This window comes from Cynocephalus volans, chromosome 2 (genome assembly GCF_027409185.1).
Source record: "Cynocephalus volans isolate mCynVol1 chromosome 2, mCynVol1.pri, whole genome shotgun sequence".
NCBI lineage: Eukaryota > Metazoa > Chordata > Mammalia > Dermoptera > Cynocephalidae > Cynocephalus > Cynocephalus volans.
In genome coordinates this window covers 90848956-90921044 of record NC_084461.1, presented here as the reverse complement: position 1 = coordinate 90921044, position 72089 = coordinate 90848956, and positions in this window count along the sequence as shown.

Genomic DNA, 72089 nt, shown 5'->3' with positions numbered 1-72089 from the left:
TAAACTTAGTAATAGAGCTACAAAATATAAGGAAAAATTGAGAGAACTGAAAGGAGACATTTAAAAATCCACAATTGTCGTTGAACAATTCAAATCTCCTAATCAGCAGAGCAAGTAGACCAATAATCAGTATGTATATTGATCTAAACAACACGATCAACAGTTTGACCTACTTGACATTTGTAGAACCTCACAGCCAACAGCCGAATCCATATTTTATTCAAGTGCACATGAAACACTTATCAAGGTATACTACATTCTGTGTCAGGGAACTATGCATTTTAAAAATTTGAAAAGATATAGAGCATGTTCTCTGATAAAAATAAATACAAATTAAAAACCAGAAACAAAAACATATCTGGATCATTCACAAATATTTGGAAAATAACCAACATCTTCAAAATAAAAAATAATTTTCATTGAGGAAATTTATAAGATATTAGAAAACATTTTGCATTAAATTAAAACAAAGACACAAGATAATCATATTAATGTGACACAGTTAAAATAGCGCTTAAAGGAAAATTTACAGGTTTAAATGTTTTTGTTTGAAAAGAAGAAAGGTCTAAAATCAATGTACTAAACTTTCACCATGGTATCTAGAATCAGATGATCAAACTAAAGCCAAAGCAAGTAAAAGAAGAAAATAAAACTGAGAGCATAAATCAACAAAATGCAAAATAAAAAAGCAATAGAAATAAAAAAAGAAATCAAAAGCTGGTTCATAGTTAAAAAGTAACAAAATTTATAACATTCTAGCTAGACTGATAAAAACAAAATAAAAAAGACATGAGCAGAAATTTAAGAGAAGCCATCATTGTAGATCTTTCAGACATTGCAGTGTAAAAAGTTTATATTGTGATTTTTGATAATAAATTCAACTACTTAGACGAAAGGTGCAAATTTCTTGGAAAACACAAGTTGTGAACATTGTCACAGAATAAATAGAGCTGAATTGCACTATATATTTTATAAAGCTTGAGTCTGCAATTTAGAATATTCTCACAGAGAACACTTTGAGTAGAGATGACTTTTCTATTGTACATCAGCATGCAAGAGGAAATAATGCCAAACCTACACAAAATCTTCTATATAATAAAGAAATTAGTTTCTAGCTCATTTTATGAAGCCAGAATTAACCCAAACAAGATATAGCCATTACAAATATATATATATATTTATGTATATATATATGTATTATTATATATGTCAAAATCTCTCATGAACACAGATACAAATATTTTAAATAAATTATTGGCAAATCTATTCCAACAATATATAAAAAGATTACCCACCCTAACTAAGCTACATGTTTATTTCAGGAAATGCAGAAAAAGCATTTAGCCAAATTGAACAAAATATCTAGAAAAAAATATGCAATTTCCTTGGCCTAGCTGCAAATAAGCAGGTGTGATGTAAATCAATTTATTAAGATTTATTTATTATAGCTGAAATTTATTCATTATTTTTATACTTAATTTTATCTTTTAGTCAATTTCAAATCAAGTTTCTTTTGGGCCTGCACTATATTATTTATTTATTAATGATAAAATATTAATAATTTATAATTATGCTATAAACTATACTAAAACTATGAATTATTCATGATTGCTTTACAGCTATTTATTAAAAACAACAGTAAATATTTCAATCAAAAAAATTATGAACAGAACTGAGGTTACCAGAGAGAGGAAAGGGGAGGGGGAGGGCCATGAGAAACAATTACATTGTATAATGTTGAATAGGCTAATTATCCTAATTTGAGCATCACTATTGATAAAGGTAGTGATATTCAACCTGTTCCCACAGATATGTACAATCAACTATGTTTCAATAAGAAGAAAACATTTATTTTTTAAAACAAAAAGAGAAAATTAAGCATTCTATGATATAGAACCAAATATCACAGATAAAGACAAAAATTTAATGTATCAGATTTAAAATAATTTTCAGAAATATCAATAAGGTACTCGGCATGTCCCTGTAGTAGGAGCTCAAATATTTGTTAAATGAATACTTCCACTGGAATGTAAACTCCTTGAAGACAAGGATCATGTCTTTTATATCCTCTTATCTTTAGCAAATAGAACATCATACTGTACTATTTCACAGATACATCTACTCTAAAAGTACACAGCACCATTGCATTTGTTTGTTTTGTTTGTTTTTGTTTTTTTCTCTTAGTTAATTATATATATTTATATATATATAAATTATATAAATAATAAATAATTATATATATATCAATTATATAAATTTTTATATATATATATCCCAAATAGAAAAGCCATTTCATTCAGCTTCCATCTTCTATTGTTTAACAGACTGTGACTTGTGACTAGCTTATATTTTATTCCTTGGATTTACTTCTATTCAATAGGAACAGGAGCACGCAGTATATATTGAATGAAATGTTACCTTTCATTCCAATGGACCCCTAAGTTCTTATTTTTAAGTTTTAGTAAGGGCTTGAGGAAAAGTCACTTTGACACTATCATTATTTCTAAACCATAGAGCAACAATCTAAATGTTCATGAAGTTGTACAGCAGATGAAATATGACAAAACAAAGGGACCCCAGGGAATTTGTAGTCAAGTAGCTCTGACATTTCCAGTATTAAACAAAACAAAAGCATGACTTGTCTAGTCTGTTTGATGTTTACCTATGAGATGAAATTAATGTTTTCATTCAAATACTTTTCACATGATTTAGCACAGCCTGATGCAGTTTTAAATCCATCTGTACATGACACAATTATTGTAACGAAATTTACCCTATCCAAGTCAAAATATTACTGTGGCGTTGCTTACAGAGTATGCTGCCTTGTTTGTGAGACATTAGTTTCTTCATTTTCCCCATTAATGAATTGATTTCAAACACAGAGGAAATTTTATATTCTGTAGATAATTGAAATTTAGAAACTGACAGGTGAGTAAGTTTACAATATAAAAGGCAAGGCAGGAAGTCTGAGAGAAATGGAAGATCATGGATAGTTTTTGAAAAATAAACTTCTACTTTCATGTCCACCTTATTTTTATTTTTTCTTACTCAGAAAGCAAAGTCCTCCTTGGGAGTTGCCTGTTAAATTGAGCCATGCATCATGACGTACTGTTCCAGCCAGGCCAGTCACTGCCAAGGCACCAAAGAGAAGATTCCCCACTACACCTTCAAACTGCATGACAAGTAAAGAATCATACTGTCAGGATTCCATCCTAGCTCACCTAAATTGACAAAAATCTTCTGAATTACACTGTTCCGGGACTCCTGCATTGACAGGAGGCAGTCAAGCCTGACAACCCTTTTCCTCTTGTCTGTTATCTTGAAATCAATTGCACAGCCTGATGCACAGAATAATGGTTGAGGACTCTTCTGCAGGACTTGGCCCATCTGGTCACTAAGGACGACTGCATTGGCGGCTTTCTATCGATCTGGGAGGAGCATGCTGCTACACAGAGGTGACCTCCATCTCTCCTCCCGGCTCTGCTATTGAGGAAATCCGTTTCACAAGCGTGCTCTTTCAGAAATAAAAACAACTTTTGCACCAAGGCAGATTCATTTTTGTTTTTAATTAAGAGCTCATGCCTCTTTGGGATTAAACAGTGAGGTATAAGCAAAAGAAAGGGTATAAATTCTGTATATCACAAACCATGTGTTTTGAAAGCCCCTTAGTTAAAGTCTTGAAAAGATGAGACATTTCAGTAGAAGGAAAAATGAAGTTGGCTATTTTATGAAATCCTATATATGCCAACTTTGAAGAAAATTTTTGGACTAGTAACATTACTTTTATTAGCAAAACTGACTATTGTTACTGCAAAGATTAGTATTTTCCAAGTTGTTTCTCCCAGGTGAATGATCAATTTATATTTAATTGTTTGAAGTTGATTACACAGCCTATCTGTTTTACATTTTAAAAGAATTGCATTGCTGATGATTATAATAAATGGACACTGAATTTATGAAAACTGCAAAGTGCTGATTTCTTTATTAGAAAGAAAGATGAAAGCAAGTAAGCAAGAAGAAAGAAAGAAAATGAAAAAATAAGAAAGTGAGAAAACAAGAAAACAAGAAAGCAAGCAAGAAAGGAAGAAGACTGATCCACACACATGCAAATATTTATTATATTTCCACAGGTTTATTTATTTATTTATTGTTTAAGACTATTTTTTATAGCAGTTTTAAGTTCATAGCAAATTGAAGGGAACTTACACAAATTTCCTATAACCCCTGCCCCTATACATGCACAGTGTCCACCATTATCAACATCCCCCACCAGAGTAGTACAGTTGTTACAACTGATGACACTACACTGACAAATTGTAATCACTCAAACATCATAGTTTACATTAGGGATCACTCTTGGTGTTGAACATGCTATGGGTTTTGACAAACGTACGGTGACACGTATCCACCATTATAGTATCACACAGTATTTTCACTGCCCTAAAAATCCTTTGTGCTCTGCCTTTTCAATCCCAGCCTCTGGCTACCACTGATCTTTTTACTGTCTCCTAGTCTTGCCTTTTATAGAATGTCATATAGTTGAAATCATATAGTATATATATAGCCTTTCAGGTTGGCTTCTTTCACTGATGACGTGCATTTAAGGTTCCTCCATTTCTTCTCATGATTTGATAGCTCATTTCTTTTTAGTGCTAGATCATATCTTATTGTCTGGATGTACCACAGTTTGTTTTGTTTTGTTTTGTTTTTTAAACTATATATCTACAGAAGTACATTTTGGTTGCTTTCAAGATTTGCAACCATAAATACAGCTATAAACATCCATGTGCAGGTGATTTTGTGGACATAACGTGCCAACTCTTTGGGTAAATATCAAGAACCACTATTGCTGAACCTCATCGTAAAAGTATGTTTAGTTTTATAAGAAACTGCCAAATGGGCTTCCCAAGTGTTAGGACCATCTTTCATTCCCACCAGTAATAAATGATAGTTCTTCTTGCTACATACCCTTGCCATGATTTGGTGTAATTATATGAAAAGATGTTCTATATAAGTTACCAGGGAAATAAAAATTAAAATAACAATGAGATATCACTACACACTTATTAGAATGGCTAAAATGTGAACACTAACAATGTAGTTTTATTTTTTATACTGTGGGCTTTAAAAAAATTGGTATTTAAAAAAATAAAAACATTAGCTGGCTTTTATGAAATTTCCTGTTATTCCCATTTGGTAAGTTGTCATGTAGCACTAAACATACACCATTACAAAAGTCTGCTCATTGGATCTTCTGCCTCATTCTTTGCTCCTACAGCACATTTTGCTCAGCTGCCCAAAGTGATCTTTAAAAACATAGATAAGATCGTGCCTCCTTCTTGCTCAAAATCTGCCAGGGCTTCCCATGTCACTCAGATAATAACCAAATTCTCTCTCTTTCCATGTCCTGTACAATCTGTGCTTGCCTCTGATGTTCTTATCCAACAGTCTCCACCCCAGCTCACCCCACTCGAAATGTAGCACTGTTCTTGCCTCAGGCCTGCACTTTTCATTTAACTGTGAAGTCATGTGTTAAACTTCATTTGGTCACAGGATGCCTATTAAAGTATTCAGTGTAATCTCATAGATTACAAACTCTACGAATTGAAGAATTTTTTTTCTATCATGTTTACCACTGTATTTATAGTGTCTACTAAAATGTATGTTTAATTGATGTTACATTAATTATTTTTTTATATAACATAAGCTCTATGAGAACACATCTAAAAGTGACTAAAAGTGTTTTGTTTCTTACTAAGCTCACACTATCTTGTGTACTTCTTGAATATAGAAATCACTTAAACATTCATTGAATGAACTTACATAAGAAAATAAATCTATTGGTATAAAAACAATGGGAAACTGTGGCAGAATTTGGGATTGCCACAAAAGTTCCAATAAGTATGGTCACTTTATCTTAGAGAAATTAAGATAATATTATTAATAAATGTACATAGCTTGGAGGCATTGTTAGCTGATAAAACAATGTGATTAGAGCACAAGGTTTTAAACTTCTTATATCATGATTCAAAGTGTGGCTCTGCCACTTATTATCTATGTGAACTTGGGCACATTAATTAATTCCTTTTTTTCCTCTTCCTCAAATGACAGTAAGTACTATCTCCTAATAGGTTAATGTGACATTTGTAAAGCACTTGTTGGAATGCTAGTACATAGTAAGGAGTAAAAACATCATCTATATATCATCAACCTAACTGTTATACAGTATACTTTTATGTCTGAATGATTGCAGTTGTACGCTTCAATGATTTAGAAGTGCTTTTGAAGCCCTACTTGCCCCTATATTTACAGCTACAGAACATAATATCTTCTTTTAAGTAGGGTGAAATACTGAAAGGTGGATCACAGTGAAAAATAGAAATAAATTCCTGGTAGTCAAACTGCTTACTGGGATTCTTATGAACTAGACAGTACATCAAAATAAGAATAAGGGCCTGCCCTGCGGCTCACTCGGGAGAGTGCAGTGCTGGTAGTGCTGAGGCCATGGGTTCGGATCCTATATAGGGATGGCTGGTGTGCTCGCTGGCCGAGTGTGGTGCAGACAACACCGTGCCGAGGGTTGCGATCCCCTTACCGGTCAAAAAAAAAAAAAAAGAATAAAATTCTTGTTTCATACAGAAAAAACAAAAAGGCATTCTGTTTTTTTCTACCTTGCATGATTTTAAGAATGAAGCCCAAAACTAGTACTTCTAATTCACTTAAATCAAATTGGACGTTAATAAAGTCTGAAGAAAATGACCTACTGTGTGAGCCTAATTCACTTTTGATCAAGAAATTTAACGAGCAGACCTCTTGGCTATAAGGTGAACAGAACACAGAAACACAGGTTCCAGAAGACCTGTGGGTAGGTTTTGATATTATAAAACACACTTGTGCTTTTTGTAGCAGTAATCTTTACCTGCTGATTCATAAATCATGTAAAAAAAAGTCTATGTTGATAAAATAAGCTATTTAGTTAATCAGGAATAATTTATAAATGATCAAATTAGTTTACATTCCATAGAATCTAATGATTTTTATTTTTACATCATAGTGAAGATCAGATGTTTCATGTTCAAATCGCCTAGTGCAAAAAACTTCAAAATATTGCATTAATTAAAAGTCATAAATGACTAGGACTGAAATTGGAAAGTCAACTACAATTGTGACTTAAATAGAAAAGAAACAGCAAAGGACTTTTGCTATTGGAGATCATAACTCTGGGAGCCTACCAAGAACATTTTATTTAAAATAATTATCATTTTTATTACTTATATGAGTAAATTGCATGCATCCAGAATTTATTGTCTGTTTGTGTGTGTGTTTAATTCAATCTTCCCTTTATTCTGGGAACTGTCCTCTCCTCACCAATGGTTAACATGTAAATGGCTATTTAATATATTGAAACTGCTCCGCGGGTCACAGTTGGCTGATCCAAGAATTGGTGGATGACCCAAGCTGAACTAAGAAAAGCACCTTCAGGGATTGAAACCAAAAGCGAGAGAAAGAATGTACTGGAAAGTCATAAAACCTCACCCTTGTCAGTATAATAGTATAATGCGAACTAGAAAGCCTCAGAAAAAATATGATATATATATGAACATGGACGGACAGAGTCAGGAGACGGAGAGTGGATGGGTTTGGAGTGCCTTTGTCCACTCAGTTGGACATAGTCTAGTTCCCTTTTTGTTCGTAGGTCTTGCAAATTATCCTTTCTCGGTAACATTCCTGTTACTACTTAAACTAGTTTACGACAGGTGTGTCAGTGACTGCTACTTAACCCTCGATGGCTATTCTCTCCCTCCTCCTTAGTAATAGAACAGGTCTATTGAACTCTTCCTAGACAAAAGAATAAATTTTCCAGCTTTCCTTGAAGTTGGTTGTGACCATGTGATCAAATTCTAATCAATAGACAGTAAGCCTATATAAGATATGCAGCTTCAGAAACTGTACTTTAAAAGGGGGGGGGTCTCATTACTCCTTCTTCCTCCATTTTGCTGGATATAATGTGGACATAATGAGTGGGGTTTCAAGCAGTCCTCTGGACACAGAAGGTTGAAGTCAGGCGTTGATCTTAATGGTGCAAAGTGTTAGAAGGATGCTGGTTGTCTGACAACTTTGGAGCCACTATACCAACTCTGGACTGCCTGTGTTTCTTTCTTTTTTAAAAATTGTTTTCATTGAAACATTGTACATATTTATAGAATATAGAGTTGTATTTCAATACATGTATACAATGTGTGCTGATCTATTCAGGATAATTAGCCTATAAATAATTGCAAAACTTAGTCATTTCTTTGTGCCATGCACATCTCCTCTCTTTTAGTTGTTTGGTTATATGCAGTAAAACATTATTGATTATAGATTTCTGGGCTGACTATACATCAATAAGGCTTATTTTCCCTATTTCTATATAGTTTGGTGTCCAATAACCAGCCTTTCACTCTCTCTCCTCCCCTTTCCCATCTTTAGTAATTGTAGTTCTTCTCTCTCAACAGTTCAACTTATTATTATAATTTATTTGTTTTTGTTCGTTTGTTTCTTTTCTTTTGTTCTCTTTTTTTTAGCTTCCACATATGAGTGAGAACATATAGTATTTCTCTTTCTGTGCCTGCTTATTTCACTTAATGTTATTTTGTCCAAGTTTACCTATGTTGCTGGCAATGGCAGAATTTCATTCTTTTTTATGGCTACTATTCCGTTTTGTACATGTGCCACATTTTCTTTATACAATCATTTCCCAATAAACATTTAGGTTGGTTCCATATCTTGTCTATGTGAACTGAGCTGCACTAAGCACAGAGTGCAGGTGTCCCATCAACATGATGCTTTCTATTCCTTTTGGTATATACCCAGTAGTGGGATTGCTGGGTCATAAGGTAGTTGTATGTGTAGTTGTTTGAGAATCCTCTACACTGTTTTCCATAATGGCTGCACTAATTTACAATCCTACCAACAATGTATAAGGGTTCTCCTTTCTTCTTATTCTTGCCAGCATTTTTTTCTGTCTTTTTGATAGTAGCCAGTCTAATTAGGGGGAGATGATATCTTAAGGTGGTTTTGATTTGTGTTGCCCTAATGATTAGTGATGTTGAACATTTTTTCATGTACCCATTGGCTATTTGTATGTTTTCTTTTCAGAAATGTCTATTGAGCTCCGTTTCCCATTTTTTAAATTGGGTTATTTCATTTTTTACTATTCAGTTGTTGAAATTAACCCTTTGTCAGAATCATAGTTTGTAAATATTTTCTCCCATTCTATAGGTTGTCTTTTTGCTCTGTTGATTGTTTCCTTCACTGTGCGGAAGCCTTTCAGTTAGATGTAATTCCATTCACTTATTTTTACTTTTGTTGCTTGTGTTTTTGAGGTCTTATTGATAAAATCTTTGCTCAGCCTTGCATGCTGAAGTGTTTCCTTCTAGAAGTTTTGTAGTTTCAGGTCTCATGATTAAGTCTTTAATTGATTTTGAGTTGATATTTGTATATGGTGAGAGATAAGGGGACTAATTTCACTCTTCTGAACATGAATATCCAATCTCCCCGGCACCATTTATTAGAGGCTAACCTTACCCCAGTGTATGTTTTTAGAACTTTATTGAGGATTAATTTATGATTTATTGAAGATCAATAACATGACTGTTAGCATGTGAGTTTATTTCTGGGCTTTCTATTCTTTTCCATTGATTGAAGTATCATGCTGTTTTGGTTATTATCGCTTTGTAGTATAATTTGAGGTCAGATAGTGTAATGCCTCTGCTTTACTCTTTTTGCTCAGTATTACTTTGGCTATTCAAGGTCTTTTATTGTTTCATATGAATGTTAGGATGGCTTTTTTCTATTTCTGTGAAGAATGTCACTGTTAGTTTGACAGGGATTGTATTGATTTGTAAATTGCTTTGGTAGTATGGACATTTTCACCACATAAATTCTACTGATCCGTGAGCATGAATTGTCATTCCATTTTTGTGTATGTGTTCTCCTTAATTTCCTCCATCAGTGTTTTGTAGTTTTCATTGTAGAGAGCTTTCACCTCCTTGGTCAGACTTATTCCTAGGTGTTTCATTTACTTATTTATATTTGGTGGGTGGAAGCTAGTGCCAATGGAATTACTTTATGGATTTCTTTTTCCGCTAGATCATTGTTGGTGTATAGAATTGCTACTGACTTTTGTGTATTGATTTTATGTCCTGCAACTTCATTAAATTTGTTTGTCACCTCTAAGCATTTTTTGTTGTAGTCTTTAGTTTTTTTCCTATATAAGATCATGTTATTTGCAAACAGGGACAATTTGACTTTTGACTTCTTCTTTGCCAGTTTGGATGCCTTTATTCCTTTTTCTTGCCTAATTGCTGTGTCTAGAACTTTCAGCAATATGTTAAATAGGAGTGGTGAGAGTGGGCATCCTTGTCTTGTTCACATTCTTAGAAGAAAAGTTTTCAAATTTTCTCCATTTGGATGATGTTAGCTGTGGGTTTGGCATATATGGCTTTTGTTGTGTTGAGATTCATTCCTTCTATACCTAATTTGTTGAGAGTTTTCAATCATAAAGGGACATTGAATTTTATCAAATGCTTTTCTGCATCTGTTGAAATGATTATATGATTTTTTTCTTTCATTTTGTTGATGCAGTATATCACACTTGCTGTTTTGCATATGTTGAACAATGCTTGCATCCCTGTGATGATTCCCACTTGATCATTGTGTATAATATTTTTGATGCACTGTTGTATTCTATTTGCTAACACTCTGTTAAGAATATTTGCATCTAAGTTCATCAGCAAAGTTGGCCTGTAGTTTTCTTTTTGTGGGTGTCTTTGTCTGGTTTTGGTATTGAGGTGATATTGGTGTCATAGAATAAGTTTGGAAGAATACCTTCTGCTATGATTTTTTGGAATAGTTTGAGAAAAGTTGGTATTAAATATTCTTTAAAAGTTTGGTAGAATTTACTGGTGAAGTCATCTGGTCCTGGGCTTTTCTTTGTGGGGAGAATGTTGATTACTGACTCAATCTTGTTACTCATTATTGGTCTGTTCAGTTTTTTATTTTTTTTATTTATTTTTTTAATTTCTTTTGGTTTAGTCTTGAAATGGTGTTATGTGTCCAGAAATTTATTCATTTCCTCTAGATTTTCAAATTTGTTGGCATATAGTTGTTCATTATGGTCTCTAATGATTCTTTGTGTATGAAATCTGTTGTAATATCTCCTTTTAAATTTCTGATTTTGATATTTTGGACTTTTCTTGGTTAGTCTAGTAATGCTTTGTTGATTTTGTTTCTCTTCTCAAAAAAACAACTTTTTGTTTCATTGATCTTTTTTTTGTCTCTATTTCATTTAGTTCTTCTCAGAACTTCATTACTTATTTCTGTCTGCTAATTTGGGGGTTAGATTGATCTTACTTTTCTAGTTGCTTGAGGTATAACATTCAGTTGTTTATTTGGGTGCTGTCCATTTTTTTGATGTAAGCACCTGTTACAATAGTGTTCCCTCTTTGCACTGCTTTTGCAGTAGCCCACAGGTTTTGGTAAGTTGTGCTTGTATTTTCATTTGTTTCAAGGTTTTGTTTTGTTTTTCCTGATTATTTCTTCTTTGATCCATTGGCCTTCAAGAACATGTTGTTTAATTTCCACGTATATGTGTAGTTTTCCAAATTTTTGTTATCAATTTCTAATTTCTTTCCGTTGTGGTTTGAAATTATATGTGATATTGTTTCAATCTTTATAAATTAGTTGAGGCTTGGTCTGTGGCCTAACATGTAGTCTACCCTGGAGAATGATCTATGTGCTGATGAGAAGAATGTATATTCTGCAGTTGTTGGATGAAATATTCTGTAAATGTCCGAGTCCATTTGGTATTAAGTGTAGTTTCAATCCAATCTTTCTCTCCTAATATTTTGTCTATATGATCTGTCCAATGCTGAAAGAAGCATGTTAAAGTCCCTAACTGTTATTGTGTTGATGTCTACCTCTCCCTTTAGACCCAATAACAATCACTTTATATATCTGAGTGCTCTGATGTTGGGTACATATATGTTTATGACTGTTGTGTGCTCTTGCTGCATTGATCCTTTTATCATTATATAATGTCCTTCTTTGTCTCCTTTTATAGCTCTTGGTTTAAACTCTATTTTTTTCTGATATAAAAAAATATGTCTAAAAAATGGCAACTCCTGCTCATTTTTGGTTTCTACTCATGTGGAATATCTTTTTCTATCCCTTCATTAATAGTCCATGTGTCTGTATTGGTGAAGTGAGTTTCTTGCAGGCAGCGTATGGTTGGGTCTGGTTTTTATAAAAATCAATTTAGTCAGTTGATACCTTTTAACTGGAGGAATTTAACTCATTTACATTCAGGATTGTTACTTAAAGGTATTGCCTTATGCCTGCAATTTTATTAATTTTTTAAGGTCATTTTATGTTTCTTTTGTTTCTTTCTTTCTCTTTTATTGTTTGTCTTTACTGCTTTTTTTTTTCTTTGCAGTATTAGGATAGATTTTCTTTCTCTTTCTTATTTGTATATCTGTTCTATTAGTGGTTTGTATTCTTTCTCATGTATTCATGATTATAATTATTTTTGTTTTGATTCCAGATATAAGACTCCCTTGAGAATTTCTTGTAGGGCTGGTCATGTGGTGTTTTTTTGTTTGTCTGGGAAAGATACTATCTCTTCTTTGTTTCTGAAGAATAGCTTTGCTGAGTATGGTATTGGTTGGCAGTTTTTGTTTTTTGTTTTTTCTTTTGGCACTTTGGATATATCATCTCACTCTCTCCTGCCTTGTAGGGTTTCTGTTGAGAAATCTGCTGTTAGTATGATTGTGATCCCCTTATAGGTGATTTCGTACTTTTCTCTTGCAGTTTTTAGAATTCTTTCTTTTTCTTTTTCTTTTGAAAATTTGACTATAATATGTCCAGAGTGGTACTTTTGGGGTTGAATCTGTTTGAGGATCTTTGAGGTTCTTGGATCTGGGAGACTGTATCTCTCCCAATACTTGGAAAGTTTTTTGCTATTATTTCATTAAATAGGCTTTCAATGACTTTTCCTTTCTCTTCCATTCTGGTACATCCATAATATGGATGTTTGTATGCTTAAAATTGTCTGACATATCTTCATTTAAAAAAAAATACTTTTTCTTTTTTTTTTCCTTTGATTGGTCCAATTGGGTTAATTTCAAAAGCGTTCTAGTTCAGAAATTATTTCTTCCACCTGTTGTTTAAACTCTCAGCTGTTTGTTTGTTTGTTTGTTTTAATTCTGTTGAATGAATTCTTCAGTTCCAGGATTTCTGCTTGGTTCTTTCTTTTTTCTGGTTTCTATCTCTGTTGAATTTCTCATACATGTCCTAGAATTTGTTTTTTTTTTTTTACTTCATTGTGATTTTTATGTATTATTCCTTCCATCATATTGAGTCTCCTTAAGGCATTTGGGATCTAGTTATAGAGAACTACTGTCTTCTTTTGAGTGAGTCATGTTTCCCTGTTTTTTCATGCTTCTTGTATCTCTGCACTGATGTCTTGGCAACTGATGTTGTAGTTGCTTTTTTTAATTTTTGGAGTAGTTTTTGGGAGGAGACTCTTACCTGTAGATTTGTTCTATATTGACAATTGGGTTAGACATGTCTGGGTCTGGGTGAGCACAGGAGTAAGTGATGGCTCATTCCCTGCACACTCTCCATTGGTGCAGGCAAGTCCACTCTGCCAGGTGAGACTCTGACGGAAGGTGGGCATGGATCCAGGCTACTAGTGTGGGGACCAGTGCAGACCCTGCTCACTGTCCACTGGGGTGGGGGTGGGGGACATTGAGGTGGGCTCTGAGCTCCCTGAGAGAAAGAGGGCTTGGCTCCAGGTAGTGCTGGTTGGGTGGGTCTCTGAGCTTCCCTGGCTTCTATCCCCAAACTGCAACCTCTAGAAGCAGCCCAAGGGGGTGGGGGGACTTAGCATGTACTTCCCCTTTGGAAAAGTACAATTGTGTGGGCTCCTTGCTGTTCTTCATACTGGGCTCACTCTCTACAAGGGCCATGCAGTTACTTTGCAGCCTGATTTGCAGATGTCTGCAGTGGGAATGACCCCTCACAGAACTTGACCAGCAGTGCAGGATCTCTTGTCTCCAAGCAGGTCCAGGTTGGGTGCTTCCCATGTATTTCTATGTTATTGTTTCAGTTTACAGATCTTGGGGGATTTTGCTCACTGATTTACTGTATTCTGTCATTTTCTCCTAGACACTCTACTCTACAGGTGACTATTGTTGCTTTGGACCTTTTTTGCATTAGAGGTGGGAGCTGACCTCTTCCAGTCAGCCACCTTCCAAAGAAAACTGCCTATGATTTTACAAAAGATAAATAAAAAGCTTTAATCTTATTAGGCAACAGTTATTTTATGTTTTCCCTATCTCACAGCCAATCTTAATCTAACTGATAATAGATTAGTTTTCTGACACTTGCAAACAGAAGTGTTCTAACCAATATTGCATCTTATTCATTTATAATCACAACTTCTATTTCCAAATGCTGTAGAAATAGATGTGAAAGAAATGACTAATGTACTTGCCATTTGTTAGCTAATATTTGACATTTTACTTAAGCCAAAGTTTATTACTTCATTCCAAATTGACCCATCCTAAAACTGACCATTTGTGACAGTAGTGATGCATTGTGCTCTGTCAGCTATGAACTGAATTTAGATGCATTAAATGGAGCATCTTTTTTGGTTTGCACAGTGATTCCCACTACTATCAAATAAAGCTTCTCATGTTAACACTGGAAGATTTTGTTCCAAGAGAATGAAAGATAACCTTGAAAAATTCTTACACATAATACAAAATGACTCTGTTTTAAAACAAGATTTGCACATGAAATAAAATGATAAATTAAAACAAGAAGTAGAAGATACTATCTTTGCCTAGAGAAAGTAAAAGGAAAGAAATACTTTCATTTTTGTTTGTTTTGCTTTATATCATTTTCACCTTGTATGTTTAAATTACTTACCTAACTTGTTCTTTAAGAAGAAAACATTTTCTGGAGGCCTATAAACTAGGCCCCTAGCTCCTAGCAATTTGCCATCAGCATGTCATTTCATCTAATTACATGTGGTGTTGGTTGTTGTTTTTCTTTCAGAATTGATTTGTACCATCTTCTCTGTCTATGTAATCATATAGTTGGGAGAAACTCATTAAACCTATTTCCAAGAATAAAAACTCTGGTAATCAGAACAGTTTCCTAAATCAGGAACCTGTAGACAAAAGGTCATATTGTTTGTCTAAACAACATAGAGTAGAGCTTTTTGCTTCCCTGGAATTGGGATTAGCACCTTCAGGAAAAAGAAAACTAAGAACACCCCCTATCTACATTCAGAAGAAAACAGCCTATAACTGGGGCCATATATTTTCATTCAAGCCTTATCAGGATGCTGAATAATTGGCCTTATCACAATCAGAATAAATTACCAACCTCCTCCTACTTACAAGCTTTGGCCAAACTATTGGAAACAGAAGGGTGGAGTAAACAGAATAAGAAGAAAGAGGTCATCCTGCTAGTAAGCACAATATTCCTTATGAATGAAAATTCCTTTCTAAATGGGAAAAGTAGAAGGGCTACTTTAATTTTCCAGTAAAAGTTTACTTTACGGGAGGACAAATGAGGAATGCTTTATGAAAATTATCCCCAGAGATTAAATGTTGGCTTAAGTAAATTGTTTGTTCTTCCTTTGGGTCTAGTTTGTGGAGATATTTGTTGGGGAGGGGAAAAAAGCTGGACAAAACTAAAAGGAGTAGGTAGATCTGAGAGAAAGAGAGGAGAGAATGATAGAAAAGCTCTTATAGTGATGTGCCTCAAGATTTGGTATGGAAAGGATGCTTGAGTTTTCCGTTCGTTAAAAAGGCACCTCAAAAGGTAGCTATGGACCATCTCACTGGCATCCCATTCATGAGGCTGTCTTCTTGATAATGGAATCCTATAAGAAGTGAGATGCTAAGGAGCATATTTGGTGCAAGAAGATAATTAGTAGTGAAAAAATGTTCAGAAAGCCAGATCTTGCAAATCAGAGAACTGTATAGGGAGATGGCCAAACAAGGCACTCCAAAGAACTCACTAGTTCACCCGAAGGAAGCCAGAACAGAGGAGCATGAATAGTATGTAGTAATTTCAAAGATGCACCTTTCCCATTTCCCTCCAACCTCAATGAACCATTTTCCCTGTTTCTCATATAGCATGTAGTTCCTTTCCTTATTGAATCTGGGCTAGTCCTCTCTAACTGAAAGGGTATTGCAGAAATAAAACTGAATGACTTCTGATTGTAGGTCATAAGAAAACACACCACTCTGCCTTGGTCTCTTGGAATTGTTCTGTCAATGCCAGACTCCATGTGAGAAGGTTAACTATCCTAGTCAACCGTGCTGTAAGAAAAACTCAGCTAGTCACATTGGTGAGTACATATAGAAAGACATGTATTCCTTGCCAGACCACAGCCACTCATTCACCTCAGCTGAGGTTTCAGATAAGTGAATAAAGAAGTCATTGTAAATATCTCAGCCCCCATAGATGCCACATGGAGAAAACACAAGCTATCCAGCAAAGACAAGTACAAAATCCCCAGATATATGGCACTGGTCAAGTCATCACAGCAATCTGCAGTCATTTGAACCAGCCTAGGTAAGGAAGGGATAACTTGGATTAAATATAAACCACATCTGGGCATTCTGCTCAAATTCATACTCAAGAAAATTATAAGCATAAAACGTCTATTGCTTTAAGACACTAAATTTTGAGTTTTCTTGCTCGTAATTATATAATGAAAACAATGACAAGATAGTGATAGTTCATAAAAGAGAGACAATGAACAAAGAATGATTACAATAATTCCTTATTACTTTTTTCTTTTATCTTTAAATGCTCAGCACTGGAAAAAAATCATAAAAATGATACTTAATGTTTTAACTTATTATAAATATTGTATAATACTTTATTTGCTACTGTGAAGTGAAATTCTATTTCATTGCAATAGTAATAACATATTGAGAAAATTAAATATTCAAAGTGAAAAAGCTTTATTAGAATCCTGAAAATAATTAGTAAATAATGTCCATATGTTGCCAGTACAGTTACTAGATTTTCAAAACTACTTTGCAAGACATGGTGTACTTTATGAATATTATCAACAAAACTTCAAGGGACACTGTAGTATACCTACAATGTATCACCAATAATAATGGAAAAATATAAAACAAAGAAGAAATCATGGACTCAGTGCCGATATGTCACTATTGCAGTTACACATTGAGGAGGCAGAAAATAATTTTTTCAGTGATATCAAGAATAGTTTTCTAATATCCGAATTTCCCACTTCACAACAACTTTCTACCAAAGTATTAGACTTTTCATTCATCTTCTTATCAAACTTTTTAATATTATTTTTTGCTAAAGTACTACTGATATGTAGTTTAGGTGGGATTAGCCCTAGTCGATAGTCATGAAGAATATTTCTTTATTGTGAAGTAGTATTTCAGGTGCAGCAGCATGTCTGCTTTGACTTTGACTACTGCCTCTAGTGCCCTCTAGTCACTGTGATAACTGATTTAAAAAGCACTCATAAATTCCTAGAATGCTCACTTCAAGGTATCAGCTGCCACTCTGAGAAAGTTGAGCTACAGCCTACATGAAGAGGGACATATACCACGCACTCCCACACACATTTTTCCATATTAAGGTTCTGGTATGGGAAAAAGAGGGAAAGGTAGGTGATGGCACTATCCCCAGTAGAGGTACGTCGAGCCACGTTTGAAGTCTGCATGTAGGTGAGAGGAGGAGATAAGATTTAAAAAACTTTGAATAAAGCATTTAAAAACATACAGGCTATTATAACTGAATATGGAAAGGTATGAAGTCTATCAAAAATGACATTAATCAATGAAAATTGGAGATTCCCAAAAGCACAGCTAAACACAATGATTAGAGCAATTGTTTCTTCTTTACTGCTTACTATATTGAAACTGCTCAAAAATGGTTCTATTTGTATGAGCTTAGTCATTACAAAATGATTTGGTTAGAGATGAGATGGTAATAGCAGTAGATCTATTAAACTATTTTAGGTCCTTCATTTTTACTTACAAGAAGCTTATATATTTTAATCATGTGCAGAGAGGTCTACTACATTCATTGATCATTCCAGGACCTATAGGTACTTTACTTACATTATCTTCCAAGAACCTCAAAGAACTCCATCGAGAGGGCTTTACTATCCCCACACTATAGGTCAAAAAGTTGAGACCCAGAGAGAACTAGTAACATGTTCAAGGTTACATAACTAATAAATGATTGGCTAAGTTTGGCATTCAAATTATTGTCTGTTTATAAAAAATACCTGTCAAGTTGTCTCTCATGCTCAATCCAAATATTTAAAGATAGTCTCATGTACCTGAGAGAAGTTATCCACATGACTAAAAAAGACATGACAAATTATTTCTTTTCCTGGTACTTCTTCACTTTGTAATTTATAAAATATAAGAAAAAACACTTCCTGAAATTTTGGTTTGGGGGCTAAAGTTTATATTTATTTCAATAGGCAATTTTGAAATTCTATCTTAAAGCATCCTATCACAATAAAAATCTTTACATGGAAGTTGTCATTATTTAGAAAAAGTGATATTTAATCAATAGGAAAAGGTGACCATATTTCCATTAAGGTGAAGTAATAACTCAGACACAGTAATTGACTTTAACTGCTTCACTTGCTGCAAACTAAATGGGTCCTGAAAAGATCGTACTCTTACCAAAGGTAAAAGGAACAAATAGAGAAAGGCATAAGCAATCTTCTATATGCAAAAATAATCATATAGAATAAATCATTCAGTCAGTATATACATATATATATAAACATTACATATTACTGATATTATGATATATAATGAAGTATAAATTACTCTCTATGTATGTATTTCTATGTATTTAAGGAGTAAAATGAGATTTGAATTTACCACTTAAGATGGTCTCAGATGGATTTCCATTGAGATAAAAATATTTGCCTAAAAACTGGCCAATAGCTTTATGTTGGAATTTATTAAGGGACTTGTGTCTGCAGAAATAGATTACATGAAAGATATACATAACACAATGTATTTTTTTCTATTCCTAAATAATCATATTTTATCACTGATATTAGTGGAGTATTTACTTTAGGAAGAAGGAATTTCCATGACATGAATCAAATATTGTTTTAATTTCAATTACCCTGCATTAATGGTAATATTGCTCTAATTTTTTATGCTACGCTTTCTAAAAATTTACCCCCATAGGCACTGTAGAACATGCATTTCAGAATAAAGTTTCTGAAGGTTTAAAGACAAAGATGTGTTGAATAACTATAAATACTGAATATTCAAATGAGTATTTTTTCAAAGTTAAGGAATGGCATTCAGCCCAGAGCCTAATGGAGAGCAAGTGTTGCAAGAATAATTTTCCTAACTAACCATAATTCAAGTGTTTATTTGACCCATTATCTTTCCCTCCTTGTTTCTTTGTTCTTCTGCCTCACAATTCTATTCTTTCCATTCCATCCTTTATTTACTTTACTGCAACCCACAAGTCTCCTTTATTCCCACTTTAGAATTCAAGTATATTCTGAGGGTTGGAAACTTCATCGACTTAAGTTTAATCGTCACTGTTTCTTTTGAACTCTATAAGAGGAGTGCTTCACATATAAAATAGTGCTGTCCCACAAGCTCTAATAATTGTTTCTTGATGACTGTTAGGTTAGAAAACTCCTCCTTATGTTTATTTGGGTACTGCAACTATTGAAAACATGTAGGGTTGGCCAGTTACCTCAGTTGGTTGGAGTGTCATATTGATAACATCAAGGTCTACGGTTTGATCCCTGTACTGGCCAGTCACCAAGAAAATAAAGAAAATATTTAAAGAAAATAAAGAAGACTAACAAAAACAGAATAGTAACTAGAGAACATTTGGTGATAGCACTTGGAGTTGTAGAACTCACAAGAAAAGTCTTCTTTGTGGGAACAAAGATTGGATAAAACTTAAGTATGCATGCAATATCAAAATGTTCTTTGCAAAATAGCTAATTTAGATAAATTCTCCAGTAGAGGATTAGGTTATAACAATTTTACAAAGTAGCTCAGAACTCCAAAAGTGAGTGTACCAGCTGACAAGGTGGAATAGCATGGCATTTTATGAACTAGCCTCACTTTGATTTATACTTTATTGAATAGTCACCACATGTCTTTTTTGTTGTTGTTTTCTTCCAGGATCCTTTCCAGGATAACACATTACATCTACTTCTCATGTCTTCTTAGGCTCCTCTTGGCTGTAACAAACTGAAAAACTGTTTTTGATGACATTGAGAGTTTTGAGGAGTACTGATTAGGTAACTTCCTCATTTTTGATTTGGGGATGATTTTATAATTCTATTGTTGTTGTGGGATTCGGGGAGGAATGCTACAGAGGTGAAATGCCAATTTCATCACATCACATGAAAAGTACATACTATCAACATGACATCACTGGTGATGTGAAAGTTGATCACAACCCTGAGGTGGCGTTTGTCATGATTCTTAACTATAATGTTACTCTTCTCTCCTTAACCATTCTGTAGACTTAGAAAAAAAGGCATTATGTGCAGCCGGCATTTGAAGAGTGGAGAATGATGTTCTACCTCCTGAAGAGTGGATTATGTATACAACTTTTTGGAATTTTTCTACATGGGTGATTTGTCTCTTTCCACTACCTATTTTTTCACTCAATCATTTATTAAAATCAGTGTGGAATCACAGATATTTTTGCATTATGTTATTTAATTCAATACTAATTTAATTTCTTGCTCAAATTTTTCAGCTTTTGCCATTGGGAGCTCTTTCAGTCAGTGCTGTGCCAGAGAGAAATTGTGCTTTTGTATTTTCAGCAATTTACTACTTTCTGGCACCAGGAGATACTCCAGCCCCATCTCGCATACTTCCTTCCTGAATACTAGAATAAGCATGTTTCCAAGAAGTCCTGGTTCTTTTTATTGAGGAATGATATTAGAAGTCAAGATTTGTGTACTAGGAATGTTTATTGTCACTAGAGTGTCATTGCTTTTAGGCCCTTTCAGCTGACATAGCAAACAAATTTATGTATGTATACTACTGATGCATACACACATGAGCATGTATATATATGATTATGTATATCTATATTTACCTTTATCCATCAGTATCTACCTAAGCTAAACATGAATTCATACAGATGTCTCAAAGGCTACTTTATCCACACATGCATCATTCTAGGCTTCTTTGTTGGCTTGCCTGTATCCAGAGTGAAAACACTGTCTCCCACCACACGCCATCCATTCACTTAATCATTGAAATCCAATATAAACATATTGTGGCATCAAAATTGTTAACCCATACCCTTGTTGGAAACAATGTTATCAAGTAGAGTACAGTGTTACGTACAGTTATTGTAGCCTTTAGTCTTTGCTTTCTTTTAGTTCTTAGTTGTCTTCTTCATCAGAAACTGCTCAACTGTCTTCCAATGTGGCGTTCCCATGATTTTATTGTATTTTATGTTATGTGAGTAGGAGTTTCTATTCTCCAAATCCTTGGCAGTATTTGGTATTGTCAGTACTTTGGATTTTAGACATTATAATAGGTGGTCTGTATTATCTCATTGCTGTTTTAACTTGGTGAAAAATAATTTTCAGCAACTTTTCATATGCTTATACAGCATCTGTATACCTTCTTTGGTAAGATTTATGTCGAGATCATTTTACTATATATTAACTGGGATGCTTATTCTCTTATTGTAGAGTTTTAAAAGTTCTTTGCATGTTTGGATATGAGTCCTTTGTATGTTTAGATATGATTTGTGTTTTGCAAATATTTTCTCCCAGTCTGTGTCCTGTGTCTTGTTTTTTAAATTTTTTTTAACAGTGACTTTGTCAGGAGAAGATTTTAATCTTAGTAAAGTCTGATTTCTCCATTTTTCTATTCATGTATTATGCTTTTGTTAACGTATATAAAAATTCATCAGGAAACCCAAGGTAACCCAGATATTTTACTGTGTTATCTTCTAGAAATTATATTGTATTTTATTTTACACTGAGGTCTATGATCCAGTTTGGATTGATTTTGGTGAAAGCTGAACGATCTTTGTCCTATTCTTTCAGCAGTATTTGCTGAAAAGTCTATCTTTTTCCCATTGAATTTCCTTTATAAGGTGACTATATTTGTGTGGGTCTATTTTGTGGCTGTTTTGTTCTATTGATCTCTTTGTCTACTCTTTTGCCAATACCACATTGACTTGTTCACTGTAGCTTTTATAGTAAGTTTGGTTGGGTAAGTACTTAAATGTTTCTTCTATATTGCATTGGCTGTTCTGGACCTTTGACTTCTGTATTGGTTTGCTAGGGCTGCCATAAGAAAATACCACATCAGAAGTCTATATTCTCATAATTGTGGAGAGTAAAAGTTCAATATCAAGATGTCAGCAGGTGTGGTTTCTCCTGAGGCCTCTTTCCTTGGTTTGCGGATGGATGACTTTCTGCTGTGTCCTCATGTGGACTTTTTTTCTGTCCATGGGAATCAAGGTATCTTTTCTGATGAAAACACCAGTCCTATCAGATTAAGGCCCCGCCCTTATGATCTCATTTAACCTTAATCACCTCCTTAAAAGTCTTATTTCCAAAAACAGTCACTTCAAGGGCTAGGACTTCATCATATGAATTTTGGAGGAACATAATTCAGTCCCTAACAACTTTCTATATAAACTTTAGAATCCTTTTATTGATATCCACAAAGGAACTTGCTGGAATTTTGATTGGGATTGCATCAACTATATACATCATGCTGGAAAGAATTGGCCTCTTATTATTGAAACTTCCTAATGAAGAACATTGGACATCTCTTCATATTTGGATCCTTGTATTAGTTCATTTTTGTTGCTTATAACAAAATACATGGAACTGGGTGATTTATAAAGAAAAACAATATTTATTGCTTGAGGTTTCTGAGGCTGGGAAGTCCAAAGTCTGTCTGCGGGTGGCAACAGTGACCCAGGGGTCTCACATTGCAAGACGGTGGAAGCAGAGAGAGCAGAGAGAAAGAAAGACAGACTCTTCTCTTCTTTTAAAGCTCTCAGAACCACGCCCCTGACCACCAGTTTTAATCCATTCACCACTGCATGTTCCTAAAATCTAATCACTTCTTCAAGGCCCCACATTACAATTACCATAATAGGATTTCCTACCCTCTTTACAGTCACAGTGGGGGCTATGTTTCAAATACATAAAACTTAGGGGACACAATTCAAGCGTCAATGAGATTTGGGGGGACATAATTCAATCCTCTACAATCCTTTTTGATTTCTTTCATCAGAGTTTTGTAGTTTCTTTGTATAAATCCTGTACATAGTTTGTTAGGCATATGCCTAAGTTCTGCATTATTTTTTTTCAAATTTTAATTCTTTAATGCTGGAATATAGTAAAACAATTGACTGTGTATATTAAGCTTGATTGTCCTGAATAGTGGTTTATCAATTTTACTGAGCTTTTCAAAGAGCCATCTTATGATTTCATTTGTTTATTTTATTGATTTACTGTTTGCAATTTTATTGAATTTTTCCTCTAATTTTTGTTATTTCTTTTCTTCATCTTGCTTTAGGCTTACCTTGCTCTTCTGATTTTAGATTTCTAAGGCAGAAACTTAGATTATTGATTTTAGATCTTCTTTTCTAACACATGATTTCAATACTGTAAATTTTCCTTTAAGCACAGTTTATGTTGCATCCTGCAAAATTTAATAAGTGTGTTTTTGTTTTACTTTAGATAAAAATATTTTTTAAATTTCTCTTGAGACTACTTGCATGCCCTATGTGTTATATGAAATATGTTGTTCAATCTCTAAATATTTTGGAATTTCCTATCTGTCTTTCTTTTACTGATTTCTAGTTCATCATAGTCTGAACATGTACTTTGCAAGGTTTCTATTATTTTAAATTTGGTAAGGTATATCTTATAGCCCAGCATTTGGTCTATCTTGCTGAATGTTCTACATGAGCTTTAGAAGAATGCATATTCTGTTTTTGTTGGATGAAGTATTGTGTAAATGTCAATTAGATACTGACATATGGTGTTGTTCCGTTTAACCATATTCTTGATGATTTTAGACTACCTGATCTGTTGATTACTGGTAGAGGGGTGTTGAAGTCTTCAAATATGATGGTCGATTTAACTATTTCTTCTTGCTGTTCTATCACTGTATGTCTCATATGCTCTGATTCTCTATTGTTACACACATACATGCTGAAGGTTGTCATATCTTCTTGGATAATTGATCCCTATCATTATGTAATGCTCCTCTTTATCCATGATAATTTTCCTTGTTCTGAAGCCTTCACTGTCTGAAATTCTTATAAGTAATATAGCTTTCTTTGAAGGTGTATCTTTTTCCACATTTTTATATTTCATCTGTTTGAGTCCTTATATAATTTTTTAGCTGATTTTTTCTTTTTTAAGAAACCATATAGTTGGGTCTTCTGTGAGTGTCTGTGTGTGTGTGTGTGTGTGTGTGCGCGCGCGCGCGCGTGTGTGTTTTATTAGCTACAACAAGCTCTGTCTATAGACCATTCTCATTTAAAGTAATTATTGATATAATCAAATTAATATTGCTCTCCCATTGCTGTAACTGTTTTCTATTCAGTATATGTGTGTTTTTTTCTTTTTTTCTTTTTCTTAAATTCCTTTATTTTTATTTTTTGGCTTCTCTGATTTTAAATGAGGATTTTATATAATGCCTTTATCTCCTCCATTAGCATATTGACTATATTTCATTTAAAAAATCAATGGTGCCCTGGGGTTTGCAACATATATTTACAATTAATCTAAGGCAACCTTCAAATAACACTATGCAGCTTCATATACAGAGCAGTACATTGTAATAGAGTATTCTCATTTTCTCCCTCACATTTCTGCCTTTCATTTCATGGACCTAAATTTTATATCACTCAATACATTGTTCATATTATTATTTTAAGCTGTTATTTTTGATCAGTTAACGATAAGAAAAATAAAATATTTTACCTTTATTGTGTCTCTGGCATTCTTCTTTTATTATTATTATTATTATTATTATTATTATTATTATTATTATTATTATTATTATTATTATTATTATTATTATTATTATTATTGTGATCAAACACTTAATGTAAGATCTACCCTCAACAAAATTTTAAGTGTAAAATACAGTAACGTCTTTCTTCCTTTCTTGTCTTTCTATAGATCTGTTCTTCTGACCTATATCATTTTCCTTCTCCATGAAGAATTTCCTTAGCATCTCTTGTAGAATAGGTCTATTGATAATGAATTTTGTTTCTTTGTCTGAGGGTCTTTGTTTTTCTTTCAGTTTTGAGCAATAACATACCCGAATATAGAATTCAAGGTTGTTATGTCATTTTTTTGTTGTTGTTCAATGGTTTTAATTTTTCACTCTTGTCTCATCTCGTCCACATAGCTTCTGACAAAAACTTTTCTGTAATTTATATCCTTGTGACTCTGTACATAAGATATTTACCCTCCCCACCTGGCCTTTTTCAAGATCTTCATTTTGATTTTGTTTTCTGTATTTTAAATACAGTAAGTATAGGTTTAGGTTTTTTGTTGTTGTTTTTGTTTGTTTGGGTAAATACAGTGTTCAGTATTCCCCGAGTTCTGACTATTAGTTATTTAGTGTCTGTCATTAATTTTGGAAAATTCTTAGATATTATAATTTCAGATATTTATTTTGTATTATTCTTTTCTCTCTCTCATCTTCTTGTCTTACAATTACATATATGTTACCAATTTGGATATTTTTCCACAATTTTTTTGGAAGTTTTATTATACTTTATTTATTTTATTTATTTTTTATTGAAACATAGTTAACTAAATATCTATGGGGTACAGAGTTAAATATTAACACCTGTGTGCAATATGTGGTGCTCAAATCAGGATAATGTATATTCAACACTATACAATGTAATTGATTTTCATGGCCCTTTACCAATTCCTACCTTGCCCCCCATCCCTCCTCTGGTAACCTCAGTTCAGTTCTCTCCTTCTGAAAGCTCAACATATTATTGTAATTGTTGTATCTCTTTTTGAATTTATTTGTTACAATAAACATTTTTTTTTCCTGTTTGCATTTCAATTTGGGAAGTTTCTTTTGACCAGTTTTCATATCACTGATTCTTTTCTCAGCCTTGTCCAGTCTATTGATGAGCCCACAGATATAGTCCTCATTTCTATTACAATTTTTGTTGCTTTGCCTGCCACAGATTTGTCACCCCTTTCCACCTGGGTGATGGAATTGCCAAAGATTACTCAAAGCCCATCTCTTCTGAACAATGAGAAGCCTCAAAAAAGGGTTAATCTCCCCGAATCCTCAAGAGTGAGGCATTCCTTTCATTTCAGAAATTAACCACGAATTGGGGTTCTCTTCCTGCATTTATTTTCCAGCCCAGGAAGAGACATAGGTGGGGTTTTTGCTAAGTACAGTTTAACAAGTTTAACAATAGAAGCTGGTAACATGCAATTAAGTCCATCCACTAAGAAAAGCTTGACTTTAGCAAACATTCATTCTCCCTACAGAAGCTTCCCAATATCTTTACATATCAATCAGTAAATTGTCTGTCTTTGAAACAGCAGCCTTGCTGTGTTACAACTCTTTATCTTACATCAGAGACTATATAGCCTCGGGAAAATTTCCTGTTTTTTGTAAGGTCAGTATTTGAAACTGCAAGGCTTTGGAAAACCAGGCCCTGTGAAGTACATTTGCTTTATGCATACTCTACAAATTTTAATTTCTAGAATTTCCTTTTGAGTCTTTATTAAAGTTTCCATTCTTCTTCTTACACTATTCATCTGTTATTGTACGTTGTCTACTTTTTTCATTAGTACCCTTAATATATTTATCATAGTTACCTTAAATTTCCTGTCTGGTAATTCCAGCTTAAAATTAATTTATTTTATTTTTCCTTTTCCAGTTTTGAAAAAATCTTAAAGCGATTTTGACACTTAAGATGTTAAGATGTAGGTTCTCTCTCCCTCCCCACACACACACTTTTCCTACTATGGGATGTCACTTGTGGCTCAGAAAATTATTAATCATGGCTCACTAATCATTCCCTCTTTTCTTGTCCTTTGCATTTATGCATTTTTCTTCAACATGCAATTTTTCCTTTCTATTTTTTAGCCTAAAATTCTGCCAGACATCTGTGGCCATACTTTGACTCAATATTGTTATTAACAATGAAAATGTTTTCAGTTCAGAGGTATGATTTCAATTTGATAAATATTGGATGAATTACAGGAGACATGAGAGCAATAATAAAAGAAGCTAGTGTAGTAAATCCTAAAATATATGTTAGAACTGGATCAAGCCTTAGTGATATTGAAATATTCTCAGCTTAAATACAAGAAAACTGGAGCCTAGAAAGAATAAATAATTTGCTGTTCCTACCATTACATCATAAATACTTTCTTGTTTAATGCCTTAATATTGGTTCTCTTCCTGTGAATTTCCATCTATCTCCAAAATGTATAGGGCAGTTTTTCATTGCAAAACACTAGGTTTTTGGCATCCACAATAAGAAACATATTATCTAACAGCTTTAAAAATGTTCTGCTTGCAGGATAATTTGAAAGAATTTGATGAGCTTATTTATTTGCTGTTGTAGCTTGTGTTGCTAAAATTTAAAAATAAAATTCTTATCAAATAAAATAAGTTAGCTTGAAATTATGAAACACATTTGAGGAGGTATTTTGTCATTGTTTCTATTTCAATATATTTGTTTCCTTTGCTTTATTTTCCAGAAAAAAAAAAAAAGCTGTTAAAAGCATATATGTGTTCAATGTATTTTGCTAATCAAAGTGAGGAGACATGTAGCAAGCTTAATACTAAAAAGTTATTGATTTGAAAATAACATCCATTTTTATTTAAAAATTGTAAATGGATATATTATACGTAACTTGACATAAAGTTAAATTAGATTCTGATCATTCCATTGTTTGAAATAGGACAAATCATAACAATTCAGTTGTGTTTTTCTACTTACTTAGGACAAAACATTTTTTGTGTGGGTATACTTGAAGTAGTGAATATAATTTTTTATCATTTTATTTATTTTTTTCCTCTGCTCTTTGAACTAGAATAGGTGATCCACTTAAGAATTAAAAGGCACTCATGTGTGTAATTATACGTGTGTTATCCTGTCCATTAGACTGTAAGCCACAATGGCAGAACCTCCCTGTATCCTTTTCTCTTATAAATGTGTTCAGAAACTGCAAAAATAGAATAATGATAAATACATAAATTATTCAATGACTAAATTTGATGAGTGACATTTGAAAAAAAATTACCAAAGCTCCAGAAGTTTCTTTTTTAAAAGGACAGGGTTGGTGACTTGCTTATCTTAACTTCCTCTCATGGGGTTTAGCTCAGTGCCATCAAGAGCAGGTGTCAAGAAATAATTCCAGAGTACACGGACAAATAAAGAAACTATATTGTATTTCAAATTCAAATTAGATAAAAACAACTAGTCACTAGTTGTTTTTCACTACATATTTCCAACTTCTGTGTTAGCAAACATTGATAATTAGAAGCAATATGGGAAAAGTCAATTGTTTCTATTATTTGCTTTTGATTTTCTCCATGGGAAATTTTACCAATTAGCCTAACTTCCCAGTCATAAGTTTACACGTCTTAAAAAGAAGGAGTTTTGACTCCTAAATGATCTTCATGTCTCTTTTAACTTTAAAACTTTATGATTTTTTAAGTTCAGTGTTTATCCAAGCTGCATGTCCTTACTCTATTCTAATCACCTGATTAAAAAAAAAGAACAAAAACCTTTATGTAATTAAAAGTTTTACTTAAGAAAATAGGAACAGGTTAAAGAAAATACATGTATCTACCTTTTACCCTTGAGAAACAAATTGAAACACTGAGATTCATGTTTTAAGAAAAAAAAAAACAACTAATATTACATTTAAATAGCTATCACAATTTGGGACTTGGAGGTGAAAGTGCCAAATGAAGCAGAAATCTGTAAATTGTGAACATAATTGTGTGTCTTTTGTCCTAGGTTTTTTGAAAGAATTATACTGAAGATGTTTCACTGTCCTGACCTTTCATTACTAAAATCTGGGTGTATTTCCTCTTTAGTCTCAGAATAGGACATAAATCACTCTCTTTGGCATTTTGCATGGTCTGCCATGCAGGCAGCCAACTTTTACAGATGTCCTTCCTGGCTTCAGAGAGCACAAGACTGCAGGTAGCAGAAAATGCCAGGTTTCTTCTCACGCCTGAGGAGATTCTGTTTGCCGTAGAAGAAACCTGTGGGCTGTGATAAATGCCACTGTGCCTAGCCAGCATGGTGGACAGTTTAACTCCATGACCTTCTGCAGGTAGACAGCCTCCCTCGTAGATTGTCTTCGACAAAACCTATTAACATAGAATGTCAACACTAGTCAAACAACTGGGATCTGTATTCATTTTGCTGTGAAGCAACTGTTTCCCAGTGTGGAGCTCAGGTGTCTCACATATGAGATTAGTTCTTATATGTTATTCTTTTTTCATTAGTCATATATGCATGAAAACTTCATCTATGAGAGTCGTTACGGAATTACACTTATTCTGTCTCTTTACATCTCAAGTGGGTCAAAGGCCTAGGACCCAGTTTCCAGAATCAGTTTATGAAAAAAAGGAATAAGTGTTGTCATTTTACTGTCTATCTTTATAGCCAATGGAACAGGTCCTGATTCCATTACTGTGGCTTTTTGTTATTCAGTTAGAATAACTGAATCTTATTACATCCAAATATCAACAACTGACATGCAGAAATAAATAAGAGGAACCATGCTGAGAGGAAGCTGATGGGTAAAGGTAAGCTCTTTACATTAGAGTTTGTCTTAATTTTTTCCGTATGAAAGAAATCTACCTGTCTTTGAAGCACTTTCTTCCCTCATGTCTTTGACTGGCTTCTTGTTCTTTTAAATAGTTTGGGACAAAATTTCTTTTCTTTTAAAATCACAGGAGACTGTATTAATTTTTAAAAGTTTCAATACTCAAGGTATTAAATTACAAAGCCATTAGTACCTTTTAATTACTGATTTATATAATGAAGTATAAATTTAAATATAAAATTTTAGTCTGAAGATGGAAACTCTTTACTCTGGAAATTCATGTTAAAAATCCACTTAATTTGCATGTATTTTAAAATAACCACCAGGAAGCCAACACAGAACCACAAGTAATACAATTTCTCTTCTTACCTTCTCCTTTCTTGTGTTTGAGTTAGTATCAGCCCAGTCTTCTTTACTGTCATCTGCAGAACATGTTATTGTGTTTATATCATGGAGGATGCAGGTTCTATGTTTTATGCTGTAAGGCAAGGTTTGGCAAACTATGTCAGCCAATTTCAATGTGCCACTCATTTTGTAAACAAACTGCTATTGGAATACTCGTTCATTTACAGATTGTGTATGAGTACTTTCTCTTTACCACGTTCAAGTTGGGTAAATGCAACAAAAACTACATGACCTACAATGCCTAAAATATTTACTGCCTGCTCCTTCATAGAAAAAGTTTTCCAATCTCTGATCTAAGGTGCTGCTCTCTGTCACAAAGTAGCTGGGTATTTTGGTGAGTCACTTAGTCTTTCCTGCCCTTTGAAAAATGAGAAAGTTGGACTAGCCAGCTTCTTCAAAGTGATGAGACTCATCCAAGTTTGCAGAATAGGTAAGTCTTATAGTGATGGAGTTTAGATGTGCTGTCCCCTCCAAAACTCATGTGGAAATTTGATCTCCAATGTGGCGGTGTTGGAAACTGATTGAGTCATGGGGGCAGATCCCTCATGAATGGATTAATGCTCTCCCTGGGGGAGGAGGGGTAGTGAGTGAGTTCTCGTTCTATTAGTTCTTGCAAGAGGTGATTATTTAAAGAACCCTGGCACCTCCTCTCTCCCTCTCTCTTGCTTCCTCTCGCCATGTGATCTACTTGTACCTTCTGGCTGCCTGCCATGAGTGGAAACAGCCTGAGGCCCGTGCCAGATGCAACTGTCCCAGAATTGTAAGCCAAATAAACCTCTCTTCTTTATAAATCAGCCAGTCTCAGGTATTTCTGTTATAGCAACCCAAAATGGACTAATACATATAGTCTAGACTAAATGCAGTTCTCCTGTCTGCAATCCTGGGTTCTCTCCAGCACACCATGTACTTATTTATGTGCTTCAATGTATTTCATGAATTTAATGTAGTTAGTTAGTTTAATTTAATTCATGTTTTTTATCTAGATTTGAAATCCTTGGAAAGAAATATAGCTAATTTGAATCATAAAGGATAAATAAGAATTAGTGAAGAAATAAGTCTGAGAAGAAAAAAAAAAAAAACAGAACAAAACACGAAGACTTCTGCCAGAAATAACATTTTTATTAATTCTACCATGCCTTAGATTTTAAGATGCCCCACTGTTTTATGAAACATTGAGAAAGATAAAATACTATCATTCATTTCTGATATGCCCTTGATTATAAAATGCTGATTTCACAATCTGGGAGAAAAAAGCTCATCTTGTTATTGATGAAACACAGCAATATTGCACATTTGGAGAAGGCCAATGTAATTACAGCACAAAGATTAAAAAGAATCTCTAATAAGGGAAGATTTATGAAGGATCTCAACCCATGCAGAACTTGTAAGAGTTTCGGAGATTGCAACAGAGAAATCCGTGAGAATGTAAGTAAAGGAATTGACTTTAGATAAAGGTACTTTATCTATCCTAACAGAACAGTCAGAAAAGAACATGAGATTACATGTTGGTATGGGAGCAGGGATGGGTAAAGAAATGCATGACTGATGGCTTCTGTTTTCTCTGTGAGGTATAGTATAATAATGTAGTGCCAAGTTTGAGGAAAGTGGAGAAGATATATAATCCTTGTGGCAGACAGTAAGAGATCAAGCCAATTAAGACAGTTCATTAGGATATCTGGGAAGTAGTGTGGTGCCTAGGTAAATTTGATCACTTGGCAATTTCTTGTGGTAGAGATCTATGTGTTAAGTGCAAGGTGGGCACAGGACATAACATAACAAGAATGCAGGTAGCCTCATACTTTTTTATTTCAAGGATATTAAATGTGATGCTTTCTATTATCTTAAGAGCAAGGGAAAAGCAGTCCTAAATTCTAGAGACAAACTATGAAGACCTTGGAAGGAGTGATCAAAATGCTTATCCTGGTAGCAATAGACCATCAATCAACATGCGATATGATCAAAATGAATTTCAAAAATACACAAAAATAAAGACAAAGAATGGAGGAAGGAAGGAAGGAAGGAAGGAGGGAAGGAAGGAGGGAAGGAAGGAAGAAAAAAGAAAAAAGATTGATTTCCCAGGGAAATATGAAGAGAGAAGAGAATGGGCTACTCTAAGGAGAGTGATCAGTGCATTGTGCACCCTCCTTAGGGAGGAGGTCTCTGTCTCCCCTTTTACTCAGTCAGGCTGCTTCAAGTTAGCCTCTGGAGAACTGTACATATAGTTATATGATTGTGGTAGTAAACCAGCTCTCTGGAAAATAAATAAATAGACCGTAATTCATAGTGTTTGCTAATGTTGGTGATATAAATACTTCTACAACCACCATAGACAATTTCAGGATACTAACAGTTTATTGCTATAGGACCAATACAAGCTGACTCCAGCACACTTCTGCATGTGGCCACAGTAATTTGAGAAAGTAGGGACTTCAGTGTCTGATGGTGTATTTAACACTGGAAAATGCTTGGGAACACCCTAGGACTTGCCTGAGGTAACATCTGGGGATCCTGGAGGAACACACCAAAAGGACAGCTTTGCAGGAGTGGTAGTGAGAAAGAATAAAGCCCTGCTTACATCCAGCTGAGTCCAGCTTATTGGCAAAGGAAGTTACATTTATTTTATATGCCAAATTAATTCTGCTCTACACTTGACCCATCACAATTGCCAGGAAATTCAGTCTCAGACATTATCATGCTTCTCCTTTTCAAGTTGATCGCACCACGTAAGAGAAGGACTAACTGGGGTAGCTTTTGAGATAAGTTTGAGAGAAGAACAGAAACTGAATCCATCATGAAGAGAAATTGAGTTCAGGGTCACCAGATATTGTTTCAGAAAAGTCACATACATCTAGGGTGCTACAGGAAACAGTCATTTCCTTCATTGCTATAGTCAATTCAACACTGCAGCCTACCGACATCACTGACTAAAGTATATCATGGAGTATAAAGTGAAGGTCTTTATCCTGGAAGCTTTTGAGTTGGTGTCATAGCTTGGCACTGAGGCCTATTGACCCTATTGCTCTCTCTACACTTTCATTTGCCCAGAGAGGGCGAAGAGATAATTCTGGCACATTTTGTTGTCACTATCTCTCTTGATTTTTACAATAGTTGCCATCTAAGGATGGATTTCTTCTGTTAAAAGAAAAGTGTTAGACAAATTAAATAGAGTTTAATAGAGTAGCAGAGCTTATTTGAGCAAAGAAATGATTCATGAATTGGGCAGCACCCTGAAGTAGTAAAAGGTTCAGAGAACTCTATCCATCAAGTGGGCAGGCAGTATTTATAGGCAAAAGAAAACAAAAGTAACATATGGAAATAACCTGATTGGTTACAGCTTGGTGTTTGTCTTATTTGGACATTTTTGAGCAGTTTGCTGCCTGTGATTGGCGAAAATTTCAGCTGTTTTAATTGGCCAAGACTCAGTTATTTGTCACAAGAATATACTGAACTCTCAGGTTGTAGTTTGCTTACATATTGTTAAGTTACAGTTCACTCTGTACAGATGCAACTTTAGGCCAGATTTAATTTAATTTAACAAGTCTCCCCTTTTGGTCAGCCACTCAGTTTTAGGATATTCACTAAAACCTTGGGCACTGACACCACTTTTTGTTGCCATCATAATGAATTTGTTTGATCGCAGTATGGAATTCACAATTGACAGTGTCAATTTAGCTGGATAAATCTTTATGCTTTCTTTATATTTTTATTATTCTAACCATAATGAGACCATTAAATTTACAAAGGATGCTGCATAGGAGCATTTAAGACTCTTGAAAGGATACAACTTCTGAGGGAAACTATTATGATGGTTATCAGGAGATAATAACAGAAACTTTAGTATATTTATTAACAGGAATCTCTATGAACTAAACTGATCAATTATTTTATTGAAAAGAAAACAATTCAAAGTTTAGGCAATAAAGATAGTTCAATGGTATTTGAGTCCAATTGGTCATAGTCTCTTTGTTTGGTGATTTAAGGACCATAGTTTGAGGTAAAATGGCCTGATTTAAAGCAGTATCCATTTTTGTAGTAAGTCATCCACCACTGAGAATGCCTACAAACCAACATTAACTGCTGCTGTAAACACATCTTGTGTCCCTTTCCCCTGAGAAAAGTCTTTAATGTATTTGCGGCAGTGCCCAGAGAAACAGCAATGTCGGCCACCATTTTAACTTAGCTTTCAGTAGTAACACAATCAAAGGAAAGATAAGTGTCACGTTCAGTTTTGTTTGACAACATACAAAAACCCTCCACATGGGAAAAGAAAAGACCTAGAGCTCTGTGTTATTCCATTTAGTGTTTTTGTTGAACACAAACATTCTCATCAATTTTCAAAGAATGGCAACTACCCATCTGAATCCTTGGGAGGTCTGATTGGCTACAAAATCCAAGATTTTCACCAACTTATGGATTAGCGTCAAATTCCATCTGACTGGTACCTTGCTACTTCCAAGAGTGAGTCTACAGGAACCCAACTGAAACCTTTCCTCAGTGGAAACAAACTTATTTTCATCTCTTCCAAAGTTTGTACTAATTTTGGTTATTGACCACTTTGTCCTTTGATTGTGTGAGGTATTATGGAAACTTTCAGGTAAAGTTACTCAGGGCCTGGAAAATAGGACCACCTAGTGGCATTTGAGCCGAGGTCAGTTAAACTTGTTTATCTGTAGGTTTGTAGAGCTCCTGAACAAGGTCCCGTAGGAAGCTTACTTTTTTGAGGTCACTTTATAGCACACTGTAAAGATGCATAACCACATTTAGTGGATATTATAGAATTATTTGTCCCCAGATAGGTAGTCCCCAGGTCTTGAGTATTCAATGCCTGAAAGCACAAATAACATTTGCAGGCATCACTCATATAGGTGTTCAATATTTGGTAGCAATTAGATTATTAATTAGAAAGGTCAGGGGACTATTCCCAGCTAGTGTAGGAAAGCAAGTAGCAGCAATGTCTAGACTTTCAGGGATAGCTTTTCATTCTTCCTTTGGGGTTACAGGGTAACTCTCACTGGGAAAATGGAGAAGCACTGCCACTAGTGGAATTGTTTTCTGATTTGGGGGTTTTATCTCAAAAACCCAACAATTGCTTAATTTCTTAAATTTCAAAGATATGTAGCTAATGCTTACCTACAAATGGTCACAAGGACCTCTCTTGCCCAATAAATAATCATTATTTACACCAGTATTACAAATAAAACTAATTATTGTAATGACTAATGATGTAAATATAACTCTTCAAGCATGGCGCTCTAAACTGAAAGCAATTTTCAAGTAAATTTTAATGCAAAATACACAAAAATTCACAAATTTCTTAATATATTACACTATATTGCTTCTAAACTTTTCTCACTTAAGTGTAAAGTCAAGGGGTCATTTTCAAGTAAGCAGCAAGGAAAAAATGGCATTTTAAATATAAGAAAAATTAAAGTCTTTTTAGCAAATTTAGAAAGCAGAGGAAGAAGGAGATAACCTTGGGAAAGGAAGTGAGGTTAAATCATTTTCCTTTACGAAACACTCTGTCCCATTTATAAGAGGCTGTGACAGTAAGGGACTGGTACAATCATGGAAGACTTATGGTAAAAGAAGCCTGATGAAAAATCCAGTCTGCGCTGCAGTTTAGTTCTTATACCACAAGGTAAAATAATTGTTTTTCAGGAAAAGTATATAAAAATTTTGAAGCAGAACACCTATCCAGAACTCATTCAACAAATATTTATGGAGCTTATACTCTAGGGAAGATAGATGAAAAAAAAAAAAAAAAAAAAACTGTCAGAAGTGACAAATGCCATGAATAAATAGAAAATGTCATGTGTTAGAAAATGTACTTTCATCTCACATGTTGATATTTGAGTAAAGATATAAAAGAGGTCAAAGAAGTTATCACATAGAAGGCCAAGAGTTGAATAACGATTTATCAGACAGGAGAGTGAATCGTGAGGAAGAAGAGAAGAGGTATCTTTAGGGAAGAGCTCCTACAATAAATGTGTTTGGGGTTAATAAAACCTTTGCCATGTTTAACATCTTTGTGAGATTTCAATTTAATAATACAAATTGCATGTTTTTATTAAATGCTTTATTTTTATTTTCTTGTTTCTATTGAATGTAAAACCATGATGGAACTGGCCACAAGTTGACCCAGCTGTATTTGGGTTACATACCCACTGTGATAAAACAAAATTTTTCAGACATATCACAGTTTCTGCACACCTGCTGCTATCCATAATTGCCTGTCTTTTATTTGTGCTAACTTTTTATTTGCTTTTTTGTTTGTTGAGGTATGAAATTTTATAGCGTCTCAGTTAAATTTCACCTTGAGAAATGATAAGCAAGTAACTTCAGCCAGTCAAATTCCATTGATTCTGGTTCTACCATTAAACTATTAACTAAAATTTCTTTTTTCATATCCTCTGAAAATTGTATAAGCTTGAAACCTATCTTCTTTCTCCCTAAAAAAAAGTAATAAAAATTTGAATAGATCAATTTATATACATAGCCAGGGGGTACATTTCCCTCATAACTCACTTTCAAGTTGAAATGAAACTAATTATCAGATCACTAGTAAACTACTCCAAATTATTGTGAATGTCATTCAACTCATTTTCCATCTACTCACAAGAGGATTGTGGAAGTATTTTTCAAATAATTTGTTGAGTTCAAATAGGCTTTTGATGAAGAAAGCCTGAAAAAACTATTCACATTGAATCTATGATGCCTCCCACTGAACAGTGATTTTATTCAATTTTAAATATTCTCTAAATAATGCTTTTCCAAATAATCTCTAGCAATAGGGCCAAGCTAATGGTCTATATTTTTAATTAATCAATAACATACAATTTCTCCAAGACTTGGTAATTTTAACTGTGATTTATTAGCCTCTTATTTAGAATTGCATCATGAAAATAAGATAGGATTTATCCAATATTTATTTATTTTTATTATTTATTAAAAGGTAATTTAAAAATCCTCTTACTTATCTTGAGCATCATGTTGCATATTACCCTCATTAGTCCTGTGTGTTTCAGTCTAAAAATAATCTCAACAGTACATAGAAGGAAATACTAAGTGGATATGACAAAAAAAAAGGTTTAGCATTAACAAATATAGAGCAGGTCATTATTGGTAAGAGAGTATAAGCTAAGATCATACACACTACAGAATTATTCTGAAAGGACTGTCGATACTTTATACTATGCTAATCTGTACTGTACTATACTATACTATTTTGTGGGAACAAAGTGGGAGTAATCTAAGAAGTTATGAATGATAGTAAGTTCCAGTGTGTGGAGAGGCACCTATCAAAATATATAATCAGATAAGTTTCCTGTCTTTCTTGCTGGTGAAACAGAGTTTATGAAGTTATATTTTTCTTTATATTATGTGGAATAACAATTATTTAAAGAGGTGAACTGTATATATTATGAGCTGAAAATGACTTATGATCAATATCTAAGATATTTATGACTATAATTAATGCAGAACAGATAAAATCCTGAACATTCTGGTTAATTCTCTTTTACAGTATTCATGACTTGATGCATCTAAAAAAATAACTCTAAAAATAAAAATTTGTATTTGTAATGTTCTTTAACTGAGCACAATCATTATAAAATATTTGTCTCTATGTATGACCATCACTTGTTTATAAAACAGACATGTATTTTCCCAAGAGCTGTCCTTGCTCTGGGCTTCTCACATAATTGCTGTAATCTTCCCAGCCACACTTCCCTGCACTTTTGGTTCAACAGATAATGTAGGTTGGTGAAAAAGCAGAGTGTTGATGAAAAAAACAGGGTCCTACAGTGCGACTCGAAACTCAGGCAATTGGCATGTGAAGACCAAAGTTCCAAACTAGCATATCTTTGATCTTTATAGGCATATTTAGGTTGTATTTTCATAGAGGCTACAAGATTGACTGCTTTGACTAAATTGGTGATATTTTGTGACAATTTTTTTTTTAAACTTAGTTGAGTCTCTGTTGGTTCATTAAGTCTCAGACAAAGTTGGCTAAAAACACTGTTCTGTTTTGGGTTTTTTTTAATGCCCTATATATATTGCCAGAAAACATCAATCTATTCTCACATTTTGGAGACTGGTTTCCTGTTGTTTTTGCTGTCTTTTTTTTTCCTTAAGGCAGATTTTATTTACAATTACTGTAAAGTTTTCATTTCAGTAAACCAAAATTTTATTTAACTGATGATTTTCACTTTCCTTAATAAAATAAAATAAATACATAACTCCTTTTGCAAATTTCTGTTGATGATAAATATAATTTAAATGATTGAAAACATTTCCACTTACCAAAATACTTTTAGGCTCCAACTTTTGCAGGTAAATAAAAAGGGAAATATTAGTCAAGGTACTTTTTCCAAAATGTTCTTGAATGGAAACGTTGTTAGCTTCCTTCTCATCCCATCATAAAAAATGATCAAAGGATTTTGGAAGCTAAGAATAATGCAACTCACATTTTAGATAACTGCTGGTTGGAGATACCTTGAAATCCATCTCCAGCAGTCTGTAAAATACTCTATTGTGTGTGTGCCCAAGGACAGTGATCTGCTTTCATCTTATTGGCAGAAAAATCACAGTGAAGAGATTAAAGTGTGACTGTTAAAAAAAATAGTTCTGCTTTTAACAGTGTATTATATATATGTGTGTGTGTATATATATATATATATATATATATAGCTTATGTAGTTATTTACAGACATATAAAGTTTGAGTAACGTGATAATTTATCCTCAAAGGAGATAAACAAACAAACCACACCCATATCTCTACACAGTTCTTTATATCCATCAATAACTTCATATTTCTTTCATAAAGGGAATTTAATCATTCATCTGATAACATTTTAAACTAAATGCTTTATCACAGTAAATGTTTACTATATATAATTAGAAATCACTGATACATAAAAAGAAGTATAAAACTCCCATAAACTCCTAACTTCACCATCCAGAGGCAAATGACATCAATATTATGTATAGTTTTTGAGATCTTTCTCTTTCTCATCTTTTATATATATAATGCATATTTCTTTTTTAAAGAAAATGATGGTCTGAGTTTTAATTTATAATGTTTTACATAAAATATATTATGAACATTGATCCATATCATCAAATATTATTTTGCAACATAATTTTAATTATAGGATTTTGATGTACTTTATAAAGCAGTCTCAACTAACCATTTAACATTATTTCAATTTTTTTAAATATAACTTACTGTCTGTGAATTAAATTTGCAAGATGTTATGGGGAAAAAATAAAAAGTGAATCAATTAGATTTTTATAAATATTGTGTTCTAACCTCTTCCTTAACATTATTGTGGTTGATTTAACAAATATTAAATAAACACATGCAATCTTACAAAAACTTAGGAAATTTACTTTTCGTTATAAACATATAACCCTTTTTTGATACTATTGGGTAAAGAGCTTAGAGTAAGAAATCAAAAGTTCTGTAAATGGAAAATAGCATGGTTGCTTCAAAAAGCTGAAAAATAAAAGTTCCGCCTGTTTTATTTACTGCATCCATAGAAACTGAATCTAATATCCTCCCTATAGTATATGCATCTGCTTTAAATAGTTTTCCTTGATTATGGCACCATCTTATATCCTGAGAAACTCAAACTCTTCCATTCAAAGTTATTACATCTTTCATCCAAGAATCCCAGTGTTCTACGAAAGCACTCCCTTGCTTTTTTCCCAGAGGTTCTTGTAATCCTTCTGTGCAAGTTAGGAAAGCTGTCAGCAATTATGACATCATTGATACCTTCTCCAGTTTTAGAAGTCACAAGCTCACCTGGTTACCTCTTCCAGTTATTCCAATCCTCCTAGAAGCTCTTTTGAAATTGAACCACATGAGTAGACTCTGGTTAATTTATCTCTTTTTCTTTCTTTCACTATCTTCCTGTCTTCCTCTCTGTGTTGCCATCTCTCTTTGTTTTGTCTCTTTTTCTGGTTATGTCTCTCTTCTCTATTATATTTGGGTCACAGGTAAAAATATCTTTAGTGTTTCTGTCCATTCACTTCTATGTTCAACTTATTTCAGACTAACATAACACTCAAACTAGATGTCCTTAGCAAAACTCATCTTTACTTTGAATCGCTTTCTAAGTTCACACTTCTTTTACTGTCTTTTTTTTTTTTCTCTGACGAATTTTTCTATTAACATTATAACTTTTGCTATGAACTCTGGCATATAATGAATGTTTTACATAGTCTCAGATTTTATTCAAGGCCTCTATGTACGGGAATCTGATCTCTGTTCTTGATTTTATATTGCTAGAATTCAGAGATAAAATTTGTCTTACTTTTCTTATTTAGAAACTAGAGGACAGACAGATAAAAATAACTTTTAAAAATACAAGAAAATTTTTATTTTCTTGTCACTACTAGTTTACCCTCTGATATGGATTGAATTGTATTCCTCGGGTTTTATGTCTTGAAATTTAATCTCCACTGTAACTGAGGAGGGTGGGAAATCCTACTATGGTAATTGAAAGGTGACACCTTAAAGAGGTGATTAGTTTCTGTGGTCCATGCCCTAATGAATGGATTAATAAGTGTGGTCATGGGCATGGTTCTGAAGGCTTTAAAAGGAGAGCATATGAGAGTCTCTCTCTCTGCCTCCTGTCCCTGCAACTTTATGTTCTGCTGGTCTAGAGGTCTTAGTTCCAGAGGAAGGAATTCTTCCATCAGGAGACACAAAAATGACCCCATTGAACTGGAAGTTAAAGCTGTCATCCGGCCACTTAGGGCTCCTCATGCCTCTGAGTCAACAGGCTAAGAAAGGAGTGACAGTGCTAGCTGGGGTGATTGACCCAGACTATCAAGGGGATGTTGGACTACTACTTCACAATAGAGGTAAGGAAGATTATGTTTGGAATACAGGAGATCCCTTAGGCATCTCTTAATAGTACGATGCCCTGTGATTAAGGTCAATGGAAAATCACAACAACCAGATCCAGGCAAGACTATGAATGACCTAGACTCTTCAGGGATGGAGGTTTGGGTCACTCCACCAGATAAAGAACCACAGAAACAAGGATTATAATTGTTCTCTCTTTTGTGTTAAGAATATGTCTCTATGTATATGTACTATACGTGTACTAAGCAATTATCTTTGTTTTTGTCCCTCTTATTCTTTATCAAATACCATGAGACGTATTGAATTTATATCAGCATTTAAATATTGTTAACTTTATATCATAGTATTTGCATTTAAGTTATGGGATATTGGGAGAAGAGTAAATATCATCTAAGGACTTTGCCTTCTCTTCTAGGAAAGCGATTAATGCATCTCATGTTGTATGTAGGATAGTCACCTTATTCTAGGCAGAATTATTATGTTATTTTCACATTTGAAGATTAAGTATGATTTAAGGGGATAAGTATGGATGCCAAGTTGGCAAGGGGTAGACTTGTGAAGGTTAATTCTAGGTGTCAACTTAATTAGATTAAGGAATACCAAGAAACATAGTAAAGCTATCTTTTTAGGTATGTCCATGAGGGTGTTTCCAGAAGAGACTAACATGAGACCCTGAATGGACTGCGTAGGGAAAACCCACCCTCAGTGTGGGCAGGAACCATCCAATCTGCTAGGGGCCCAGAGAGAACAAAAAAGAAAAAGAGAAAAAGCCAAATCTTTCTCCCTGCCTACTGGAGCTGCGATACACTCGTTTCTCTTGTCCGTGGACATCAGAGCTCAAGACTGAGCTTCTGGGTTCCAGGACTTACACTAACTGCGCCATCAGCTTCCTGGGTTTTGAGGCATTTGGACTTGGACTGAGCCACGCTACTGGCATCCAGTTTGCAGATAGTCTATTGTGGGACTTCACAATTGCATGAAACAATTCCCCTAATAAACCCTCTCTCATATATTTATAGCATATCCTATTGATTCTGTCTCTCTGGAGAACCCTGAATAATACACCTTCTGTATCTACAATGATGTAGAATAAGAATGAATTTTACCCATGATTCTGAATTCGAGTTATATCAGGAATTCACATAGGAAAATATATTACCTAGGTAATTACCAAATAATACTTTATAATTTTCTACAAGAATAGAAATAAAATGTTATGGGTTTTTAAATGTCTATCTTTTGATCACACCTCTTTATTCCTCCCAGAGACTGTAGTTGGCCTCTGTACAGGGCAGGCAGCCAGGGAGGCTTCCTGGATTATCTTTAAAGCACGATCATTGCAGATGCTCATATGGAGGAACAGCCAGATTTGCAAGATTGAGAGGGGAGTCAGTTACTTCTCCTTCATGTCAGATCCTGTCCCTAGTTACTGACCATAGCTCATCTTACCTATATCACTAGTCACATAACATAGAGACAGATATAGGTTGGGAATGTGGGTTTTGGAGCCAAACTAGACCAGATCGACTTACTAACACTTAATAGCTGCATGGACTAAACCACAAGATTAAGCTTCTCTCTACTTCAGTTTTTGCTCTACAGAACTGAAATAATAGTAGCACCCTTCTTAGTACTGCTTTGACAGGTAAAGTTAATCTGTGAAATATGTTCTACTATAGAAAGTATTCAGTGAATGTCAGTATTATTTGCAAATTCCAAGCCAAGGACGTTTCTGTTAGGCATTTGAAGATGTACACACCAAGTACTGGAATGGAGATGATTTTTACTTATTTCCTTGCCTTAGTTGATTCTTTAGTGAGCTAAATGTCATTGCTTCATTTTGTTTTAAGTTGTAAAATTGAAACTTTGTCAAAACCTTCACATTTATAAGACTTTAAACGATAATCTTATTCAACAATATTTTACAAACTGCTCATTTTGCTCAGTTTGGATTTGTATTTCCAAATGTCAGCAGGCCTATGTTCTTTTTTTTTTTTTTCCATCTGTTAAATTCTAGTTTTGCTGCCGATATGGTCATAGAGACCATATAAATTGAATTTTTATCTTTTTCTGTTGTAGTAGGACCCACATTTAGAGTTGTGGTTACCATCTCTTGCTGTGTATCAGAATCACCTGTGGAAATTATAAAAATACCTCTGTCCTGGCCCAGACCCAGACAATTAAATCAGAATCTCTAGGAGCAGGGCCTGGAAATTGTAACTTGTTTTTATCTCTACAGGTAATCCATATGTGCTTCAGAGTTGAGAACCAGTGATGAAGGGACAATTGAAAAGATTGTGTCTCCTTTCAAGAAGGAATGAAAAAAATCCCAGCAACTGTTAATTATGCAAAACCTTTGAGTTTATCAAGACAAAAATGAGTATATTGAAGACTCACAACAGTCTGGATAGTTTTAAAACAAAAACCCAAAGGAAAGCTGTTTAAGTTGTTCTTCAACTGTTAGACATTTTAAAAGATTTTTAAAATGTAAAAATCAATGCTATATTTTAACTTCACCTATGTTGAAACTAAAGCATAAATAGTAAAACAACCTTTCAGTGTAATACAGAAATGTGCCTCAGAGTAATTTCCAACTTATTCCTCTTTCATGTCTTAGGCTGTGTTGGGAGCAGGTGCCAAACATATGTCTCAATTGCATTGTGATTAGTGCATTCTTAGTGTACAACTGCACATCATAAATAATGAAAGAAGGACAAACTGACTTTACAGACAACATAATTACCTAGTTTAGGATCAATTAAAACCATAAATATGTTAAATTTACCTGATGTTCCCATTAATTTGGTACCTGGTCCCAAACAACTAAGTGCCACTGTACAAAAAGATTCAGTTTACCAGATGTTGCAATTCAAATGTAATTGTCATTGATCACTAAGTCACATTTTCTTTGGTGGATGATTAACAAATGAAGTAACACGATTACTATCCAATTGCCACCAGTCATGTACAGTATAATATGAAAGGCAATGCTTATATATTGCTAAATAAAAATGTATAAGAAACTATTTACCCTGTCAGGAGTGACTGCAAAGTGTATTTTAAAATCAATCCACTTATTTATTAGTTTTTTTGTCTTTACCAAGAATTCTTTATTCCTATTATCCCTACCTCTTTTATGTGGGGAAAAATAGGATGACATTTCTTTGAATTTTAATAACCCTTTTTCAGTACAGGTTTAAAAGATATCAGACATATTCTTAGGAAAATATTTTATGTCACATCAATAATAGAATGAATCAACTCATCTCCAACTAAATTGTCCCCTTCTGCATCAAGTGTATACTGAATGCTAATACGCAGCTATATCAATTTAACAGGCCTGCTGCAATATTCTGAAATATAAGATTGCCTCTGGCCTCCATGATTTTATAAAGTAGTTAGTCTGGGGTCAGTTAGTATATCTTAAATAGTTCAAAAGAAAAATTCAGGATGTGCTAATACTGTATGTCCCTACCCCAGAAGATCTTCATCGAGGTTGTTGCCACTGGTATACAGTCAGTTAAGAAAGACTATCCATCAGTTCTAGCTGAAGAAAGGGCACATTGGTAGCAGCATGTACCAGGGATCAGTCATACCTTTTAAGTAAGTTCACTTTTTATGTGCTCAACTGAGAATTCTGCAGGTCTCTGTGATTAGTTGGTGAAGGAGTCCAAGGAGGCCTGCCTAAGGCCAGCTGGCTTCGTTGAACCACCATGTGAAGGTAACACCAGCTAGAAAAAAGAATCCCTGACTTAACCTCTGTACTCTAGCATTAAAAAGATTCAGTGTTGGATCTTAAGAAGAAAAGAAGTAAAGAAATCTATCCGGCTCTTCAGCTAGCATCTAACAGGGTGGGAGGACACGTGTGATCACCAAATCCCAGATCTATTCTTGGCTTTTGCAGGTAATAAAACTCAGTTTAGTCAGTTCGCCCAAGGGGGATTTGATGCCTCCATTCCTTGGTTAAGTGTGCATCTTCAATTTCAAATGCCTGCATTGTCACTATCATTATCCAGACTCCAGTGATTTTTGACCTAACTTACTGCAATACTGAAATGGGTTTCCTTTTTGTGTGTGCATGTCTCCCTCTTATCCATTTTATACCCAGTAACCAGAATGATCAATATGAGTTTTAAATCTGATCATGCCATCTGACTGGTTAAATATATATAGCTCCCAATTTGCCTTTGGATAAAGTCCAAAAGTATTATTAAATTTGCAGGGCCCTCTTGTCAGGCTTCATCTCTTACCCCTTCCCTCCTTACACTGTTCAATCTAGATATATAAAATCTGGGCTGGCTGGTTAGCTCAGCTGGTTAGTGTGGGATATTATAACACCAAGGTTATATATATGTGTGTGTATATATATATATATTTACACAGAGAGAGAGAGAGAGAAAGAGAATTGTCTTTCCTTTCTTCAATCACACAACATCCTTCCTCAATGAGCCTTCCCAAGTGGTGTTCCCTCTTCTTTGTCCTGCTTTCTTTTTATCTGTACGTCTCCTACTAATCTTTCTCGTTTTCTCAGCTGTTACTTTTCTGGAATGCTAGTTTCTCATACTCTCTTATGCGGTTCTCCTTACTTCTGTGTGGTCTATAGCTTCCTGTGATTCCTATTTGAAGGCACTTTTCCCACTCTGCAACAAATGTATGTTTGCATATCGATCTCTACCAATAATTATGATTTTTAAGGCCTTGTGTTTCTCCATACTATATCTCAATGACCTAGGACAGCATATAACACATAGTAAGCATTCAAAAGAAATCTGTTGAAAGCACAAAAGAATGAATGAGTAACATGTATTTGACAAGTCAAAATGTATCAATGATTTTTAAGTGCTATCTATTAATAACATTTTATGAAAATTCAGCCCAAGTTATGTTCTTCGAAGCATTTGTATATATTCCTAGGCTAGATGTTTTGTAAACAGCAAAACAAAACTTTTTATTATAATAAATTATTAAATATGAAATATATTTTAACAAAAGTGGTAATATTGAATATATTGTTTTATATTACCTATTATATTAATTTTTAATTTGACTAATTATTGAAATATAACTGACAATTAATGGTATGTAATATACTAACATATGGAAATAAAAAGTATTATTTAATTTTTTCTGTATTACAAAATTATGTTGTTTACAATTTTGAACTATTATAAATAGCATCTGTATGTTTACTCATTACTTTATTAAACACTGTCTTGAACGTAATTTAAGCTTTTCTAGAAGACACCATAGTGATCTTTAATTTCAATTATTATACAGCATTGTAATATGAATTATGTTTTTAGCCAAGAAGTGTTTAGCTTTCTAAAACTATTCTTACTATACAGCCCAGAATTTGCTCAAGTCTCTCTGTGTGATTTTTAATAGTTTCTTTAATTTCACACAAGGTGTATGTTATATTACTTCATATTTCTCTGTGGGATTGCCTACAATTATTAATTCATTGCTCCTAATCTACTGAGGGGATAGAAGTGAAATCATGAGGCTTGATAGAACTACATGTAAACATAAATGTATGATTTGATTGAAGTACTGGTATGATGCTTAAACTTTTATTCAGTATGTTGTAATATGTATACAGATCTATACATATTATACAAATATATTATATATTTCCAGGAATATTTGCATTAATTTTATATATTTCTAAACTTTGCATTTTAATTGATTAGAGAGATTTACAATAGTTCTTTAAATTTACATTTATTACAATGCATGCTCTGGAGCTATGGGCTAGTAAAAATAGCTACCCTGTGATTTCAGAAGGATTCAGTTATTTTCTAATTGTAAAGTTCTAGTTTTTGAAAGGGTGTGGATTACTTTACAACTTCTGTTGTCTAGTTATAAAAACATGTTTGACATTAGTTTGAGCAGAATCTCTCAAAAGTATTTGGAAATCACAATGTATTAGATCAACTGAGTTATATTGGTCATTTACAAATCAACATAACAATATAGAACCTTGTGTCCTTTAAGAAATCATGTATAACATTTGCATCTTATTTATAACATATTGCATACTCTAGTCTTTAGTAATGACTAAAGAAAGCAACTGCAGATGAGTTATGCTTGTGGAAGTGTTCTTATAAAATGCCAGTTCACAGTAGCAATAACTACTTTATACCTATCCAACTAAACTGCCTTGACTCATAACAAATTCAATGCATGGGTAAATTGTGTGTCTTTAATAAATACCAAAAAAGGTGCCAACCTACTAAAACACTGGACTATGTTTCATAAATATCTAAAATAGGAAACATTCCCATGTTGTCTTTAACTTCTATTATCATATAAATGCTTGCATTTAATTTTAGTTTGGGACACAGCAGATGAATTAAATAGTATCTAATGCTTTGTGTGCCTTTGCTGCCCCCTTAAGACAAGTAAACATAAATAAAAAACTAGCTTCCTGAATCAGCTTCTTCAGAAATTTGTTCCTATATCTCAAACAAGAATGGGTGTGCACACACACATGCACACACACATAGAGAACTAGTGGAATAGAGAAATTGGTTAAAGATTATTGGATAATTAAATCAGTGTTTTGCTTGATTCTGCTTCATAATCAATGAAAATATTAGTTTTGTTTAATGATCTGAGAAAACTATATTATTCTCTAAAGGCAACTAATATACCATTAAAGTCTAAGTTTTATACAGGCCAAAATTGAGTACCTATTTTTGTTTAGTATATTTTAAAGATTTTTTTAAGTAGATCATTGAAGAACATGATAGCACTTTTCCATTTTTTATGCCCTAATTATAAATATTGAAGTCAAGACTGTAATATAATTTATAAACCTTAGCCATCTAAATAAAAATATGTCTTATAAGTGTTTTTATAAAATATTATCTGAGAAGAAGAAAAATTATATTTAAGATGATGTGTTAAATACTACATTGTAAATTAAAAAACAAAGTTATGTTAATTGCTTATAAATTTTGAAAGGGAACAGATTATAATTTAATATTTTCTATTGGATTTATTTCTAATATAACAAGCTTTAATTTTGGACATAATTTATTCTTTAAGCTAGGTTTTCTCTGTAGATTGTATTAAATTTTAATGAGAATGATATTTTGGTTTTATTTAAAAGAAATCAACAGATTTTAATCAATAAATAAACATTGAGCAAAGCATTATAGTTGAGCATTACACTGTAAGGCATCCTTGCTGTTTTTGGAAACATGATCCAATTTTGAAAAGAGGCGATCTACAATTATTAATAAGACATATTGAAATTTTCCAAACTTTGAAATATACTCTTATCATTCTGGTAAAATCGGTAATTACATGTGTCTCATTTTTCCTTCAGTTTCAAGAATTTAACCTATTATTGATCTAAAGAGTAATATTAGGTGGCCATCAATATTCCTTTTTAAAAATTTTTTTAACTTTTATTTTGGTTGATGTGTACATAGAGTATTAACAAATTTGAAAAATATTTATCAGAAATATGTAATACATTATGCTGAGAACCAAATATAATGGTTTATGAATGTACGGTTTATTTTTTTTACAAGACTACTACTCTAACCCCTGAGCGATGGAGCCACGGTTTATTTTTTTAATTGCAACTAAAGGATTTGAGTATAAAAGTAATTGTAACTTATGCCTGCCAAAATACCTCCTTTGTCATTTCCTCTCTATTATCTAAATAATTCTGTCATAAGTAAAAGGAATGTAAGTGATTCATATTTATTGTTCAAGCAGAAATGTCATTAAAATAATTTGCTTTAAAATTTTATACTGAAAACAAATAGAGTAACTTAGAAAAGTGTGTGTGTGCGTTCATATGCGTGTGTGTGTGTTTGTGTGTGTGTGTGTGTGTGTGTGTGTGTGTGTGTGTGATTCGAGGGGTTAGTATACTGAGCTGGATTGGGAAAAGAGTGGCATAGATGTCCTCAGAGTGGGACATGTCACCCTGAAGAAATATCCTTTCATTTATCAGGGCGATTGGCCCTGAAAGGTGCCAGAAGGCCAGGACAAGCCTAATTCACATTGGTGAAAGGGGTTGATGGTGTAAGTAAAACCAACTTTAATTTTATTTGTCCTGGGTTTTCTGACTTTCAGGTTTAAACCCTGTGGTGACACCACTATCTCCTTACTACTGTCATTGCCTCTCTCTTATCATTTACAGAAGATTAAAAATGGCTGTCGGACCTGGGCATGCCCAATAACCACAGGAAGGCTTTGACAACAAGCAAAAAGCTTTATCAATTTCCTTTTACATCTGCATCAACTACCAGAGGGCAATCAGATGAATCAGCAGGAAGCCTCACCTTACTGTGAATAGATTGACAGGTTCAAGCAGGATGATTCCTGCAATGCCTTGCCAGTTGTTCCGGGCAGCCAGTGGGCTTTTCAGTTCTGCCACTAAGCTGACACTCCTCAAAATGATCTGCTAGTTCCTTCAGTGGATGTTTTGCCTTCTATACAAAAAAAAACTTTAATGATTCAATTGGGAAATCAATGTATTATCTTGTGCAAAAAAAAAAAAAAAAATAGTTTGGGCTCACAACTGTTTATATGGCTACTATAATGTTTATTCAGGATTTTGGAAGATAAAGAGCATTTTAAAATTTATTTTCATATTTATCATTTCATATTTATCAACTAATCCTATGTAGCATAAAAGAAGAAATAGCATGAAAACTTCTTAAAATGGAAATGTAAAATATGTCCTGTAAGTCTGAGCAGGTAGTGTCCAGAGTGGAAACTGCCACACTTGGTCTTGACTTTTATATTGGTCAGATTAAGATAAGTTATGCTGTAGTAACAAATGAGCCCAAAGATTTTAGTGAAATTCCAAAATACAGGATTTTATTTCTTTTTCCCCCTCATGTTACATATCTATCATGGGTCAGCTGCATGTTTGTCACTCTGGTACCAAGACTTACAAAACAATCTTATCTACATTATTGCTGAAGGAAACAAAAATTATAGAAAGAATTGATGACTCTCGAAACCCCTGCTTAGTAGTGGCAATGTCCCTTCTGTTCATATTTCAGTTGTTTAGTAAGTCACCTGAACAAAACTGGTATCTCTAGAGTGGATTATGTGTTATCGTCACAGGGAGAGGCACCACAAGTAACATAGGTCACATGGCCAGAACCAACATCAACAGGGTGGGGAAATGTGATTTTTCCATAGGGAGAATAGGGAAAACAGACACATTTGAGAACAATAATACAATATTCCACTATCATGAAAGCATCAAGATAGCTAAGTAATTCCTACTTATATTAGGAAAGTATCCTATATGTGAAAGTAGGCTTAAATTTGGAAGGAAAGAACTTGGGCAAGAGGACTGTAAATTCATGTCACAATTTCAAGGCTAACACAGAAATGTTTAAAGGTAGTAAATTTCATCTGGGTGGTGTTTATGTACCCAGGAGCAAACTTGATAAGGTAAGTTCTGAAAGTGTATTTTGGAAATCCCAACTATTTTATAAATATATGATTTGAGAGTAATGCCTATTTTTTATTTATTGTCTTTAATAAAGCCCTTTGGAAGTTTCAGATGTCTTCTATTAAACAAAGCAGTTTCTGTGTACTTCTGGGGCAGACAGTTAAAGAGTGAGTTGTGTGTTCCAGGCAGTCTGCTTGTTAATGGCAGAGAAAACGAATGAAAGACCTCAAGGGAAGATAAATTTCAGAGCCACAGAGGTAATGCCACTTGTTCTTGCTACTTTATTTCTGGAAATCCTCCTTCCAGGGTTAAACATCAGAAAATGTAGGTTTTATTTTGTTAATAGAGGCAGTGTGCCCGTGCACACGCTCAAGGATTGAAATTGACCCCATAAGCAAGGGGAGATATAGAGTTTTAAGTACAGCATTTTATGAGATATATGCATTTTTAGAATGATGTTTACAAAAGGTTAATAAAAATGCACCTTTATTTTGACTTTACAATCATCATTACAAAATATGAGATTTTGTAGAATCTTTAACATGTCCTCTTTTTGCATGTAAAACCAGGACCAACAAGGCACAATACAATGTAATTTAATTGACCAAAGTTTAAGCAAATTCAAATTTAAAAACCCATTTTTGTTATCTTACCTTAAACTTGGATTTCCATCATTTCCAGACTCAAGGTCCTTAGAAAAATCTGACAATCATTTTTATCAGGGCCAAATATTTTCAAGTGTTAGTGCTCAGAGAGCTCCCTCAGCACAGGTCTGTTCTACGCTTGATATCTTTCAGGTTTTAACCCTCTTTTGATACAGTAGCCGAACAGAATGGAGCTCATCAAAATGAAACCTAGGAAGGTCTGCATGTAACTCACACTGAGGAGTAAAATTGAGCTTAGCTTTTCACACTGTTCTAATTATGTGTATTCAGTGTTCTTGCTGCTTGGAAAACTTGGAACTCTGAATAGAAGCTATTTTTCCAGGAAGATGGATATTTCTCAGACATTCATATCATGATAAACAATTGTGTGTCTCTGTATTAGTCATTTAGAAGGATAATTATATAACCTTTAAAATAAATACGTATATTTCATACAATACTTGATATAGGTGTGCATTGTTCAGCTTAGAGTTTGCAAGTTTTGAATATTCAAGTTTCGTCAAATGCAATCAAAGGCACTTCATAGCACTAAATAAGAATGTTAAAATGTAATTTCATATTTCTTCTTTTATTCTTTTGCTCATCTGAGTGCGAGCTTGTAATTTTATTAAGAAATCAATATCAAGAAATGAAGTGTTATAATATGATTTAAAATTTGATACCAAAGAGAGATGTTTGCATCAGTATTTATTAGTATAAAATCTAATCAATACTGCACTGCTGCACAGAAAAAATACTACTGTAAAATTCATTTTGGAAAAAATGTGCTAGACAAATATTACTGAAGTACATCTCAGAGCCTTTAATTTATTAATATACATTATGTTTTTCAAAAAGAAGATATCCTGTGCAGCATTTCCCAAATGCCTCAGACCTCTTCTCCTCTTCTTCCAAGGACTATTTTTCTTTTTTTTTTGGGGGGGGGGAGATGATATTTGCAAATCATGTATATGATGAGACTTGTATGTAAAATATAGAGAATACTTACAACTCAATAATAAAAGGATAAATGACTCTATTTTAAAGTGAACAAAGCATCTGAATACATATCTCTCCAAAGAAGACAAATGGCAAAAAAAGAAAAGATGCTCAGCTCAGCATAATTAGGCATCAGGAAAATGCAAATTAAAATCACAATGAGATACCACTTCATACCCTTTAGGATGGCTATTATCAAAACAAAACAAAACAAAATAAGAACAAAAATGGAAATAACAAGTGCTAGGCAGATGCGGAGGCATTGGAACTCCTATGCATTTCTGGCGGGAATGCAAAATGTTGTAACTGCTGTGGAAAACAATATAGCAGTTCAGGGACTTTTTTTCTACAAAACAGTCTTTGGTAAACACTATTCTGGGAAGATATCAAGGTAACTCACACTTCACATCCACAGGGTGCTCCACAGCCAAGCTTGGCTGCAGCTCTAGAAATGGGAGTCATGGGGAGTCTGTGAAAAGCCCTCTGCCTCAGAGAGACCAGGGAGTGTTGGGGTTGTTTCAGGAATACTGGGAAGGTCTGGACTTCAACCAGAAAGGCTTAACGTGGATAGTATATTCTAAAACAAATAAAATAGTTTGAAATTCGTCTTCCTGATCAGCCTGCTTATTTCTCTAAAAGCAGACTCGAATCTTGAAATCCAGCCTAAAATTGTCCTAGCTCTTCAGTGCTTCCAGAATAGAAGAAATCAGGCAATAGCTTCAATGGATTGCAATGTTTATACTTTTTTTCGTATTTCCACTGCATCCACCTGTGGTCTATACTACTTACTCATTAGGACAATTATGCATAAACCTGTATTAAAAGTATTTCATTGCAATTAAAAGGGCATGTTCTCCAGGTTCACACAGTCTAACTTAAAATCTTAGTTCCAGCATTTATCAGCTACGTAATGAATAAATTATTTGACTTCTCTAACCTCAATTTTCTTGTCCGTGAAATGGGTGTGGTGATTTCCAATAGGAACAATGAGATAAGCAAAATAGCCACAACAGTGCGTTTATAAATCCTGAGTAAAAGAACCTCATTTAGATATAAAGATATATGCTTAGATATAATAGTATAAAATAAAGAAAGCCTCTTATAGAAGTTTCATTAAGCAAAGGATTTTATTATTTAGATATTATAAAGGGTAAGTCATTTTCAGTTGCAAGTGAAACAAAACCTAACTTGAACTGGCTTAAACCAAAAAAGTAACTTATTGGTTAATATAAACTACAACTCATGGGTCATTCTGCCTTCAAGTATGGCTCGATTCAGGTCTCAGACAAATTTGCCCATCTTCATCTCTCAGCTCTGCTTTATCTATATAGGCAACATTCTGCACTTTGTGTAGTCTACCCCAATTCCATCTCACTTCATCTATCTCTAGCTTCAGGATCTCAGGCTCACAACATTAATATAGCAGAAAGATATAAAATCACTCTTTTATTAGACCAAATGGGTTGATATTATTATCAATAAAGACGTGCAAATCACTCTAGGCCTATGTCTCTTGGCCATTTCTGGGTTGAGAACAGTAGTCACATGCATAAATGAGAGAGATGCGGAACTGGTGCCCTCTGAAAAGAAGAAAGATGCAGCTGGGACAATGAAAACTATCACCTAGTGCAGGTGGGAAATACCTAGGAAGATGAGGAAGAGAATTGGCCCACAGCCTACAGCTACTACAAATTCTCCCAACTACTTAGTATGTTTTGCAAAGATGTGGATAACTAAAATAATTCAGTTTGTTTTTCGAATATTTAGTTGTTATTTTTGGCATGATTAGACATTTTTTTCCATATCACTTTTGCTGTTTAATACTTCAATTACCCTGAGTTTCTAAATTCAATAATATAATAATAATAATAGCAACTTAGAGAATCATAGTATTATGTAATATCAAAGAAATTGTATTTTAATATTAAATTGTTGTATGAATAAGTCTCAAATTAATAATTAACAGTAAATTATCTCTCAAAGGTATATGGACATTACAGTGTAGAGAGTTTGGCTTCTCTATTATGGCATGTAATGATGTTAAGTTTCTTCTATTTATTTCACATAAATGTGAAACAGAGAGAAATAGAAAAATAAATTATAAACTCAGCAGATACTGTATGTCTGTTCATGTATTATTCTTATGAAGGAAATACATATTCAAGATATCGGCACGTAACAATTGTGGGAGAAAAGTTCTAATTGAATAATTTTTATGAGTTATAAATGTATTTATGTTACTATAATTAATATCACTTTGTATGCATAGAGACCTTATATCTGAAATAAATAAATATTTTATTTAATCTATAGGCTATTTAACTCAAATATTCTATGCCAGTTGGTATTATAACATGAAATCAATGTGAAAAACCGTTGGTCAGAAACATTCCTAACATAGGAATCCAGAAAAATACGAAAGAAATGGCATAAATAAAGTTTGTTCATGTATTTATTTATGCATTCACTCAATAAAGATCACCCTTCTATGATAGGCACTGAACATATAAAAGAAATTCACTAAGAATGAAACATGTATGGCAACTACCTTGAAGAGGTTATTTTCTCGTGGATTGTCACCCTTTGATGAGTGCCTGCTATATGCTAAACATTATGCTGAGGCCCAAGACACAGTGGGTACTTTAAACAACTGAGAGTAAACAAGAAAAAAGTTTGTGCAGGGTCATCCTGAAGTTAATAAGAGAAGCACTTGAAGACTGGAATGATGGAAGTGTTTCCTGACATAACTGAGTTATAATGAATGAATAGAAATTCCCTAGGATAAGAAAAGAAATAAAATATTCTAGGCGCTTGGGGCAACACCAAGGACAAGGAGCCAAATATTAACTCACATTTTTAGGCAATCTTCAAATGTTTAAACAAAATCGGGTTATGGCAAAGGAAGGCATTAGGTGAGGCATAACCAAATCAAGGTCACCTTCCCAGACATTCAAAGGGGTTCATTTGAAACTATAGTAAGCCACTGAGGTTTTTAAGCTGAACAGCATTTGTATATGGGAAAGACCACGCTGTTAATGTTATTGCAGCTGAATTGAAAGTATGGGAGTAAAAATAGAAATACAGTTATTTATCTATTAGAAAGGTATATCAGTTATCTTAAGTGATAATTCAGATGGGAACTAAGCCAGAAACTGGGGAATGAAAATAAATGAAAAAAAAAAAATCAAGAAATATTCATGCATAAGAGTTGAATTCTAGGGGATGGGAAATAGGGAGCAGTTAATGGTTGTTTTAGCTTTCTAATATGATAGAAATAATTTCTGCACCTTGTATAGCAATTAAAGAGCAATCAAAGGTCTTGCACATAACAGCTTGGTAGTAACTTAGAGGAAATGTATTATTTACAACAAGAGAGAACAAGGTTTACTAGTGACCAATTAGACTTGAAAGTTTTTCTGCCTTCTGATCTTTATATTATTTTATTAAAAGTATTCATGGCATATATATATACATATATTTTACTATTTAACTGCAAATGATCAAAGGAATGTTTTAATGAATTAAATTCCACAAAATACTATTAAACAATTTAATATATTTAATCAAATCTAGTTGACCTTGTCCAAGGTGTCTTCCCTTTCATTGATCTATTTAGTTGTTAGTTCTTTGCCTCAAAGTTGTATTTCAGACATGCACATGATACTTTTAGTTTTCCTCTGTGGCAATGACAACATTAGGACATGAAAGAAGACATTAGATGTGAAAGAAGACATTAGATGTGAAAGAAGACACGTAATAGTTTAAAGCCAATTTGAAGTCCCCATTGGTAGTCATTCTCCCTGATTGTTTCTGAACCACAAGAAAATGACCAGGTGTGTGAAAGAGAGCACCTGTGAAAAACCAAATGAAGGTATGCAGCTTCGGGTATGCATTAAACCTCAAATCTATAGTTGTGGCCTAGGCAAAATATGAGCAAAAGCTAGCCAGAAATAAGCACAATGGACTTTTATTTTTTTTAAGACTTTAATTTTTAAGAGCAGTTTTAGGTTCGCAGTGAAATTGAGAGGAAGGTACAGAAATTTCCCATCTCTCTCTCCCACTCACACATGCACAGCCTCCTCATTATCAACATCCCTCACCAGAGTGGTACATTTGTCACAACTGATGAACTGCACTGACACATCGTCACCCAAACTCCACAGTTTACATAAGGGTTCACACTTGGTGTTGTACATTCTATGGTTTTGACATGTGTACAATGACATGTATCCACCACTCTAATATCATGCAGAGTATTTTCCATGTCCTGAAAATCCTCCATGCTCTATTTATCCCTCCCTATCCCCATCCTTTGGCAACCAATGATCTTGTTACTGTCTCCGTAGTTTGCCTTGTCCAGGACGTCACAGAGTTGGAATCAGACAGTATGTAGCCTTTTCAGATTAGCTTCTCTCATTAGTAATATGCATTTCAGTTTCTTCCATGTCTTTCCATGACTTCACAGCTTATTTCTTTTTATCACTGAATAATATCCTACAATTTATTTATCTACTCAATTACAAAGACATCTTGGTTCCTTCCAAGTTTTGTCAATTTTTACTTTTATTTGAAGAAAAACAGTTGCTATTTTAGGTTGCTTGGTTGTGTATGTTGTCTGGCATGGTAGCCAGGGAAGACTGTAAAATTCAAAAATTGGTCTGAGAAAAGGTTATTGGGCTCAGGAGCACTGAAGTACAACTTTACTTTTCTTATTATGCCCATTGACTATTGCATGAGTGCTCCTATTTCAAAAACGAATACTTGAATATAAGGTGAAGGAGCAACTGTTTATTTGCCTAGTTAGGTAGTTCATTAACGTAGTGATATTTTCTATTGGGTCTGGCTTGCTTCTGTCTGTCACTGAGACCGATCCCATGTCATACTTACCATGTGTTACAAAGTAAAGTTTCATTTATGATTCAAAAAAGGAAGCAAGAATGAGAATATAAGGTCTGGGGTGCCACAGCAATTCCTGGTCATAATAACATTTTTGCTCAGAGGGTTATTTAAAAGAAAGGAAAATGGAGGAAGGGATATGAAGAAAAAATCAAACAAATCAATAGTTGATAATTGGCAATACCTCTTGGTTATGCTAAGGATGCTTACAGCAGATATACTTAATTTGATTAAGGACTATGGCAGGTGGATATTTTGTTTGAGTCATAGAAATTTTATCAAGCCGAAGAATTCTGAAAGTGTGCCAAAAAGCAAATAGAATCTGTTAAGTGTTACCTTTAGTCAAAGAAAATATAAAGTTCAAAACATGACTTTTTTTACTTAACAAATTTTCTCTTCATTTTGTATATTTTCTAAGACACTAAATTCTAAGATGACTAACAAGGATTTCCTGTATCTTCTCTTCATGACACTATGCAAATCCTTTGCACCATACTTGGAGTAGCAAGTTCAATATGATTACATCAGTATGAGTTCTCGATAATATTAATTTTCAGCTGTGAATATGGTTAGACTGCCTACAGCTTCACATCCTGAAAATGTTGCCTCTTGTCTTCTGTAATTAATATGCTCCATAAGTAGGTGCTCTCAAAGTTCATGAAATCAGGATGTTTTCTCAAATTACACTACCACTTTGAATAGTCTTAGAAGAAAAAACGAATTTAATATTTTCATGTTTAACATAATGAATAATTAGTTTGTAAACAGGGCTACATTTCCAAACAATCTGTGTTTGTAATATTTGACATCCAGTGAAACTTTTTAATTACAAAAAAAATAAGTAAATAAACCTTGAATCAAGCTGTGTTGGCACCTTGCCCTATTTTAGCATAATAAATATAGGTATTTTTATTTAGAAATACTTTTCATGCCTTGGCCCTTACTGTTATGAAGTTTTGCTGTTTCAAAGTTAATTTCATTCAGACGAATAAAATAATGCCCAGACACTTGGAAATATCTGTAATGCAAAAATAATAAAGGATTTAAATAAAATATAGTTGGACGAAGTAAGCTATCTTTTCATACTTCAGACAGTCTGATGCTCATAGATTCAAACTTTCTATAAAAACACGATTGCTTAAAGACAAAATAAAATACGAAAACAGTCCCTCTGTTTAGAAAGCTTTAATGACACTACCATGTTTACCATTTAAGGTTATTTACAAAATATCAACATTTCACTTTCCAACTAGTAAACTATGATATTTCCAGGATTGCAGCTGTTCTGATTTTTTAACCATTTCTGATCATCCATAGGCCAAACACATACGTATGCAAAAAATGATTTGTTAATCAAGAGAAAAAATGGTTAAAGGCTTAGATAGACTCTGCTATTTTGTTTATGTTTTAAGGCTTAATGATTTGTTATTCTGAATTGAAACTAATTGATATTGATCTCCATGCCTTGTAGATTATCACTGTCCTAGGGAGAAAGTTATTCTAAGAGTGGTATATGTGGAATAAATAGCATTCTTGGCAGAAAAAAAAGCAATATCTAAACCCAAGGAACAAACTTTATTCTGTCTTGTTATTCTTAACATTGTTGAATCAAAGAGAGCATAAGTTGAGTAGTTATAGTATATGAGGCTTTCTAAAAGCTCAGAGTACTTTGGGAATGAGATGTACTAAAAAAGAGGAAAAATATATATACAAAGAAAAGCAAAAGTAGTCATTTCAGCAGGTAAGTACTTGACATGGGAAGGACCTAACCTGAAGTGGCTGGAGACTGAGTAGATCTTCAAAATCATTTTCAATGAACCAAGTGGCAAATGGATTTTACACTTTAGGATTATGAATGAGAACTTCAGTCTTTCTCAAAATTTATTGCACGTCTCCTTGCTTCAAAATGTGCCTCTTATTCCATCAGAAAATGATTCTTTCTAGATTCTGAATGAAGATATTGTTTTTCATGGTTCTTTTCTCTCCGCATACAATGATGAAAATGTTTAGTCATAGTCAAGCAGTAAATAATACTACAAATTTTATATTTTGACATGTAAATAAATACATACATACCTATCTAAACAAACAAATAAATGGTCAGTTATGCAATTCTGGGATGTGCTTCCTAATACTCTATGAAAAAATAAATATCATGTCATAACTCACAGTAATTGCTGCCAGGATATCATAGATAACCTACAATTCAGATAATTACAGCATTTTGTCTGGGTGGGGTTTTAACAGTGTATATCCTACTCTGTCCAGCCAAATCTCATCCAGGGATGTTTCTTATCACTTACGTGTGACACATATCTGTTTTATGCACTTTGGCTGCCTCCACTCTCTTTGGAAAGCCTAATGCATTTGAGAAATTGTCCAAGAAGTTAGCTTAGAGAGTCAGAGCATTTACATTCAGAAGGGGCAATAGAAACCACCCATCCCCACCCCCACATTGTACAGAAGGGATCATTTAGGCCTGACAGACATTCTGATGATCAAACAGTGTTTCAAGAATGCCAGGAGTGACATTTTAATAATAAGACTTGAATTCAAACATAGATATATAATAGAAATTTTAAGACTGTTATTTTTCTTGCTCTGGGTTTAGAACAAAACTAGAAAAGAATAAAATTTTGAAGTAATATTACTATTTATATTCACATTAAAGAAATATACACTGACATAAGAAATGATATTGAAAGACTAATGAGGATCCCATAATTCACAGTAAAGCTATGAGGTAATAAAAAAATAAAAATAGAAAGCTCCAAACAAGTAGTAAGAATAGCTGGCTTCCTATTAAACATACTACAATATTCCAGCAAATAAAAATATATTTTTTACTATGAACTATCTTGACCTCCGCAAATAAATTCAGCACTCTTCTCAAACGTTTGACATGCGTATTAATTTTAATACTCTGTGTACTATTTTTAGTTATTTCTATTATAACTTGTTGTCAAAGTGTTAATAAATTCATGTTTTTAAATTAAATAACTTATTTTGAGATAATTGCAGATTCATATGCAGTTGTAAATAAAAAGTAGGCATCTCATGTACCCTTAACCCCGTTTCCCGTAATGGTAATATCTTGCAAATTACAGTGCCTTATCCCACTCAGGAATTTTACACTACAGTCAAGATATACAACAGTCCCATCACCAAGATCCCCCCAATTGCCTCTTTATAGCCACACTCACCGCTCCTCTCCACAGTGTCCCTAATCCCTGGCAACATCTAATCTGTTCTCCATTTCCATAATTTTTAAACTGAATTTAAACAAAAGGCATGGAAATAGCAATATCTTAAGGAAAAATTAAACTTCTAATGCAGCAAATAATACATTACTTTTCTTTCAGTATATGGAATTCATATTTTCCTAAACATTACCTTTAAGTTAGATTTTTAGGTTATTCCTATTAAACATATTACACTATTCCAGAAAATGAAAATATATTTTTACTATGAACTATCAACGTATATTTATCGAATAATATCCCTTGTTAAATAAGACCTATTTATTGTTTACATCTTTTGATAAAATCTTAAGAATTTAAGGGAAAATATTATGAGGGACAAGAGGAATAAGCTGAAATTTAGGAACTGGATAATGTTATTTCCCAGTAAACTGATCTTGCAAAACTAGATCGTCTCTTCCGGCCTGTGTTTCCTTATGTAAAAAATTTCTGAATTTGCAATGGTCCTTAAAGGATAATGATGATTGCATTTATTTATTTATTATTATTATTACAAAGCACCAGAGGTACCAAGTATAGAAATAATTAAATATTAAATGTGGTTGGTAAGCAGCAGATTTGACTCATGATGACCACAGGAATTCACACACATGCAATATATCAGGCCAATTACTGGGACAGCCAACCTGAGATTAAGTTAGCTGTGCAAGAGCGGAATCTCCAGGAAGATTTTATTTTACGGTAAGAGGGGCTAACTTTCTCCATTATAGTGCCATTGCAGAGGTGGCAGATTTTGGAGTTTCAATGTTATGATGTTTAATCCCTCACATTTATGCCTTGCTATACTCCCTCCTTTCATGTCTTCTCCCCCAACATGGATCAATATCTGGGGAGATATCTAAAGGGAGCAAGAAGGTTCTGTGCCAAAAAAAAAAAAAAAAGTGAAAGACTACCTTATTAAAAATTGTGTGAGATATTTATTTATTTATTTATTCATTCATTCATTCATTCAAGAATAGCACCTAATATATACCACACATTTTTCTCCATGCTGAAAATATAACAATGAACAAAACAAAGAAAATCCCTTTCTTCTTAGAGCTAATATTAACAACACCACAAAAACAGCCTTAGTTTGGTACCTATGTGGGGAACAGCAACACTTAAGAAGGAACAGAAAGACTCCCCTCCCCCCTCGGTTCTATAGAGAATACTATTGATTTCAATATTTTTGTAGACACAATCAAGCACCAAGTCTATTACTAGCAGAGTTGACCATAGTGATTTGTTGGAAATTACATGACACCTAGTGGAAATATGAACAGTGTCAGGCAATGGTTCTTCATGAGCTTAGCAATAAACCAGCAGAAGTGCCTAACAAGAAAATTATAGCCAGAGGGTGTAGATGAAGTGACTCAGTGTTCCTGAATACAGCAGTGCCCATTAATCCGAGTAATAAGATACTATGGGGCTAAAGTAGATTTTTAAGAAATTGGATACTATCAAGTACTCAATTGGAGATACATGTAAAACACCCCAGAGGAACTCCCAGAATACCCAGAAAGCCTTTTGAAAAGATTGGTGCTGCTGACACTATTGATAACCACAGCACGTTTTCTTGGGTCAAATCTGACTTTAGCTAAAACTGCCAGGAATAATTCCTGTGATTGCTGACATTCTTCCCACTACAACCTCAGTGCCATTTAGTTTTATTTGCCTTTGGATCTTGAAATACTGGGGGTCTTGCCCAGTCTGGCCCTAGATCTTTGAGAGTATTAACACCTTCAATGCACTCTCCAGCCACCAAAGGATGTGTGTCAATGGATAAATGTCTCAGTCTCTCATTTTTCAGAGGCATCATTTGGAAGTGTATTCCATATGGTTCCCGAAAGGTTCCTCATCATGATCAATTCCTAGTTACCCAGAACGGTAATCAATCAATAACGTGTCCTATTCCCTATCTATTCCTTTTCTTCCTACTACAAGTATTTCTCCCTTTTCTTTTGTGTCAAATTCCTGAGATAACTTTACAATTAATGCTATTCTCTCTGGGGAACCTAAAAAAAAGTTGTAGTTTCTCATTAGAGATAAAGGAAGAGTCAACAAAGTACTAGTTGCGTATGTTTTGGATGCATCAATATTCTAGTTTTATACAACAACAATTTAGGACCAGAAATACAATCAAGCAATACTTCTGCTCTTCTCTACTTTGGATTAAGAAGAGATGTAAATTATGGGTTGAATAAGCAATTTTAAATCAATGTTGGTTAATGAGATCATACATAACATTTCTCCATAAGTTAGTTACGCAACATGGACTGTTCTCTTAATCATAAAACCAAATGTGGAAGGAGTTCAATTAACAAAGGTGGAAAATATTGCCTGAATTTGGAAATGATGGTGAATCACTTGGAATTTACTGAGAACATTCTTATTGAGTATGGCCTGTGTACTAAGAACAAGATAGAAATAAAAAGTAGCATTGTAGCTATGTCTTAAACAGTAGAGACACATGTCATATATGTGCAAATATCAATACAACAAACTATCAGCAATAAATTATATAAAGGATATAATTAGACACTTGAAAGGTCAAAAATAGGAAAGTTTCATTATAATGTACAAAGGAGGAATGGCAAAGAAGGAATTATTTGTAGGGAATCATTATTGGAGTAAATATTGGTAGGCAAAACTGCTGTAGGCATAAGAAATAGTTTGAATAAAGTTGCCAACTTAAAATGAATCCTCAGGAAATGGTAAATCAAGACTAATTGAAATAATATACTTATTTGGAAATGATGAGAAAAGTCATTTGGGGCAAGGTTGAAAAATCCTTAAAAAAATTATGGATGTGCTACTTATTCCGGAAGCAATGCAAAACAGTTGAATAGATTTTGATCAGATGAATTTTATTCTCAGATTTAATCTTTACATAGTTTGCCCTAGTGTTAATAGGAAGAAATGTTTGAAATACAGGGAAATTTTTAGTTATGGAAATCACAAGAGAACCGGTACTAGTTACAGGAAAGGAATAGTGAAAGCCTGGCCTGGGACTGAAAATGGGTAAGAAAAGTAGTAATTGCTGTGTGTGTGTGTGTGTGTGTGTAGGAAAGATACACTGTGATGCCTTGGCTAGCCTGTACCTCTCCATATAAGCTGAATAGAGGCAAGGCTCAGCCACAATCTGATCTGAGTCTTGGTTTATTACACTGTGATCATCCTTAGAACATGGTGGGAGTCACACACAATTTGCCTCCTTACCTTGCATAGAAAGCCTCTGTCTTGCAAAAGGCCACCACAGGGATATTTTCCTTTCATTTACCTTCCTTTCTGACCATTCCTTCACTGAATACAGCTACAGATTACAAAACTGGTAGGCTATAATTTAGAGCAAAATGAGCCACTGCTCATGTCATCTGTCATCCATCCCTCCAGTTTGGTGTCATCCTGTGGGACTATGATGCAGGAAACTGACACCATGCTGGTCTTGTTTTCTGTATTTGTAATAACCTGTTTAAATCCACCACCAAAAGGAAGTAAGAGGGTGATGCTATTCCCAAAGAAGTAGGGAGTCAATAATTTAAGACAGAGAATGGAAAAACTTGGTGCCAGATGACTCAAGATTTAGGACTGTCAGTCTTGGAAACTATGGCATAAATTTGGTGTTACTTGAGTGGAACTGCTAGAATAGTTGTTCATGTCCCAAACCTTGGAATACTGATGTGTACATTCAGAAGAGCGAAATATCTAGAAGACAGAGTGGCAGGGAGGGAAAATCAAATTGCTAAAGATTATGTTGACTTCACGGAAAACTTAACAAGAATGGAGAAGAGGAAAAATTGGAAGTAAGAAATGATGAGTTGAGAAAGAGAACTCCAAGATGAAGAAAACTAAATGGTGAGCTGCAAGAGCCTATAGAATATCTTAGTTATAATTTTTATCCCAGTGCCTGAAACAAAGTAGATGCACAATATGTAGTTGATAAAAGAATGAATGAATTATTCACACAGCTGCTGTATAGACATGCTTAACAATTCAGTTAAACACTGCTTTACTTCTTGTCAAAACCTCTATGTCTTCCCATATTGCTGAGAGTGAAATCCAAATTGCTAATGGAGGCTATGTGGTTCTCAAGAATTTGGCCCCAATTTTTCTCTCTGTTCTCATCTGCCATTTCCCCTCTTACTCACCACTCCATCTAGACTGGTCATATTACTGTTTCCCAAATGGTATCCTTGTTCCTGTCTCCAGACCTTGGCCTTTCCTGTTCTTTCTGTCTGCAGTGCTCCTCCCCAGAGATGTCCACAAAGCTTGCTTCTGCACATCATTTAGGTCTCCATTTTAGATTGATTTATCACAGTTGCCCCCTCTGACCACAGCACATTGAACAGCACCCTCACCTGACTCTTAATTTCTTACCCTGATATATTTTTCTTCATGGCAATTATCACCACCAAATGCATCCTATAGGTTTCCTTTATTAATGGCCATCGTTCATCAACAGAAATGTAATCACCATGATAGCACAGATTTTGTTTCCTTTCTTGAAGACTGTATTTCCAGCATTTAGAAGAATACCTGCTAACAGTAATTGATCAATGTATATCCTGTTGTCCCTCAGTATCCATGTGAGATTTGTTCCAGGAACTCCAGGGACCTCAAAATTAATGGATGCTCAAGTCCCTAATACAAAGTGGCATAGTCTTTGCATATAACATATGCACATCCTCTGGTATATTTTAAACCATCTCTAGTTTACTTTTTATGCTTAATACAATATAAATGCTATGTAAATAGTTATTGTAATGTACTGTTTAGGGAATAATGACAAGAAAAAAAAAAGCCTGTGTATGTTCAGTACAGGTGCAACTTTTTTGAATATTTTTGATTTGTAGTAGGTTGAATCCGTGGATGGGGAATCCACAGATACAAAAGGTCAACTGTATTTTGAATTAATGAATAAAGTGTACAATTGTGTTGCATAAAAATATTACAGTGACCACCATATTAATATGCCGATATTTTTCTTGCTGCGCTCAGGACATGATACAGTTGAATCAATGGAAGCTGAGTATAAATGTACAACAGGCAAGAAATCGAAGAAGTTAATTTTAGAAGTAGGTTGGAATTGGTGTGATGGTTTAACTGTTTGCTACTTTGAGGTATCTGCTACTTTGAAGGGAATAGCAGCAGAGAAAATATCTGAAGTGCTCATAAAACAAGGTTTCAAGGCTGAAAGATTAGCCTGAAAAGACACAACAAGCCTACAATAGTAAACTAATGAAGGATTTCTAAAATTTGGATATGTCCTTGACATCTTTACAGGAAAAATTAAATCTTCACCTGTTTAGGAAATTTACTGTTGCTGACAGTGTCTCTTAATTTTTCACACATTATTGAAGAAAGTTTATTCTTCCAGAAAATGCAGTAAGTGCAGAACGAAGAGAAAAACCCTGACTAAAAGTGTTATGTCTCAAAGAACAAGCAATTCACAAAAAAGAAAAGGCATAAAGAACATCCTAAAAACTTAAAATACCTTCAAAATGAGGGGAAAAAAAGACAAACAGAAATAAACTGAACCCAAAGGAAAAAAAGTATTCTATTAGACTTAAAGTTCAAGGAAGCAGTATAATTAAAGAGGATTCCTGTTGTAAGAGTAGGGACACAACAGCCAGTATATCAAATGCCAGCTTTTGCCTTATTTCTTCATTTAAGACAATTAATCAATACTAATGCCATACAATTGTTTTTATAATATAACCTATGCAACATTCATCAATGAAACACTTTACAACAGTATTTTGGCAAATTATAAGCTATCAATTAATGAACCATTATTTTCTTAGCAAAGCTGCAAAATCAAATGTCAGAGATTTTAGGTTTCTTATATAAAGAATATACACTCAAATAATTTCTTAATCCTTGCTTGCATTTTATGACCCTTTTGCCTTTCCACACCAAACAAAAACATGTTATAACATGTTTCGTGTATTTTGATAGATCCATTAAAAACTCAGTAATAAAACAAAAAATTATATATCTAATATTAATAGTATGAAATTCTGCTTTATTAATATAAATACACTTTACAGCAGTTATCTGTAATGACACTAATAGGCAAAGATCTCATTTGTGAACTTTGTTTTTCAGAATTAATAATATTTTTAATGAGCTTTCACAAAAACTTTTAACCATATTATTCTAACATTCAGAGATGTACGTTTGTGAGCACTGATAAGCATTTGCTAAATACTCATCATTACTATTTTTGGCAATAGAAAGTGTAAACTCAATAAGTACAGTTACTTTTAAGGCACTTTCTGGTTGATGATAAACATGGGCTGATAATTAAAAATGAATGGGCATAGAATTTTTTTATTTTTTCTCAAACATTTGTTACATGTTAGTTATCTTTGGCTTCTAAACATGTTACTATGTGTCTAGGCAACTGATGCCTTTCCAAAGAAGCTTTACATTCAAATGCTAAAGTGAAAACAAAGAGAAGTCAGTAACAAAGCTTGCAATATAGCAATGCAATCTGGTGTGTGAAAGGACTTCCAGGAAAAAAAGCCATTCATCCTTTGAGTAAGGCAAAATCTGAAAGTCAGTTTTTCTCACTTGACAATAGATCAGCATAATCAAAGTAAAGTCCTCTTTCGAGAGCTTATGAACATAATGGAAAGAAAGCCATATATTTACCATGCTGTAATAGAATATTTTGTAATAACACTCATATTGAAGCATTGCCAAGGCTTTTGTAAGAAGTAATGGAAATGCTGTGTTAGTGTGAATAAGAAACAATGATTCTCTCTAGCAATAAAATGAATGATAGAATTGTTTATTATCATTGCCAGAAAATTTATACTGACAAGTATACCCACATAATTCATGGCATGACATAGAACATTGTATTGTTTTGTCAAATAAGAAAGCATTTTAATTTAAGATAAATTGTACTTTAGGAGCTAGAACAATCTTCATAGATCATTAATCAAAGTTCTAATCATTAGGACTGAATTTTTAAAAAGTTGGAAATTAGTTTTCAAAAACTGTGATTATAAAAAAAATTTAATTAGTAACCATGTCTTTAAAATGATAATCTGAACAATTAAAAAAGTGAGGTTTTTTCATAAAAACTGTTTCTTCGGTAACATTAGTTCCTAAAGATTTAGGATGCCTCATATGAGTGTTGCTTAGTTTATAAAGAAAAATAATCTTCACATGCTCCACTTAGCAAGAATTGTACATGAAAATTATGGTGTTCATAGAGATATTTTAATTACTCCTTTACCTGAATCTTGTAATGAATGCTGTTAATAGAAATAGCTCACTCAGTTGTCTCACTTTAATTTCAGTAGGGTTGAGTCAGCAAAGTGTGAGTTAAAATAACAAAGATATGCTGACATAAACCAATTTTCACGTCTTTTTTCTATAAGAACATTGCAATGAGTTATTACATGATAAACAATATCTTACAACCAGCTACAGCTACTCTGTAATAATTTTCATTTCAGTTTCAAAGAATTTATTGGGTAATAAGCAGGAATCAGGAACAAAACTAGTTTAAAGCTCTTAAAAAATCAATGTGAGAAGTGTATTAATACTAATAAATTAATTAAATAAAACATTTTTATAATAAGTAATGTTTAGCTACAGCTTACATTTAAAAAGTATTACTTTATTTTAAAAATTCCTGTTTGACAAATCTTGATTTTTATAACTTACATGCATATTTTGTAACCAAAATTTAATGAGAAATGAATACTTATTCTTTAAGATATCAAAACTTTTATTGATTTTTTAACATTAATAAGATTTTATTATTTCTATAAATCAAATAATAAGATATCAGTTGAGGGCCGGCTGCCTAGAGCCTTCAGAGAACTTTATTCTAGGTTCTATTTTTTTTATTCTCTTTTAGTTTTTTAGACTGGCTGTTATCAAAAAGACAGAATAACAAATGCTTGCGAGCATGCGGAGAAAAGGGAACTCTTCTACATTTTCAGTGGGACTGTAAATTAATGCAGCCATTATGGAAAACAGTATGGAAGTTTCTCAAACAACGACAGACAGAACTGCTGTACAATCCAGCAATCCCACTGCTGGGTATATACCCAAAGGAACGGAAATCATCAATTCAAAGAGATACCTGCATTCCCACATTCATAACAGCTCTATTTTCAATACTGATGATACGGAACCAACTTAAATGTCCATTGACAGATGACTGAATAAGGGAAATGTGGTATATATACACAATGGAATACTATTCTGCCATACAAAAGAATGAAATTCTGCCATCACAGTAACATGAATGAGTTTGGAGAAAATTACGTTAAGTGAAATAATGCAAAGAAAGAGAAATACTGCATGTCCTCACTCATAAGTGGGAGCTAAGAAAGAAAGATAACAAAGGTAGGAAAGAAGGAAGAAAGGAAGGCAGGCAGGCCACAATAATACATTGAACTTTCAGAACAGAGCTATGGTTACTAGAGGTGGAAAAGGGGGAGTAGAGGGTGTTTGGGAGAAATTGGATAATGGACAGAAAGAATAATTACAATTTGTAATGATGAACATGCTAATAATACTGATTTGATCATCACATATTGTACATAAATACTGACCGTCAACTCTGTACCCCCAAAATATGTATAATCAATGATGTCTCAATTAAAAAAAATGAGGATATCAAAACTTTTTAGTCTTGAAATAAGGTTGGGTATTTGTGTGGTATTCATTATGACAATAAGAAAGGCATTAGCCAAATAGAAAGGGCAGTGTCATGTCAGATATCAAGTACAATGAGACAATTATCGTGATTAATAAATCTGATCATAAGATATTGGTAAAAGTTACATTATGAATCAAGATATACACTTGATTTCTGTTCTTACTCTGTCTCAATTTCAAAAAAATCAATCTGTCAAATGAGTGAAAAATTAAATTCCAACCATTTTTAGTTATAGAGAACAAAATATTTGATGGGATGGACTTATAGATATATCCTCAAATATTGTGAAGCATTGCATTGGATCCTTTACCATACAAAATTTTACATTAATTCATTTAAAATTTATAACTATTAAGGAAGGAGTTGTTATACACAATCTTTCAGCGATGTATTGTCAGTCTTTAATGACTCCTGTAAGCTATTTGAAAATAATTACTAGCACAACACATTCGTAATATTTTATTGATGCTTTTGGGCATCAATATAAATAACAGCTATTGTTACTGAGGGTAACTTCCAGGAATTTAAGCCATCATAGATGTGCTAAGCAGAAAAATAGACTCAACATTGTTCATGTCAAATACATGAAACTTATGAATAGATTAGGTTATATGGCAAAGGGCAATTGAGGGAATTACGGATGTAATGGCAGTAGCTAACCAACTGATCTCAAGATAGAGAGACTACCTTGGATTATTCATTCGGGCCCAATGTAATCATAAGGGACCTTAAAAGTAGAAGTGGCAACAAAAGAAGTGTCAGTGTCAGAGGGACATGATATGAGAAAGACTCAACTGGTTATTGCTTGCTTTGAAGATGAAAGCGACCATCAACCAAGGAACATGGGAATTTCAAGAAGCTGAAAAAGGCAAGAAGATGGATTCCCCCCAAGGAACTCCAGAAAGGAACATAATCCTGCTGATGTTTTGATTTTAAACCAGTGAGATCCATGTCAAAATTCTTATTACAGAAGTGTGAAATAATAAACTTGTTTTAAGCCACTCACTTTGTGGTAATTTGTTACAGCAGCAAAACAACAACAGTAACAACAACAACAACAACAACAACAAAAAACCCTGGTACAATAGGTATATATAAGCTAGCACAAATATTCTCCTAATCCATGCTTTTTTTTCTTCTCTCTCTCTTTAAAACATTAATGCCTCGTGAGCTTCGTAAGTTCTCAATGGTTATATTTGAGGCTCTTAATTATTGTTAATTCATACACATATATATATACATGTATAGAGTTATCTATCTATCTAAATAGATAAAATTTTATGTTTTTATATTAATATAGATAGATACACTCATGTGGTTGTTATATTGTTGTATGTGCATTTGTGTTTCAAAGGCCCATCTGCACTTGAGAGAGAGAAATCCTAAATGTCACCCAGGTGGTGAAGATTAAGACACAAATCAAATGATACCAAATACTCAGTGCTGACAAGGAAAAAGTTAAATAGAACAATTATACTGCAAGGAGTAACTGATATACATAAAAGCAGTTAAATATACCTAAGAGGGGAAAGATACAGTTTTCTAAATAGGCTGGGCACTATTTTTGCAGAGAATGTGGACTGGTTTGACTTTCTAGCTTGCTAGTTGAAGAATCTAAATCAAATGATGCAATCTCTCGGAACCATTTCTGATCTCTCTCTGAATAAAAATAGACAATATAAAACCTGGGTTGAAATTTTTGCTGTGTTATTAATTATCTAGGTGATATTAGATAAATATCTACCTCTCTAGAGTCATGACCTTATTGATAAAATGAAGGAGTTTGATTAGATGAGCTCTAAGATCACTTTCTGTACTATTTTTCAGTAAGTTTATGATTCAATTATTTATAAGAGCAGAGCCTCTTATGCCCCCATCTCACCTTCTCCACTCTGCACCAAAAAATTCACATATTTTCCTACTATCCATCGTTGTGGCCTTTTTAGGGCCATGAAGACAGAGACAGATCTGTTGTGCATATCCTTAGGTATTTGTATTGAGTTGCTGGATATCCTCAACGTGCTGTTCCTTAAACTGGGTAACCAACAAAGCTTAACCAAATTACATTTAAGAGTTCTCCTTTTTAAGACTTTCAATTTCTCCAGTGTTACTAAATTTGCCCAGAGTGTAATTAGTCATACTAACAAACAAACAAAAAAAACCCATCAAGTACATAAAAGCAAACTATGCTGATTTCATATAGATAGTAGAAAAATTGTCCATTGAAACATAACACAAGCATATATTCACTTTGAACAGTAGGGAAAAAAAATCAAAGTACAATGCTAGGTTTCCTAAATATCCCTGGGGAAATGTGTAAACCTTAATTTTCACTTTCTAGCACTTAAGGGAAACACTAGCATATCTCCATTGTATTAAAATAAGTATGCACAATGCAAACAGTCCTTCTCACCCTCTGAAGTAGACTAAATAATGACTTCACAAAGATATCAGCTCTACTCCCTGGAACCCATAAATGTTATCCTATAAGGAGACAAAGACTTTGAAGATATGATCAAGGCCGAGCCCGTGGCGCACTTGGTAGAGTGCTGTGCTGGGAGCGCGGCGACACTCCCGCCGCGGGTTCGGATCCTATATAGGACTGACCGGTGCACTCACTGGCTGAGTGCCGGTCACGAAAAAACGACAAAAAAAAAAAAAAAAAAAGAATCTTGATATGGGGAAATTTTCCTGGATTGTCTGTGTGGGCCCTAATCACAAATGTCCTTATAAGAGAGAGGCAGAGGGAGATTGCACAACACAGAGGAGCAGAAAGCAATGTGACCACAAAGGTACAGATTGATTGATGTGACCACAAGCAAAGGAATGCTGACAGTCACCAGAAGCTAGACGAAGCAAGGGACATATTGTCTGCTGTACCTTTGGAGAGAGAGTGCAGCTCTACTGACACCTTGTTTTCAGCTGGTAAAACTGATGCTGCACTTCTAGCCTTCAGAACTGTGAGAGAATAACTTCTATAGTTTTAAGCCACCCAGTT